The sequence below is a fragment of the Excalfactoria chinensis genome, chromosome 8 (assembly GCF_039878825.1).
Source record: "Excalfactoria chinensis isolate bCotChi1 chromosome 8, bCotChi1.hap2, whole genome shotgun sequence".
NCBI lineage: Eukaryota > Metazoa > Chordata > Aves > Galliformes > Phasianidae > Excalfactoria > Excalfactoria chinensis.
This window is the reverse complement of record NC_092832.1, coordinates 15,209,843-15,265,927: the sequence shown is the minus strand read 5'-3', so window position 1 is coordinate 15,265,927 and position 56,085 is coordinate 15,209,843. Positions and strand designations below refer to the sequence as shown.

The window sequence follows — 56,085 nt, the reverse complement described above, 5'->3', positions numbered from 1 at the left end:
GAGGGTTATAAACAGAAGAGTCTTAAGAAAAGCATTAAACCTACCAAAACCTTAGGACCTCAAAACTAAATATTTAAATTACAAGGACGGGAAGCAGTACCGCCAGCCATGGACCACAGCGCCTTGTACACACAGACTGATAAGAGGCTGGAAATCACTACTGCACACAGCAGTGTCACCCTGTGCATGCCTGTGGCTGTGCTGGTGCCCTGAAAGCTGCTGCCAGCTGTGAGGGCAGCCAGGCTGGGAAGCATGAGGGCACCTACACGAGTACTGGCAAAGCTCAGCATTCATCTCCTGGCATGCCTCCAACACAGCTACCCCACTGCTAAAGTTTTTTAATGCTCTGATTCCTTCAAGCAGTTGTCAGGGACAGCTACCAAGTAAGTCACTAGTTACCACAGGTTTAGACTTCAGACTTTGGTAATTTAAGACTTTCTGAAATTATGGCTTACTAAATCTATATATGGAGTTCAAACTAAAAACTTCACTGCAAAGCTTTCATTTAAAGTCTCCTTTAAGTGTGGTTCTGGAAGGAGCTGGCAGGTCATCCTATAATGTGGAAACAGACACAGTACTTAAATTATTTAAAAAATGTTCAAATAGCCTTTACAACACGAAACATGCTCCTAGAAAATACCTGCCCTGCTTCTAAACTAAGGTCTAGAGAAATGGCCAGCTTTCTCACTCAAACGCTGGACACACAAATCCTTTCAGCACATTCACCATCAAGTGAGCTTTCATCTTTCACTCTCAGCCCACTGCTGATTAAAAAAAGCCACCTGCCTGTATCTGACCAGGAAACAGATTCAGAGCCCTGGTTTGCAAGCACACACTTTGCTGGAAGCGGTAGGGATGGTGGGCTCTGAAACATACCTGCTAGGCATATGGAAGTGGACCTAATTGCTTTAAAAGCAATCAGAATTCATCCAGAGATATGAATCTTGATGACCAACTGCTTCCATGGGATGTATTCTCTTTGATAGCCTGTACTTCAGAGATTATGTTCTGTTGCCTGATGGCACAGGGGCTATATGCCAGAGGGTGCTTTCAGGAGGTTAGTGGTCAGGAGAGGACCCAGGTTGCTCAGCTGCCTGATGCTGCAGCCTGCTGTTCTGCAAAGAGCCAAACACATCCACCAGCTTTACTTGAGATAAAGCTGTCTTTCCTTATGGTGCTTCTTTCATTTTAGTTCATTCTCAGCACACAGACAAACTTAGCAAAACTGAGTTTTTCTACTTTATAACTCACTTTCAGTTGTGCTTCCTGCTAAACCTCTCAGAAGACCACAAGAACATGCAAGAAACCACATATGCTCAAAGAAGCAAACTACAGCAACACACATCACCAGCCTGTAATGGGAATTGCCCTTTTCTGGGCTCGCTGCAGAAGGGAGAACAGACTGATGTGCACTCACACAAAAGGTGGGAACACAAAGGTACGAGCTTTTTTCTTTTCCCCCTTGAAGCAAAAACAATTGGAAGTAGCCATGCAAAACAACATTCACAGATTTCTCTTAGTGTCACGTAGCTCGAGACCATACCTTCAGAGAGAATAATGCAGAGAACACGGCAAACATCTGTAAGCCATACTTACTGCCAGAGTCCCAGCGGGACACGATGCGCGTACACATCCAGAGGTAGGCAAAGCCAGCTGACACCTGTAGAACCAGACGTGTGCGTGGGACTCCCGCTGCCGCCGCACCGCGTCACAGCCCACGCGTGAGATCGTGCTGCGCCCCTCCGGAAGCCCCGAGCCACTCGGTCCCACTCGCAGCGAAGGACAGAGGGCACTCCGGAGTCAAAAGTTGATAAGGCTGCAGAAAGCGCCGCTCTGCCCCGCTACGCGTAGTTCACAGATCCCGAAGCTGATGCAGCCCGCAGCCGAGCAGTTCCATCGCCGCCGGGCTCCGCTCTCCAGGCCCTCGACCCGCCCGCCCCCCGGCCCGGCGGGGTGCCGGGGCCCTGCCCGGTACCGCGGCTCCGCTGGAACTCACCGGCAGCCTCCGGAGCCGCGCCCGCCGCCCGGAGCCGCCCGCCCCACGCCGCCTTAACCCGTCCCGCGCCGCCCGGCCCCGGCCCGGCCCGGGTCCCGCTCGTACGGGGCACCCTTGCGTAGAACGTTTTATGGCTGAACGTTCTGAATGACTGTAGCCCCGAGGCATACCTGGGAGCCCACCGGGGGGCTGAGACAGCTCTCACGCTTCGGGAAACACAGCAGCAAAACCTGGACGAAGCAGCCCTGACCTCCACGAGCAGCTGGGGACAGCACCAACAGCTGTACAGCCTGCTTCCCTCCAGCATCTGATGCAGATGGGTTTATAGCAGCTGTATAAGAACAAATGAACAGAACAATCCTATACTCAACAAGGTTATGCAGAAAGCATAAGGCTCTCATCATCCTGGCATGCAGGAGCTGGCTTTACCATTAAGGACAAACTAAGTGCCAGTGTAGGTGCCACAGGTCTGAGCACTGGGTCTGTCCCAGTGCTGCCCACCTGTCCGATTCACCAAATGCAGGCAACGTGGCCCAGGTCCACAGGGCCACGTGTGTGGCTGCTGGAGCACTGACAAAAGAAAGTCACAGAATGAAGTCTATTTATTTCTCAGACATCCTAGTAGCAAGTACGGCATAAACACTACAGCACTAGAAATAGGTGGAGCCCCACACGTTAACATGAAACACAATGTGCCACACTACCTCTACTGCAGCAGTCTTTTTCTACTTTGTTCATAAGGGGAAGAGCCTGGTAAAAGAACAAGCTCTTGCCCACACTGTTTGCCCCTTACTGAACGCTCACCTTGCAGATGGCTCATGAAGCTGTCTTCTGCTCCCTCCTGCCCTTTGCTTCCAGATCTGTCTGTTCACTGCCTTCCCCCTTCTGCTTCTCTCCTTTTAAGACTTGTTCCCTGGGAATGAGAAGCTCATCACATACAGTGCAGCCAGAGCTAAGAGCCTGCACTCAGGGCTCTCTGCAAAAACCTATGCTCAGGTCCTGCTTCCATTACAGCACATTACTCCTTAACAGCTGGGTGGCACCACTGATCAGCCAGCAGCAGAATTCAGGCCCACATTAATGCACAGAATTAGGAGCCAACATGTGCCAGATTTCCTGCTAAGATCAACCTTCGCAGAGCAGAGAGCCAATGAGGAGCTCCAATAACTGGCTCTTAGCTTTCTTTCAAGAGTAAAGCAAGGGAGAAAAAAAGAAAACAAACAAAAACAAGCCAACCAGGTGGTGAAGACAAATTGATTTCTAAAATACATTAGTGATCTGTTCTAATAAGGGTGGGCTGAAGCAGTAATGTAGGTAGCAAGTAGCTCATATGTTTTACAAAGGAGAGGAAAAACGAAGAAAATCAATACAGGACAAGAAAGCTTTGTGATTGCATTATAGAAATTAAACCTGAAAAGCAATAAGAATGATAAGTGTTTTCTACATTTTTGTGGTTGATAATAGGTACCCTAACTCCCTGAGGGTTAGAAGCCTTTACCTAGTTGCACTCAGGTCAGTAAGGAGCTGCCCCAGTCAGAGTTAGTTCTGATCTAGACACAGCTCACTTCCAGTTAGCAACCTCTTCCAACTGCTTGATCTAAGCCCTCCAAAAACCTACAGGTGGCAACAGGCACTGGGAATAGCTGGTGGAGATCCAGTGCTGGCCAAGAACAGGGACAGCTACAGTCTCAGAGACAGGTGACAGTCATCACAAACAAGGCCTTGCAGACATCTCAAAGTTCTTTTTGTTGTTCTCTTTGCAGAAACACACAGAATAACACAACAGAAGCAATAGCTAGCCAGCTTACAGGTGAGGCTGGATCTAATGCTTCAGCACATCATATGTCCAATGCTTCCCTCCACTGAAGTCCTACATGAGGTTTCTGCTGGCTATTCCCAACCATAGAAACAGGCACACAGCAATTACAATTGTTTGGTGTGAGGAGGAGTACACTGAAAGACACAAACTCCTTTATGACACTGTGGACATCTTTCTGAGTTTCTAGCAGATGACAAACAAGTAACTTATTTTCCTAGATGTGCAAAGTGAGAAGGAGTAACTCACACTGCTGCTTGTCTATACAATTGCTCTCAGGCTTCATGTTTAACCACATCCTAGAATATATGTACATTGAGAGCTCTACTAGACAAAAGGCCACATGGACAGAAGAAAGCTCCAGTTGAGCCTGAAGCTGCCTTTACTTCCCATGGAGCAGGAGCAACGGCAACTGTATTTCTAGGTCAGCTGCTGGGCTTGCTTTGCTTTTGGGTTCATACCCAACCCCAGTAGCACACCAAGACCTCAGGTTCCAGCTCTTGCTAGCAAGCATTTCCCTCTGCCTTGATACTCTAAGACTCTTCTTACTGCCAGACAGCAAGGGTGAACACAGGCAGTACTCTGAGGATGAACCATCTGTAAGATGAAGCTATCAGGAAGGTAAGGGCTGTGGACAAGTTTTGCCAGCATTATTTCCTTTTTACCCTAAACCAAGCTGCCTCCAGTAAAACTCAAACAAGTAGAACAGTATTTCAATTTGCCTGTGAAAAATAAATAATCTTTTCATCATTCTTTAAATTATGTCTACCTATGGAAGTTTCTAACCACACAAAAAAATAACTAAAATAAAAATTGCCTATAATTAAAGAAGTTTAATTTAGACATATTATACATTGAATACTGTGGGCAAAAAAGCATAATAAAGAAGCCTCACAACAGCAACAACAACAACAAAAAAAATCCAACCAATTTCAGTAAAAACTGTTAAGAAAAAATTGTGACCTACAAATGACATTAAAACATTTACAAAATGGAGAACAGCAAAACAGCAATTATTTTGCACTTCTGTGCAGCTCTATAGTTTTAGAAGAGTTTATTTCAAGGTAATGAATTGTGCTAGTTACAGTCTCAATGTTGAATGCGTCGTTTAAAGATAAGTGAATGCTTCCTCCCTTCTTGCCAATAGTTGTAGTTGCCAATAGTCCACTTTTTATATGTGGGGTTTTTGTTTGGTTGCTTGGTTTGTACTAAGGAATTACTTTTAAATGTCATTCATATATTCGTTATGAAGAACTGTTGGCTCTGCACCATTTTTCTTCCTCTTTGACTTGATTAGCAAACAGAGCTCCCATGGACACTTCCAAGGATCAGTCTTCACTAACGTGACAGAACTCAGGGCATGAACGCAGTTCTTGACAGCTCTCCCCCAAACAAAGCTTCAGGGCTCTCTTCCTGGTCAGCCAGCTGATGTCACATCTGTGGCTTTTCTTCCCCCAACACCTCAGTTAGGTAAGACCAGTCTGTTCAGAGTGAGGCAGGTCCAGATAATGGGCTTCATTGCAATTTGGAGAATCTTTTTTCTCCATATAACTATGCTTTCTTAGCAGATATTAGTGGCGAATTTCCAATGCATAACCATCAATTGATAAGTATTAAGTTGTCATCACTTTGTCGTCTGCAAAACAAGAATTCACTCAGTAAGGAATAGGAAGCATTTACCCAAACAAAAGTCAAGATGAGTTTTGCACATTCCACCCCATGCTCTCCAAGTTTCAGGATACAGATCTCAACACAAGCACAGTATGTTGAAAGTCAAATGGAAAACTGTTACAATAGCAAAACCTACTTGCATTCCAGCTACCAAACCTCTGCCCTCACCACACTCTGCAGTATATTACAGTAAAGCACATTTATTATGCTCAAGTAGATAATAACCTTGTGCAGCAAATTGGATGTGAAATTTGAAGCCACACCTTGCTAGCATTCTACCAGACTACATCAAAAGAATGAAACTGCACTTCACAAAAGCTTCAGTATGTGAGCAGGAGGATTTGTTACACTAGATAGGACTCAAAAAGCTTTCATATTCAGCACTACTCCTCCTATAGTCTTGGCTTCCCTGCCAGGTGGGCTGTGCCCACGGCCATTCCACACACAAGTAGTCAGGCACTCAGAGGTGTATCAGTTTTATTCAGACACTGAATTAAAGAATAAATTTCCAAACCTGATGAGTTTCAAAGGAGACCTTTGTATCTCACTGAGGACCCTCACTAAGATCTCCAGTGGCTTGAGTTCAGTGTTTCAACACTGACAGATTACGTTTGCCTCATGAACATAACAGGGCTTTGCAAATAAGTACAGGTCCCTTGCTGAATCACATCCTCTTGCTATCTGCTACTTCCCCCAGCCTGGTGGAAAAGCTATTTAGAAACAGAAAGATTACAAAACCCTAAGCTGCAAAGACTTAATTTGCTCCCAACTTCTTGGCAACTCCACATAACGCTCTACCATCCTGTGATCAACTTCCACCAGTTTCTGCACAGTGATTTACGTATGAGCAGAACACTTCAAATGTGTTTAAACTCAATAAGCTCCCCTTCACCATTAGCATTCAAAAGATCTAACACCAGGTAGAACACATGAGGAATAACAGAGTCCAAGTATTCCAAGTGCCCCAACATTTGCATAGAGGGACTTCACAGTGAAAAGTTAACTAGTGTATTTGTGAGGATAACACATAAAAAACATTCAACTGACCTTCTACAGCAGCAGATAAAGGGCATGGAAGTCTGCTCTTTTCTGTAAGAAACATCGCCACAGTCTTTTAGAAATTCATGCAGATCTGTTGCTAGAAACCCACTTTGTTGGTACTTCTGAAAAATAAAGCATGTTGCTTACAACACATCAGAACTTATCAGGCATTAAGTGTTCTAAAGTCTCTTCTAGAATACAAAAGCCAGAAGCCATGTGGTTCATTAATTTACTCTGCCATAAGAATTTTAAAAAAATAATTAAAAAAAAAAAATGCAATTCCATCCATAAACACTATATATGTAGTGGGAATAGAGCAAACTAAAAGTGACGTAAAACTCATATTGCTCTGAATCTCCTTTACATTTGTTTACTGTCTGTGAGACCAAGCAAACAACCTTGAGCCATACTTGCATTGATTCTCACTGGCTCCCATCTGCTCCTTTGCTCCCTAGGTTCATTTTTACTAGAAGCTGCAGTTCTGGATTCCAAAAGGCCCCTCTGTGAATGTTCAGCATCACTATGCATAGATGCACAGGAAATGCTCCACAAAGCATTGGTTCAGCATATTGAAATGTTTCCTTATTGATACACATGATGTGCTCAAGGGAAAGAACAACAGTAAAGAATAGTTCTGCAGTTCAGAGCATCCAATAAACTCAGAAGCACAGATAGTTAAGTTGTATTTGGAGATGCTTAGAAATGGAGTTTTTGTTCCTTTTTGTTCTTGCTCTTTAAACTGTGGTACATTTCAGACCTGGCCTTATTCTGTGGCTTCTTTACTTAACTTAAGACCTGTAGAGTACTTTCCACATTTGCCTTCCCCTTAGTTATTACAGATAGAGGGAGCAAGAAGGGGAGTCAGCAGCAGAAAACAAGAACAAAAGGAACTGAAAACTCTCTTTCCCCTTTAGCCAGTTTATACCCAACACAGATGCACAAACTGACCTTGCAGAAGTAGTGCTGTTGGTGGTTTTTTTGTTTGTTTGTTTTGTTTGTTTGATGTTGTTTAAAAGAAAAAAACAAAACAAACTAAAGACCACATTCCCAAGCAGCACATGAACCCTGTCTGGACACATTTAAGAGTTTAGATTTACCTGTTTGGCCCTAACCATACTCCTACTAAGTAGCTTTTCTTGAAGACACCAGTAAACCTTTCTCAAACTCAAATTGTGGTGCCATAAGAAGAAACACGGATTCCAAACAAAACATATCCGGCTCTGTGTAATCGTACTTAGAACTTTATTCTTTTCACTCAACTTTCAAATACCCTCCAGTTATGTTTCCATTAGTTATTACCTTTTTGAAGCCAATTTCAGCAGCAGGAAGTACAAAACATTGGCACACATTACAGATTACTTCAAGTCAATTATTGGTTGTCACTTGGATGACTACTCAATCATCCCAGGCTAAGCTACACAATTTCAACATGCTAACAAGTCATCATAATTAATGCTGGATATTATGGTGTTGGGTGATGAACAAGAATGACTATGAAGTTGGTTAGAAATGCAATAGAAAACTGATGTTTTACCTTTATGGTGTCATAGGCGTCAGTGATCAGAGCGATAAAAAGGCTGAGGATCATGTATATAAACAGAATAATGAAGGAATACAGATATAACCGACTGAAGGTCCACACCAACATGCTTTTCTGCTGGATTTGAGCAAATGTTGCAAACATATCATCACCATTGACCAAAGAAAACAAACACTCGGCTACTGTGTTCAGGTCTTCAAACTAGAAGATAATGAATACAAAGTCATATTAGAATCTAGCAGTTACTCATTCCAACACTGGCTTACTTTGTTTCTTTTCTGCACATTCAGACTGAAACATACACGTCAGCAATAACCATGATTATATTGCTACACAATTCTGAGCACTTTATACCACCAGAAATATAGATTTACTCTCAATAAACACCCTGTGTTGCTCAACAGGTAAAGCAGACAATAAGTTTTCTCTGTAGTGATCAGTTATTTAGACTTTGCAATAACATCATCTGCCATTCAGAAAACCCTCTGAGCTGTAGCTACAAAGTTACAGCAACTGAGGAACCGTCTGGGTAGAATTATGGTTTCCTTTCAACAGCATTATCTCAAATATCTGATTTCTTTTCCCCAAGCTCTGAAGCTAAACCGTGAACAACAACCAGATAGGTATTATTCCCCTCTGCAAATAACCAAGTCTGCTAGCAATACTCTGTGAGCCAACGTGAGTAAATGCACAACATTATAGCACTACCATCATTAATGAAGTAACACAACTACAGCGACAGTCCTATACTGAAACCAAGTTATCAAGATGTATATGCTTATAAGGAAAACATACTATTGCACAAGAACAACAGGTCTGTTTGTTGTTTTGTTTGTTTTGTTGTTGTTTTTTTAAATATTGCTCATTTTTTCTTTTCCTTGAATTCTTTATTTTTAAATGTACTGTGAGACCCAGCAGCATATCCTTATCTAGGAAGACAAGAGGCATGGCACACAATTCTTGAGCAACTGCTGAGTTGTGATGCCAGAGAGAAGCCTGCTAAGCACTGCGAGCAGGATTTTGCTCTCTTTTTGACTTCAGTAACAGAAGGGAGGAAGGGAGTTACTAAAAAGAAAACTCAGCCATACCTGTATTTTTTAGCTAAGGTTTTCAGATTTCTGAGAACAAGTATAGAGCTCTGTACATGCACAGCTCAGAAGGGGCAGGTTGCACAGCAAGCAGGCTGCCTGCCCCACCCACAAGACTGCACAGCACCACACTGCCTTCCAGTGGAGCTGTGCAGAAGCATTCATAAACAACACCCCAAACCCTGCAGAACTACAGTTGCTTCTCTCTGTAAGGACCTGTGAAAGAGTCAACTTCCCAAGGATAGGTGTATTATTAAGCATGCTTCCTTATGCCCAGGTAACCACTGTTAAGTGCTGCAGAGGTTGCAGGGAAGTAGGAAGAACAGCATTTGTGCTATGTCTCTCATAAAGAAATTAGTCTGTACCATTACAAATAATTCTGCAGCATAGAGCAAAGCATTTTTCTGGTATGCTATCAAGTTGAAATACACACAGACTGAACAACTACATTTCTCAAAGGAGAAAATTACACCAAGTTTGAGGAATTCAAACTCTGGGAGTACAAGAAGCTGAAGCAAGCACTGCAACATGCATCTTCATTACTACACCGTGAATGTAATTAGAAAGAATTAAAAAACAAAACAAACCCAAGAATAAGTCATATGTTTGTTACTCATTTATGGATAGTTAGAATTTATCACATTAGCAATCTGCCCTTCTTTTTTGTCTCATTCCCCCCCACCCCCAAGAGTCACATTAAGCATCAACTGTGGAAAAAACCCCAAATTTACAGTTGTTTTTCGTGTATTTTGAAATATACAAAGCTTTGCTACAGTACTCAGGTTTCTGACAAGAAGAGGAATGTCCAAGGCAAACATTGCTTGTTTAAACTTGATATCAGACAAAACATACCCTCACAGGAAGCAAAGTAAACACAGAAAAAGAAGTCATTCCTCCATTTTAGTCCATTTTAGATTTAATGGTTGAAGTTACATTGCTTGGGAAAAACTTAGAGAACAAAGTCAGAGCCTATGAGACCCCCAGAAATGGTAACAGTGAACTTCATCCCAAATGCAACCGAAATTACCAGAAGAGGGCGAAAGAGAACAGAGCAACGCACCTTCAGCCGAGCCAGACCCTGCCCCATCCGGGCACCATCACAAACAACGTTGCTTTGGAGATTACAGGTCAGTACAGCTTAGAGTACAGTTGCTTTGTTAGAAGAAGCAGGTGACAGGAGGTGCACATGGGAGGAGAAACACAGCAATATTTTTTCATGTTGGAGCTTTTAACAACGACAACAACAACAAAAAACCTCCACACACACATGCTCACTAGAAACAGGTCTTAAATTTCTAACTAGCAGCAATACACAGACATACACACAGTTAGACAGGGAAAGAAATAATACTGCTAACATACCTTCTCATGATATGGCCCCAATACAATCCAACCACAGAAAGTATAGCCAAGATAAATCATCCCAGCACAACAACAAAACCTTAGCACTTTGGGTAATGATGCTTGCATAGTTAAAATGAGCACCTACAAGTTAGGGTGGAAGAAAGGAGAAGGAAAAGAAAAAGTTACATGTAAAAGAGACTTGAATAAGAGCAACAGCTATAAATACAGATTTTAACTGTTGAATATTTTATTTCAGCCTTACATTGTAAGTTTGAAAATATCCCAGGTATCTGATGACTCCAACCCAGACAAATAAAGTTGACGTTCCAAGTAAAATGCTGCAGACATCATAACTTGTAAGATTCTGAGGGATCCAAAGAGAGCAGGTGGTCAAGTTACAAAGCAACAAGTGTGTCAGCATGGTGAAGTTTCACCAGGTCAGACAAATAAAGCAAGGCAGTCCAATATTGAAAGGATATTGCCACATCACAAAAATCAGACCAGAACAAGCTGCACTTTATTTAGAGAGACCACCCAAATTTAGTAGTGCACAGCTACACCAACATTCTTGAAGTTTTGCATGAAGACCAGAAGAAGCAAAGCCCTCACTTCAGTTACTGTACAGTTCTAAAGTTGGACTGAATATCTCATTTTTTTCATTTTCAATAATGGCTAATGTGCACCACTGTTAGGTCAACAAGCTTTCATTATCTATCAATTAATATGTAAGCCATCATTTAAACGATAGGTGAACCTCAGGACTACAAGCCTCATCTGTGCTGTAAGTGTTAACAGCTTTTTAACAGGTTGCCAGCTGTTTCAAACTAGAACATCACTTTCACTACCAGCAGTGTTTACATCCAATTCTATTTGCACTTGCTCTTAGCAGAAGGCTAGAACTGGTGACAGTAAGCACAGGATACTCACCAAGTTCAAGATTTCCCACCCTCATCCCCCACCTCACTAGAAAGCTGGACATTGGTACATGCTTCCTCTAAAAGCCACTCTGAGCATTTGCCCTTTGAGCATTAGTACACATGAAGCAGCAACAGCACACTGCCCCTCATTTTTCCCAGAATACAGTTTTGTAAACATGTGAATTGTTGACACACAGTTTTTCCAATAAAGCTAGAAGCTGCTAGCCGGACAAAACACATCAATATCAGCAAGCTCAGATCTGGAGGTCAAGGACTAGCAGCTGACAACGACTCTACCTGCACTTTGGGCAGGCCATGACCACAGGCTATAATAGCTATGTTTCCAGTCTCAGGAAACAGACCTGTTTTATCTGAGGGGATGATTCCCGACTTCCCTGTGCAATATGCACAGCTACTTCTATGATTTTATTTGGGTGCCCCATCCCTGGAGACATTCAGCACCAGGTTGGATGGGGACAAAAAGTGACTTATGCAGCTCACTTTCATTTGTCCCCAGGTTAAAACACATTACACTTGATTCCAATGAGTCTAGTACTCTACCTAAATCTCCTCTTACCTTGGCTTTTATCTCCATTTTTAGGATTGACCCAGTGATTGTCATCACATCACTGATAATTACCAGGACATACCATCCGTTTATGAACTCCATGCGATCAGTGTAACTGACACAACGGTTGTATTTCTCCAAAAAGAAGTCAACAAATCTCTGTTGAGAAGCATTTAGGTGTTCAGTTACAGGTCTCCTTCAAGAAAAATACTTACAGATGCCCCAGTACTGTAACAGTGCTCAATAAAACACACCCACTTTTTGCCCACAGTATTTGCTGGAATAATAGCCTAAAAATTATCAGCAATAGCAGCAGAAAGGAAGAAGGGGGAAAAAATATTACGACTGGTTTAGACCAGCGAAGACCAGCTTTCCACAGAACAGACAACTTTGTAGCTCATCCTTACTAGCTTAGCCATGGCTTGTTATACATTTTTCAGCCTCCTTCACAAGCAGTTTCTATCGATCCCCAAGAGGAGTAAAATAAGAATTATTAACTGTAGTTCAAATACAGCTATAAGACAATCCTCACTTCCAATAGAGCCAACAATGTCACCTCCTGCACAATACTATTTGCTCTCACTTGCTCTTTTTACTCAAGAATACACGCCCTCAAGAGAGGCAATGAAAAAGTTCATATTACAGTACTACACGATCTGAAGTAAAACCCCTTTCTGCCATTAACTGTTCATCACAAACACTTCCACATCCTTTCTAAAGGCAGAAATACAGTAAGAGCAAGGTTTTGCAACAGATGTGCTAGTTGATAGTTCAAAGCATTGCTACACAAAACCAGCAAACACGATAGAGAAAAAAGGAACATTAGGATTATGAGCACTATACTTACTTGTCGTAGCCTCAAGGCAAGAACAACGGACCGTGAGCAGAGGATAAGAGATGCTAAGCAATTTAAGATGACAAATCCATCAAAAACTAGAATATACAAACTGTTTTTCTGGAGAACTGTAAAAAGTCAAAGAAATAAAATAGGTTTTGTTTTGTCATATCTCTTTGAGCACTTATTGTTACAAAACGTCACCTATTTTGCATTTAAACACTCTCATCCCATGAAATGCTGAGGTTTAAAGATACTCCTTCCCAAGACAAAAAATATATGGAGCACAATTTACCAGAGAATTACGTGGGTCACAAGAATGAAAACCATGTTTGAATTTTTCAAAATTAAGAAAGTATAATAAAAAGACCTATATTAATACAGACATACTTCTTTCCCCCTTCCCCCCATAAAGGTCATCTGTGCACCTTTGTGCCAAGTATCCACATAGGGTAAACAGCTCTAGACAGCTAGCTGAAAGAGACCTGCCAAGAAACTACACAGATGTACACCAGAACATTTGGTGGTTATTCAGAACATACTACAAGATACCACTCCAATATCAGTTCAATATGCTGTAATCAGAGAAACACTGGCTTTGACCGAGCAAAAAGCAAGCTATCTGACACTGCCATTAACTGAGATCCTATATAGGACATAAAATTATCACTCTGCCACAGCCTTTTACAGCAAGTTTACAGGACAAGTAGCTGCACAGAGTACCATACAGCAACTATTCCTGTGAAGCGGGCTTTAATACCCAAGTCTCAGCCATCAGATAAAGCCTTAACAATAGGAATAGAGTGTGGATATCATGCTTACTAATATATATCATTAAATTTAACCACAGCAGAGGGGAAAAAAAAGTAAAAATTTCAGAAATCGCATGCTTCAATTACTCAGAGAGATACTTTTGAAAACAGTATGAGGCTTCAGCTGGGAATTTACCATTGTTAGTACATTAAAGTGAATTATTCAAATAATCTCAGAGCAACAGAACAATTAAATCCTCCTTTCAGACAGAGCCGGATGCTGACATGCACCACTATACAGAGATAACTGCAAGCTCAATACCCTTACAAGAAAAGAATTATTTTCCAAGACATAATTACAAAGAGGTAATGAGTTGTATTAGGCAAGGCTTTTTGTTGCAGGGGCAGCGTGTGGGCAGGATGAACAGCACTTGTTAGACTGACTCTTTCAGAGCAGGGAAAACAAAGGAAAAATATACTTAACATCACAAATAAGTGTGCACCATACTTACCAGAACCAAGTATGTGCCAGTCTTTGCATTCTTGAATATCAGTATCACTATTAAAATAGATTTTGATTTTTCCACTGTGAGCTCTATTGTTGAAAGTAATCTGGAAACATAACAGTACATCAGAAAGAAGACTGGCAAATTTTACTTTATAAAGCAAGTCTTGCTAAGTGTTTTGACACAACACACATCAGTACTTGTTAGTCAAGTGGGTTTTAAGAAAGCTATCACCATAAATAACGTAGACAATTTGAGAATACGTACTTAAAAAGGACAAAAGCAGTGTTTCAAGTCAAATATCAGATCTAACCTTTAGAAAGCTAACAACTACATATTGTCTTATCAAGCTACAAAATTACCAGCTTGAAATAACACTGACCCATGGAAACATCTTGAAGAGCCTCAGGTAAGAAGAGGAAAGTAAGGACCAGGACATTCTCAACAGCTTTTCCCTTGCAGTCTAGACGTAACAGTGATGCTTGTGGGCCCCTAAACTCTGGTTATACATACAGTGTTGGAAGTGTCATACTCTATATACTCACAGTATTTTGAAAAGCATAGCAGTCAGGCAATTCACGGGCATGGATTGTTTGCAGGGCAACACCTTTCAGCTTGAAGGAGATTTTAACCTGTATAAGCCTGAATGTTTTTAAGAAGTGTATAAATACGCACACAGATACACAAATGCACAAAGCATAGAAACAGAAAAAATAAATAAAAATTCAAATCCATCCAATTCACATAAAAGTGAAAAAAAAAAAAAAGAAAGATCAAAACATTCCTCCTCTTCCCCCCTCCTCCTCCAAACTAGTTTACCTGTAAAATTCAAGGTTGAAAAATGAAGAGTTCAACTTCACTTCAGCGTTCCTACTGGTTAGCTCCTGGGGCTTTAAGATAATACAGTCTGTGAGGAAAAATAAAAAAGAAAACCTGTGATGTTAAACATTTCACCTAGAAAGAAGCATAAAACTTCAGATTCAACCACAAATCCTAATCAAACAAATACTCAAACAGAGCCCCAGCTCAGGGGACCACAGAGCAGCTGGAGAGAAGCTTCAGTGAAGTCTCTGCACCATGAGGTGGTAGGGACACCAACCCACAGAAGTTAGAGCCTTAACTGTGTGTATATTTGAACATTTCAAATGGGATGAAAATATCAAAAACAAAACAAACAACATCCCACAAACAGAGGGGAAAAAACCCACAACCTACTAACAATGACAGCTGAACAGCCTCCTAGAAAGCAATAAGGAAGAAAGAAAAAACAGATTAATTTTCCTGATATTTTAATGAAAAAAGAAAACAAACAAACAAAAAAAAAAACAAAAAACAAACAAACAAACAAAAAAAGCTATTAGAATAGCATTAGAATTTAAATATTTCACAATAAGACACTTTTTTACTACAACAGCATCATACCTGTTTCTGTAGAAACATCTATGTCTGGCTTATCATTGGAAGGAAGCATCCCACCTCTCCTGTACTGTTGTTTACAAATTTTTAAGCCTGATCCATCGTGTTCGTAGCCAAGCGTCCCCAGGGATATGTTCTTTAATTGTCTGTACTAGTTTAAAAACAACATGGTACCGGAAGTTAACAGAGATGCTTGCCCTTTTGCAAGAGACAGTTACTTGCAGTTACTTGTAAAAATATAACTTTTGCATAAAAAGAAGGGGAAAAAAAATAGGAAAAAAGAAAAAGAAAAACCCACTCTCTACTTAAAGACTTGTGTGAAATAATGGATTTTGGAAAGTTAAAAGTGCTGGCCGCTAACAAGTAGTACTTGATATGCTTCCTGAAACAAACAAACAAGCAACTACCCTTTGCCTGCTGACCATTTACCAGAAGAGTTTTATTACTATGTCTAGTAGGGACTTCAGTGCAGTCCTGCAACTAACCACAGAGACACCAGGGAAATCTTACAAATCAAGCTCTTGAGAGTGTTCATTTTCACATCACTTGGAACTTCAAGATCCTTCGTTTAAAGCTCAACACATTTTAAGAAATCTGGTGCTGTATAAATAAAATTACTTTTCTATCTTCAACTCAAATGTCAGTGTGACAGCCAGTTAAAAGTTGAAATGTTAAGAAATCTTAAGACTCAAGGCCTAAATAACCAGTAAGCTATCTGAATAGCTCCACTATTTTTCTGCAGTAATCCCTCTGCTAAAGCAACCACCTTATAGTAGGCAGATTAGTGTACCTGAATTATGACTTCTGTGAAGAGGCTGGGATTGGAAGCACATACAACCCAATTCAGTTTTCATTATAGTCTATAAAATCCACTCTAAAAGCAAAATCAGAGCTATGCCCTGTGTGGCTACAGAAAAGTGAAGCCTTCACTGTACAGCTTGCAAACATGGAGTATGCAGAGAGCTTGGTCAGCCTCCAAAAACAATTTAACCTACCCATGTTACACAAGCACAGAGGCAACTCAAAGCATGTCTGTGAAGAAGGTACTTTCTTTTTCCTTACACAAAATAAATCTCAAGTCACCTGGAAGGCATTACTGTGCTAGTTTCTCCATATGAGCATAAAAACAAGGACTAGAAATGCAAGTAAATATAGCAGTGTCAAGTCAAATATTCTCCATGGATGGATCCACTGAAAAACAACAATAACCACTGTGGAAACCTAGCTCAGAGCAGATCAGGGTCAGGCCCACGTGCCAGCCCATCTCAGGACCAGCTGGCAGCATGCAAGAGTAGTCAGTTGGACCAGGGCCCTTTAAGGAAAGAGGCATAAACATCTAGTAATTCATTAGGTTTTAATAATTACCTCATCAAGCAAAAGAGCTCAGGGCAGCACACAGCACTGGTTAGCTCTGAAAGATGCATTTATCTTCCCAGGAGGCTCAGGATAAATAAAGATGGGAAGTCAGACAAAACTTCCCTTCTCTTAAGAATTTTGTTCAGCTGGTTTTGATACAAATTATAATTTTTCTCCCTTAAACACCAATTTTGTTAATACGCATCACCTGCTGTGGCACTTTTTCCTCCTAGCCATGGGCATTTTTCCTTACTGGTCCATCACATAATACCACTCTGTGGTCACTAATAACCACACATGGCATGTCTGATGATTGTCCTCATACAGAGCTCTGCTTTGCACAGCTGCTTCCAATCCCCAGTACATTTGGACAGCCAAGAGGAAAAGGCACTCTCCACACCCGGTCAGAATATGACCATAATTGAAACTGAGGAAGCCATATTTGATTAAGGCAGGTCCAGTGAATGGAAACAGCCATTAACCGCTGCTTCACATCCTTCTCATGGCATCTCCAAATCACCAAAGCTAGCAGCTGTCACTCTGTTCACATGTTCTCCGGCACAGGGAAACACCTGGCTCTGAGCTGCACACATACACACCACTTGCAATAAGTACTACAGAACAATACAAGCAAAATTTCCACTGTTACATTTCTAAGCAGCCAGGACAGAGCAATGAGCAGAGCACCCTGGTCCTGCAGACTCACTGTGAAACTGGGTATACACAGCCACTCCACTGGCTTCATTGCAGAAGCTCCCAACCAGGGCCAAACACAAGAGTATGGAAAGCTCTGCATTCTTCCAAGTACAAATATCTGTTGTATTTTTCTTATCCCCTCCAAGTGGGAAAATATCCCAGTAATATATGCATAAGCCTAACATTCACTGAGCTTTTCCAAATGCAGTTGTAAACAACTGTGTGTTATTATAATCTTCTATAATACCACATCCTTCTACTCGCCCTTTCCCTTTCAATGTTCACTTGAAATCAGTTTTTAAAGACTTACACATAATAATTTTTGGGAACAGTATAGGTCACTAAATAACCAGATCACACTATTTTTTAAAGCTCCTTAAGGAACTCATCTGCATTTACATAACATAGACATATTATGAAGAGACCTTTTCTGACGCCTGTATCACACACTGACTCATCCTTGAGGATATAAAGCTACTCTTTCTGTATTGTCTTCTATCTGGACTTCATCTCAGCTTTAGTGCCTACAAAAGAAGGAAAGCAAAAGAAAGCAAGCAAGGAAGTAAGCACAGTACAGTAGAAATAGAAGCAACATTGAGAATTCAAAGGAGGATTGAGAAAACTACTGTAACACTTGTTTTAACATACCAGGAAACAGAGTTTTATCCTTGCCCAGCATAGCACAGATACCTTGCATCTGTTGGTAGTTCTTCTGTAGCCTACAGATGTCCAAGTAGCAGCAAGTCCCCATGAGAAGACATTTAACAAGGAGGCACAGCCTCCCCAGGTGCTGCTGGGCTCATGGCAGGGGAAGGGTGAGGTGGTTTAAAGCTGCTTACTCTTCACACCATTTGAACTGGGCCTGGGCCTATGACCATCCCAAATGCAGGAGACTGGTCTCGTTTTACACACAGAAGACCTCTTTCATCTTATGACTCTTAGATGAACCCAAATTAAATATAAAAACATTCACTGAATTTTCACCCTAGATTTATTCACCTTCCTCCCACAATTGTAAAGTAGCTGTTCTTCAAAGTACTATCCTTAACCAGGGCCAGTCCCCCTACATTCCTGAAAGTGCCATATTCCCCAGTTTGAGGCCTCTGGCACTTGCTACAAAGCTGTGATTCAGCGTGGCTGTAAGCAGAAAATTTTTTGAATACCATGCATAGGTATACCCAGGCCCCTAGCTCTTCAAAGTAAGACCTAAACAAAGGTTGCAGTTCATGGAACACAACTGATTTCCAAGCTTCCTGGATTTCAGCACTAAATGAATACAATTTTGTCTCGGGCTCATCTCCAGGAGACAAAAACACAGACGTCTACACACAAGCTTTGTGACACCCACCTAAGGGGACTCACCAAAACATCAAACTTGAAATTCAAACGGAAACTGAAAAAATGAAGCTCAGTAATAATCTACTAGTGTAATAATCAGCTTAAATACTCTTCATTATAAACAAATACACTTACCTGATCAATAACATAAAATATGCTGTCATAAGCATCCTGCTGGGTATATATGCTGCAGCTGTAGTCATCCTCATCGACACCAGAATAGCCTTTCAGGAATAGGTGTTTAAAAGCAACAGTGTTCTCCTCTTTGAAAGAAACCACCAACTGGTTACTCAAACCAAAGAAGACGAGCTAACAAGAGAAATGCAAGTAGAAGTCTTGAATATTGTTGAAACAGCAACATTTCAGAAGCAACTTTAAAATGTAATAAATATGACGCAGAAGGGAATGTGTTACTGCAATCCTGCTACAATGGGAACAGAGAATCTACCTATTTACAATATTAATTAAGGCCACAAGTTTAATGAAGTCAAGGTTACCATATACAATGTTCAACTGTATGAATGCCCCATTTCCATCCACCATGGAAAATAAGCAGTCTAGAAGCTGAAATCAATCTGGAAACTAGAGTTCCTTCATGAACATAGAACCTGGAGAATATCCCAGGCTCCAAGAAGCAAATGCTCATCCCAGGCTTAAAGTGAAGTGAAACTGGCACATTACTGTACGGAGTTTCCAAGAAGCTGAGGATTAGTAAGTGAAACTGCGAGCAAGGGAACCGTGAACTCAGAATTCCCCCAGAACAAGCAAGCAGGCTTTACTAATATTCAGATGTCTGCACTCAAGGTAATGGAAATCAAACACCCTTCACTGGGATTCTTCATCTTTTGTCTTAGGCATTGATTGCTTAGACTGGGGATAGGCTAAAGGGATGCATGCAGCAGTACTGTTTAGACCAAAGCTTTCTAGTTGCACAGAATGGCCACGACCAGGACAAAGAAAAGGGGATGCCAGCAGTGCCTGGTATACATATCCTTTAGGTTAAGAACTGAATCTTCACCCTTTTAGCCAGTTCCTACATTAATTACATCTCCATGACTATGAAATTATTATCTGAGTGCTGCAAATGAGCCTGCAGTACTCCACTTAAGACAACTGGAAAAGGATCAGGGGTCTCCCAAGCACAGCACAGAAAACAAGCATACACAGCAGGGTTTGCTCTGGGGACTCCCCAGGGGATTTCAGCACAGCTTTGAGCAAAGCTCATTCTCCACACTGGGACAGAAGTAACAGAGCACTGTTCTGCCCACAGAGGGCCATGTGTGGCTGGGACAGCACCCTCTGTGCACTCTCCAGGACTAAGCCCGAAAGATAGAACAGGTCTAGTGAACCTGAAGGGTCTTGTGAAGCTGTGATGTCTCATATTTCAACTGAAACAAATATCATATTTCATCTGGTCATATCTAAAAGGATCGACCTCCGTAGCCCATTCCAACCTGCAGCCAGAGCTGCACTGGGACACTAGGCCCAAAGCAGTGAAACCAGAGACTTCATCCCATCTTTCCAGCAGGGATCTGCAGGGTGGAAGCACTCAGCAGAAGGCAGGGTCACATAAGCAGGGTATGGCTTTGTCCTATCAAGTGAGCCAAAACCAGCCTGAAATCCTCGAACTCAGTGAGTTCTAGGGGATTGTACATTTACCTGTACTTGCAAAGTGTCAGGCGTCAGTGTCCTACATTTCAAAGGTCCAGAAAAAACCTACCGATATATTTTTCTATTCACATTTGTCCTGTTTTGCTTCCCTCATTCTCCAGTCAGCATTTCTCAGTGGACTGCAAGATAACCAACCACACCACGATAGCAGTGTTGTTCAAATACCTGCTCTCCTTTGCCTCTACTTATGCTGTCCATGGACAGTTTGAAACACAGAACAAGAGGCATGTCTGATTTCAACAGCCTAAGCCATCACCAGGCAGACTGTAGCATTTTCACACTGAACACTTAAGCTTGATGTTACTGACTGCATTATGAAAACCATCCCCTTTGACACGGCCCAGAGAAACAATTATATATGAATGAAATAGGAAGCAGAACATACAGCAGCACTGCAGCAGCAAGCACTTGTTAAGGTCATGTTGGATTTTGTGGAAAAGATGAGTCATTTGTTTTAAAGCATTACCTTAGAAACAGCTAATTAGCTGATCAAACACTGCCCCAAAACCTTCAGGAGGCATTTGTAACTTAGTTTATATTATTTTCCCCCTTCAATCCATGCCTTCCACAGCACTTTTTTCTTTCAGGACTGGAGCAACAAGCCCAAGGCAGTGAGGAGTACTTGAGGATGGCAGAGTGCAGGACCACAGACCTGCTTCTCCTGCCTGCCATCACTATGCTTTCTAAGAGTAACAACAGGGTAAAGATTACCTGAGAGGTCACCATAACTATCTTCAAAATCTGCAAAGCCAGCTTCCATGGTATCTGGTGTCTTGCTCTGTATTTGTCACAGGGGTTCATGAAGTAAAACTTCAAATCCTCTTTTAGAGCTGTCTCTTTTAGATCTAGATCTGACTGAGCCATCATATTTCTGCCATATAAATAATACATTAATTAGAGATCAGCAGAATGCTTCAGCAAATGATTTCTTCATGTTGCAGCTTCACGTTAGGCATTCACATTACATTAAAGGTCTGTGGAGTATCCAGTGTTTTGTCTTAAAAGAGCAAAAGATAAGAAGCATTTCCCTTCAACCACATCATCAAAATAATTCAACTGTAGCAACATTTAAAAAGCTATTGCCCATGAAGCAGTCATTAAACAGAACACTTAAGAGTAGACTTGCTACTGCTGTTATCTACTTTCTAAAGCTGAAGCTTTGGGACAAGCAGAGGCTGCTGTTAGCACCTCTCCAAACAACCCACCTTTCACCTCCAGAAACAAGTGCTGAAAAAAGCAGAGCACAGCACATTGGTGTTAAGAACACATCATTTAAAGGGTTAAAGTCACAGATATTTATTTATTTAAATACTAAGGCATGTCATATACACACACACACACATTAGAGGAACAAGCACAGAGGGCTGTTGTAGAAGCCTAGAATCACCAGAAATTTCTCCCTCCCAACCAAATGCCACATTGAAAGCATTCCCCCTCTCCCAGATTTCCAACCCCCTTTTCCAGGGCCACAGTTGTCACAACTTCACCACCTCACACAAAGGTCAGAATCAAACAGTTAATAGTTGTAGGGAGAAATTAAAGCAGAACAACCGCATCAGAAGCAGCCATGCATGTTGGTTACCAGCCCCATTAGCCATCCACCAAACTACTCCCTGTGTCCTGAGCTTCATAGAAATAACCATTTCCTCTCCAGCTCAAAATCAAAAATACCACTCCAAGTTTTCAGATGCATTTTTACTTCTTTATTCTCACCTGAGTTACTGCCTGGGCTGCAGGCCACAAAGCACATGAGGTTTGCCAGGCCCAGCAGCCTCCTAGCAAGAGAATGAGCTGAACACAGCCAAGGCACCACAGTGCCATTTCCCCACAGGAGGAAGTGAAAATTAATCTTAACACTCAGATCACAAAGGTTATCTTTATTACACTTTAAATCAGTCATTCGCAAAGATGACAGGAGGTGGGCTGCCTTTGATTTTGAGGCAGGGAAAACACAGGAAGGTTATTTAAAAAGAAAACTAGAAGAATACAGTTCTATTTAGACTTTCAAGAGAAAAAAAAAAAAAAAAAAAAAAAAAAAAAAAAAAAAAGAAAGAAAAAAAAGAAAAAAGAAAAAGAAATAAACATTACTAAAGCTAACCCAGCATAACTGAGATACCTGGAAGTATAAAAGACCATCTGACAGAAAAACATATCATAATTATAGCTAAGAGTACTCTCTAGGGAGCAAGGCACATTTGCATTCTAACTCAGCCCTGACACCCCACAACTGCTGCCCTGTGCCAGATTCTCCTCAACAGGTAGAAGCAGCACTGCTGTGCATGTGTTATGAGTAAGCAAGACCCAACCCAGGCTAGAAGCAACAGGAGCAGGTGGGAAGGAAAGAGGATACAGGCTTCAGCTGAGTCTGATTTATACTTAAAGAATGAAAAGTGTGACAAAACTTCTCCCAAACAGAAAAATCCTCCCCTAAACTTCTAGACAAGGCGGCATATCTAAAGGAACAGCCCTTAACTCAAACAATGAGCCCTCTGACAAGGACTATTTTCTTAAAGATCCGTATACGTACCATAAAAATACGGTGGGATTTTTCAAAGCCGACTCTCAAGCCGCTGCAGCTACTCTAGCAGCTTAAAGAGCAACAATCTTTCACTTCTGCACAGGTTCACCCAGCATACAGCTGAGAACCACCGCCGCTGCCCCCAGCTCCCTCCGCGGAACAGCTGGGGAAGCCCCCAGCAGGACAGCAGCAAAGGAGAGCAGCACGCGGTACAGCAGCACTTACAGTACGGTACAGCACAACCCGCTATCGCCCCGTGCTCTCGTCCCCCACCCCAGAGCCGCCCTGACCCCGCTCACCCGCAGCTGGGAGCCCGCCCACCGGGCAGGCACTTGAGGGAGATCTCCATGCGGCGCGGGTCGTGCTGCCCCAGGCGAGACGAACGAGAGCTGCCACAGAACGACCAGCCTCAACTACACAACCCCAACCCACCCACAAGGGGCCCCGCCTGCCCCTTAAAGGGCACGGGCGGAGGAGGGCGCGTCATGAGCCGGGCCCAAACGACCGGAGCAGCTATTGCCCACCGGGAAAGGTTACGATGAGCTCTCATCAGTGCCCGGGCACCTGCAAAGCCTTGATATAGATGCTGTAGCGCAGCTCTCAGCTCGATGAGGTCAAAACCACCACACGATGTGTTGAGGAGAAAAAGAAGATTAAAAAGCCCCACCGCCCATAGCAGCTTTTATACATGCACATTCTTACACTGTGTGCTGTAAAAGATCTGTATGCAGTTGAATGTGTCAACAGAACACATGGTTGCTTATTGTTTGCCTTTCAAGGCCAGGATGCCACGAGCCTCCTGGAAAAGCTTCAGAAGTCCACAACCTCAAGTGGCTGTCGGAGAAGTTACAGCACAAAAACGTGTGCAGTGTAAGGCTTTGCACTCACTGCTTTCCATGACACTTTGCACAGCTGTTACCAAGATCCAGCTCCTCACCATGGTCCCCAAGAAGGAGCTTGGCTCCCAGCAGTGCACATCTGCACACTGTATGTACTGCTTCAGAAATTACATAATGTACAGTAGTGCAAATTGTTCAGGGTTTTTTAATCGTGTATATTAACCTGGCAAAATATTTACTTTTGAAATGAACACCCATACGCACAATAGTTATCACAACTTCAGGTGTTTATTGCAGTGCATTTGCAAAAAGTAAACATTCAGACAAAAGGCGTTTAGTGTCCACTGTGTTGGTGCGCAGCATACAGAATGTCATTACATGATTTCACACACACTGCGGTGAGATGTGACTCTCAGAGTCTATGTCTTTACTTTAGTCCAGGTTTACAGACTGGAACACTAAAGGAAGTTCTCTACTAAAAATATATACTTTGAAAGTGCTCCTGCCTGACTATTCCTTTAAAAATTTAAGGTCAGCACACTGCACAGCAGAATGCTGTAAGGGGCTCTGGCTGGGTGTGAACCATCCACATCTCTTCACTCACCTCACCCCTCCAACTTCATTTCCAGCCTTTCATGTTCTCGCTTCTCTGAAAGGAGACTGCTATTTTCCTCACATGGTAAATCATACAAATATTCTCATTATACAAATACTTAGTTGATGCTCAGAGCCATATCTGAATGGCTTGTACATCAATCCACTGTACTGTCTGCAGAAACAAGTTCCACCAAATCTCATAGTTTTAATTTATTTTCACAAATATTACATATTTAAAACAAACAAACAAACAAAAAACTGCTGAGGGTACCAGACTGCTTTAGTTCACTCCTTGCATGAGAGAGAATGCCTGCAATACTGAGGACTAGCTTGATGCTCCAAGTCACTGCTATTTGACACTATTTCTTCATGTTGAAAGTTACTGCCTTCCTAATCTGCTCATGTAGTCTAGCCAAGTCTGAACACAGACAGCTTGTTAATGCCCTTTGCAGTCTAGCAAATTTTAACTGAGGAAACAAATAGAACAAAGCTAAAAAACAAACAAACCTGAGCTAGAAGTGAGAGCGCCTGACCAGAAAGGCTGTAAGTGTATCACAAGCTTTTGCCACAGGTTTACACTGGTTTTGGGGAAAAGCATTTAGACTTAGGGTGTAAGATTTTCCACCAGCTCTATACTACCTACTTCCTGCAACGTGTGCTGCTTCAGAGCCTCCATGGTATGCTCCCACAGACCATCAGATATGTTCACTAGGACCTGCGCAAGAGAGGGGGAAAAACATCAGGTGCACACACCAAAATTCAATTGTACAAGAAGCCCTTAAATGCATCTGAACTATCTAATTATGTATCTGCCTGGTAAGAAACTACCACGAACCATCGTAAAACATTTTTAACATGTGAAAGATGTAGGAGGAGCCCCATGTGTATTGCAGGGCCACGAGGACTATCAAAGGAACAGAAGCCATATCATCTTTACCACTTGAGATACTCGTTTCTTCCCACAGATCATTTGTTTCAAAGTAAGACTAGATGGACACAGAACTGAGCTGAAGGAGCAATGTCCACTAATTCTAGGCAACTGCAAAGTCAGCCCCTGATCTAGCTCCTAAGGACAGAATCATGCTACTTCCAGATATAATCAGTTTGGAGCACTAATGTGCATAGTGTGAGGAGCACACGTGGATCACATTTGACACCAAAATAAAATAATTAAATAATCAGTTAGGAAATAAGACTCCAAAACCAGGTACTTCAATGCCTGCAGCTCCATTTGCATCCACAGCTTTGTGGACTGCCCAGTCGTCCTGAAGAACAAGTTGCTTGAGAGTAACCAGGTTTTCACTTTCAAATGCTTTTTTAGAGTCCTGGTCCCTGCCTCGTGTTGAGTTTCTTGTCTGACTGCACTGAGAGATGTGCACAGAAAAGGAAATATTAACATCAGCGCCCTTTACCCAGGAGCAAGAAGGCCTGCTCCACTTCATCCCACACTTTCATCCCAAGTAAGGCAATCAGTCGGAACAAGGGCTCTCAGCTCTAGGCGGTGTCGCTGCAGGCTCTGCTCTGTCCTGGCTCCAAAACATGCCCCCATCTCCTCTCCTTCACAGATATGTGACAGTTAACAACACATCATACCCAGAAAAGCCCATAGCAAGGAGACGCAAAGGTCTTGGATCTTTTTAGGAAGCTGCAAGTGTTTAAGGCTCCCGCACCAAGGGGCCCTTCTGCAAGCAAGGTGCAGAGCTGCAGCCAGCCGGGTTAAACATAAACCACATATCCTGCAACTGGTAGTCCAGAAGAAACAGAGTGTTAAATAACTGAAGCATTACACTCTCCATAGTGGACGTTAGGCAGTCACCCTCTAAGTGCTGTGACAATAATACTTTAAACTGTGTGCTATTGTAAAACCTTTGCAAGATGATTTTTTCAAAAAGATACTGGCCTGCTGGCATCTACGTTTGGAACCCCCTGAAGAGAGTATAATTGAGAAGTGGGTAAGAGGACGCAGAATGAGTTCAGCAAGTCCCAGCTGTTGGTGCAGAAAGGATTAATATTTGCACATGACGCATACAGGGTTTCCAAGTTACTGTGTGGATTTACAAAGCCTGCTCCAAAAGTAATGCCTCCTGTTTTATTATGTCGGCCCACAGTGTCAGGCGGATGTCAGTAGGATGGCAGTAATGGTTGAGCCTTCCCACCAATATGCTGTTACATTTTGTTTCTGTGTGACAGATGGCAGCAGGGGAGCAGTCTGACAGAATGGCAACCAACATGGAAGCCTGTACAAAGCAAAGGTGTGTCCCTGAATTCCTCAATGTGGAAAATATGGCACCCATTGACATTCATTGATGCCTGCTGAATGTTTATGGGAACCAAACAGCGGATGTGAGCACAGTGAGGCAGTGGGTGGCGTGTTTTAGCAGTGGCAACAGTGTCAGGCTTTTAAACCAAACATTTCATTACAGAGCATTACAAACAGTTTCTTATTACTGCAGTGTTTTATTTTTTCCTTGTCCCCCCAAAACAGGTATGCTTCATAAACATTACACCAGGGATATTTTGTGGTGTGTTGCATTTGTGTATACATTAATGTATAATTTTTACATGGATACTTACCATTACAACAACAGAAGAGAGATACAGAACCTTCCTCTTCTAATCTGTACCTCCCAGAGTTTGGTAAGTCTTTGCACTGTGATATAAATCTCTGAAGTTCTGTTTCCGGAAAGCCATCTTGTTGGTAGTGCTAAAAATCGATATTTAGTTAAACCTTGAACAAGGCTAAAGCACAGAACAACCTAAAGCAATACATTAAGAACATAAAGCAAGACTTGCCTCCCCAGAACACTTTTCATGTATTATTCAAGCATGAAATTAGAAGATTCAGAGAACTGTATGTGAAATTCCTACTTTGTAGTTGATAATAAGCATCCATTAGGAGAAGAAATCAGACAGGCTTATAAGAAAACCGAAGTAGGAAAGAATTAAAAATCTCTTGCAGTCACTCAATGCCCTCACAAATAGCTTTTACATTCATTCATAAAACTGGCTTGCACCACAAGCCAAAATATCAAGGGAGATGAAAGTCCTGATAGCACCAATCTTGTCTTTTTTATCCCAAACAAATGTTAAGAGTTCATGCTTACCTTGATAGTTTCATATGTATCTGTAATGAGGGCAATGAAGAGACTTAGCACCATGTAGATGAACAGACTGATGAAGGAGTAGAGGTAGATTCTACTGAATAACCAAACCAAGTAACTTTTCTGCTGCATTTTTGCAAAAGTGGCAAACATGTCATCTCCATTTATCAATGAAAAGAGGCATTCAGAAACCACATTCAGAGAACGGAACTGAAAAAGACAAGGGCATTTGTTGCCACTTTATTTGGGGCCCTAGACTGTACATAACCTGAGGAGATATATGGCTGTTGACTGGCTCCTCTGAACATTGTACACCCAGAGCACGACAACATGCAGTACTAACCAGAAAGTACTTATGGAATGAGCAAAGTTTGTCCCCTCCTATACACAAAAGCAATCAATCCCCTCTTTTGTAAACTCTTGCTATTTGATAAGCCAGTTTCACTTTAAAATAGGATAATATCCCCAAAGTTTTAGTCTGATAATAGTGTGTTCGGAGAGATCAAAACTGTTTCTCAAAATACCACTCAGGACTCCCAGCATATGACTGGAAGTCACAGCAGCTTCCTCTCCTGACTCACTGCTTTCACAATGAGAGGGAAGTCTGACCACGTTGTGACAGTCAGGCTATTCAAACATTAGCATCATGTTGAAGATGAGTGATTTTTGTATTAAGGGAAGCCTTGACATGGAAACTTAGAAGACAACAGTAGTAAACTCTCATTTATTTAGAATCTATTACACTATTCACTTTGTATTTTTAATCTTGAGTATATTACCTTCACATGGTATGGCCCCAGTACAATCCATCCACAGAAACAATAGCCTAGATAGATCATAGCAGCACAACAGCAGAACCTCATGACGTTGGGTAATGCTGCTCGCAGAGTTAGAATGAGAAGCTGCAGAAAGCAATGCCAACAGTAAGAATTCAACCCGACATTTCTTCTTGTTGTCTTATAGCAGCAATCAGAATAAATACCAACAGCATGAAGATCTCAGGAGATCCTTACATTATACTTCTGAAAGAAACCTAGGTAGCGAATGACTCCAAGCCACACCAGCATAGTGGATGTTCCTAGCAGTATGCTACAGACGTCATAACTTGTCAGACTCTAAAGGAAAGAAAATAAAAATAGAAAAAAATCAAGTATTATAACAAATGCCAGGTTTTAAATTGCAACTCTCGTTACTGCAAAAATCTAATGAGCAACTTTGTTTTCCTTAGAAATTAGTTTGGGGCAATATGTTGTAGAGGGCAGAAGTGCCACCAAAGAGTAAGGGAACTTTCAAAGTGCTACTCATTCCACATGCCTTTAAAAATTACTGTTGATGAACCAGATTCTCACCATGAGATAAGTGCTATTTGATGGGCCAGCAGCACAGCTGGACTGCAGCTGCAGAGACCCCCCTTCCTCAGTGCATAACTCGACAGGTCCTGCTGTGTGGCCCTGAAAACACCTTATGCTGTTCCCAGATCTGCAGACACTGCTGCTGCAATCTGCTGCAACTGCATCAGCAGATTCCCCAGACTAGCTTCGGACTTTCTCTACCACACCACAACGTACAGTGTAAACCTGATTTTAGAACTACAGAGCAAAAACAGCTCTTCCAGTATGTAGATAAAGCTTTTATTTTTATTTATTTATTTATTTAATGTTGTAAGATGTCAGCAGTGTTCAGGTAAACACAAAGAAGAATTTGGCTGTGTAGCAAAGACCCGTGAGGTGCAGGAAGCTGTCAAGGAGAAGAATAATTAGCTTTTAATTAGTTTTAACCAGAGTTTCATGTATATGCATTTCTTCTGTCTGTACATCCTGGTCCACTTTCATCCAAGTTACTCTACATCCTGTCCCATGAACTGCAGCTCTTCTCCAAAATGCTCACAACTGGTCAAGGTAACCTGAATAAAAAGTGTTCACTACTTTCTGTGAGAGAATGGACCTCTTGTGAGTGAGCATGAACCTCTCTCTCATCTCAGCTCCTCTCTACGTTTAAGTTTACAGCTCCTAAAGTAAGATAGAGCAATGTGTGATAATCAAGCAGTCACCAGATTGATTTCAGCTCTGTCCTTTCATCACTACGGTCCAAAGTCTGTTGTGTTGCAATGCTATGCTTCAAAGTCTGATATAGATTCAGTAAAAAAAAAAAATAACAACATGATTAGAATACTACAGTGTTTTAGCATAACATATTGCAACTTTCATTGCCCAACATTTCATATTTATTTATTTTCTGTTGTAAGTTTATTTTAGAAACTGAAGGCTTAAAACCAGGCTGTGGCTGAGCGTTCTGTACATGCTGGAAACCAGAAGATAGCCATCCCAGAGACCTCAGAGATTTAAACCTAGGTGAGACAGAAGCAGTCAGCATTGCTTCCACCTAGCAGTGTAAGTATCTTACCTTGGCCTGTATCTCCATTTTGAGAGTTGATCCAACAATAGTTAGGACATCACTAACCATAATGAGGATATACCAGCCATTGACAAATTCCATCTGATCATTGTAAGATACTTCTTTCTTGTAATAATATAGGAAAAAGCTAACAAATTCCTGGGGGAAAGGAAGAGAAAGAAAAGTTAATTAGACTAATGCAAAACATAAAGACTTTCCAAGGGAAGAGTTATACCCACTCTTTGGAGACGAATTCCTTTGACTACTGATCGTGTGCAAAGGACCAATGAACTCAGACAGATCAGTATGACAAAAGCATCGAAGATCATCATGTAATGCGTATTCTTCTGTACTGCAGGAACAAAAACATACATGTTTTACGTGTATAATCATATACATCTCATCTTGAGTATTAAAGTATGAATCAGTTTTTGATGTTTGCTATATTTATATGAATTAAGACAAATCCTTGCATTTTTCCCAATAAAGTTTACTTGACATTTCCAAGAGACGCATGAGTATAACTGCACTACCAATACCACTCCAGTTAGTTTAGAAAGGTTGACACCACATCAAAAATGTCATATATCAGAGTGTGAATGCATCTTGCAAGGCTGCAGAATGGGAGGTAGAGCTTGTCTATTTTGCAAGCACTGGAATGGCCCTTTGAGCCACAACATTTGTATTTAAAAAATAAAAATTAAAAAAAAAATCTCAGTAATTTTACAATACATATCTTCTCTTCCAGAACAGAATTTGACTATCAGATGGCTCTTCTGTCATTATCAGATAGCTATGACCAACACTGAACTAGACATGAGCTCCCCATCTCTTTTGTTACTAAAAATAACATTCTTGATCAATTAAGGACAATTTTTGCAGCAAAACTACTGCTATACATCTTTCTTCTTTTTATCCGTAACATATAGCAGAATCTAGATGGGGTTAGTATGAGGATTCGATTCTTAATGCTTAAAGAGTTACTACATTTGAGAAACAAAAATTGAAGAAAATTAATGCTAAGGTTGAAAGAATGGGCAGCAGCTCTCCAAAATGGGATGCCAATATTCTAGCTGACATCACAAAAATACCAACTATCCAGAAAAAGCCCACCTTCTTCTTGTTTAGAAGTCTCTAATACATGTACTGGTGCCAAACAAGATGGTTCTGCAGCATAGTTCAGAACAGCAGCATTTGACATCGCTGCCTTTGTATTTTTCCTCGGCTTTCAAAAAACAGTACAGGGTACTTCAGGAGATGATACTGAAAACTGTAACTGAGGCTATCTACACCAGTGTCAAATATGGATTATTATAGAGGCCAGCTATCAAAACCTTATCCTACTGCACAAGTAATCGGTTAGAGGTAGCATGCCATCTGGTGTACATTTATAACACGGCACCAAACAAAGCCGGCTGATTGTTCAGCAGATTACACGCTTGCTTAAACAGTGTGTTTCACCCTCTGTGATGCACTTCATTAAATTCACAGTATTAATTCCAGCTAGGACCTTAAAAAAATAACTCTCCTTTACTTAATATCAGCTGTTCACAAGGTAATTTCCTAATGCAGGTATAGCAAAAGAGAAAGCAGCCAAATAGAAAAATAGATCTCCTCCACCAGGAAAAAATAAAAATATATGAAAAACAAGTGGAATTTAAAGTCCTGCACAGCTCCCGGTGTTCAAAGAGATTCATTAATCTACAAAGACCTCTGGCGAAGTTTTGACTGGAGATTGTAGCTCCCAACAAAGGGTGCTCCTACTATCAACTATTTAAGATAGATACTCAACTATACTGCTCATCTCAGTTAGACTCAGATACACACTAAACTATGTTTAAGCAGCTATCAGGAGTATTTCCAGCTATTTCACTCTAGCAGCCCTTAGCAACAGCGCTTCCTTATCTGCCTGCTGTTAAGTCCTGAAATAAGAGTGAATCAGTTTCAACTTTCCACCACTATCGCATGTCCTTCCGTTGCCTGGTGCTAGAGCAATGCTTCATGGCCTGCCATAACCAGTGAGCAGCTTAAGCTCAATAGCCAAAACCATGATGAAAACACTTCAGTGCAACAGTATCGATGGTACAAGGTTTCACAGTTGTTTAAGAACAATTCTTCAGGAAAAAAAAACAAACAAACCAACAACCAGGATTTAGAGAGTACCTATTAGACAGTGTATGTCAATAGTGCCTCATCTTTACATAAAAAAAGGTTAACAAACATTATGCTAGTTTCACATGAAAATTTGAAGATATGTCACTTACTTGATCCAGAAACATGCCAGTCTTTACATTCCCTGATCTCTATCTCATTGTCTAGACTGATTTTGATTCTTCCACTGTGGGCTTTATTATCAAACACTATCTGTAGTAACAAAGAATTAATTAAAAGTGACTGTTAAAACATTATATATTTAGCATATTGTACTGCTAAGTTTGCACAATAATTCAGAATAATTCTCTTCAGGCAGAAGTGATGAAAGTTGTTTAAGTTTAAAGTAATTCCTGATTATTCAAATCTAGTGTTGACAAAATGAAAAACAAATCTGGCATTACTTGATTAAGAAAACACCAAAATACAGGTGGAATTTTTTTATGTACAGCCCCACATCCCTGTGGTCTGAAAAAAAACAAACAAACAAAAAACAACAAAAAAAACCCCACAACACATTCCTAGAAACATCTCTCTAAAGAGAAGATGTTCGTGTTCTTCCCATACTTCAACAGGATTAGATTACAAAACTGTAACCTGAACAAGCACATGAGGACTGTATCAGATGCGCCCGAAGCTTAACCTACAGTAACACCTGAGAGTAGTTTACAGGGTACTAATTCAAGGCAGAGTAATCCGGACTCCACTAAGGACACTGAATGACACCCAGCACTCCTCAGAAAACATCTGCACTGACTGCATATAGTAAATAAGCACGAGTGGTTTCTCATTTTTGAACTGAAAGACACGGGGCAGACATCTGTGTACCGTCAGGGTGAAATCGTAACAGTCAGGGAGCTCGTGGTGACGAACGGTCTGGAGGTTGATTGCCTTCAGGCTGAACATGAGTTGCACTGCCACTAGCCTGGAACAGGGTCTCATGTTAGTTTTTTTGCAAAGAAAATGCACAAAAACACCGATGCAGGAGGTACTTACTCCTCCTTACCTGTGGAAATCCAGAGTGAAATTCAAATTGTGCTTTCCCACTGTTCTGTTGTCTAAAGGCATCATTGGCTCAATATACAAGCAGTCTGCAATGGATAAGTACCCACAATAATATCTCAAGGGTTATCACGCTCTTTAACTGTAATCTGCCCTTCCCACTCCCAAGGCTGTGAAGTGCAGTTGACTAGAGCAGTAAAGATAGCACACTTAAGTGGCGAGTCAGTTTGGAGTCTTAGTTACAAATACGTTGGCTTTCTGATCACCAGCCAAGTTGTTCAGCATGTATTCACTGGGAAGGCTCCTGAAATTAGCCTTGTATTAGATGGTCATTGTGCTAACAGCATCACTTTTTGCACAGTAGATAAAAAGGGCTGTTTCCCTGGAAGTGAGGTTAGTTGCACAGTAGTTTTTTTTACCAGTTTTGGCTTGTAGTAAGTTCAGTACAGATCATTTGGTACAACTATACAATACTGGATGTTCACTAAGAATGTATCTTTAAGTGTAGGGTCCCTCCACCCAAAGAAATAACACAGAAGATTAGATTCATCACCAGTCACAATCTCTGGGTCTATATCAAAGGTGTCATTGCCGGGACAGATGGTTCCTCGCTTGTAGAACTGTTGACATACAGCCAGAGCTGTCTCCTCTGCTCCTTTCTTCTCATAAGCATGGTTTCCAACAGAAATGTTGGGCAACTGTAAGTACTAAAGTTCAGAACAAAGAGATTAACGAAGTTAGATGGCACCAAAACTACTGATCTCTTGGGAAACAAACTAAAAAACACCAAAACAAACAAACAAACAAAACCCACAAGAGTTTTGATTTACGCCACAACCTTTCTTTTTACTTAAAAGGTCATCTAGAGAATTTGGAATTGTTCACCACACTACAGCTGAGCCTTTGAATACTTTAAAGCACAGGTGTACAACCTTTTGGCTTGCCGGGGCTGTGTGGAGTAAAGAGGAATTTTCTAGGGCTGCATCTACAAAGGTCACTCCCAAAGTAATGCCTCTTAATTATTTCCGTGGAAAATACAACTGATACAAAGAACATAATTATTTTCACCAGCAATGAGCAGGAATGAGCAGGAGACTTCATGCCACACTCATAATATCTGTGCCAGTGGAGGTGATCTGTATGAGCCTGTCCCCTTCTTTTCTGTACATTCTATCTGAAAATTCACATTTAATATATTTATGTTGACTGAAGATGGAGTCCCCAATAGGCAATATTTGTCTAATTTTTAGCAATTTTGAAGCCATCCTTATGTCTGAGCTTTAGCCCAGAGGGGGTAAATATTGCACTGATATTCAGTTGGAGCTGAGTGATGGTTGCGCAGAGTGGTGGGGCAGAACCACTGCCATGATGGTGCAGGACAGGGGGTGGCTGCAGTGCCAGCTGTGGCTGGCCACATGCTGCCTGATGGCCACGAGTTGGACACATCTGCCTTAAGGTATCTGACAAAAGCAAGAACTGCAGGATCTGGGTCTAGGTACCTTTTTGCTGTTTATTATTTTTCTTTTTACAATCCTTATTGAAAGTGTAATTCATCATTTGCAAAACACTCTGGCTAAAATCCAAGGAGCTCACTGAGAACAAAATCTATTCATTAGCTCCAGGGATGCCTGCACAAATCCAGTGCTCTGGTAATGACAGTCTGTTTCTTTTCCTGAAAAAAACAGCAGATTTCTCCACCAGTTCATTCCAGAAATGGCTTTATCTAAAGCGTTAACACTACTCAACTTTCTTTTCTTAATGACTTATGGTATAGGAAAAACAGTGAGATCTGAGTAATTTCAGTTTTTTCTTAGCCTTCCACTCCTATTCCCTTTAACTCTGTGTTAACTACTTTAATGCCACTGAGGAAATATGCCTCCCACAGCAAGAAAAACAGAAGGGCAGGAGTACATTGATTCTTGCTGGGGACTGACCCATGAAAGTCCACGTGCATGCACTAAGGTGCAACTGCGTTTGAACAAGTGCCTCAAACAATAGATGAGACACAAGCCTTTCCCTCTACCAAGTACGGAAGCAAGCCAGTATTTTAGTATTAAGCAACACGTATATGCATTCGATCTCAGACACAATCCAAGAAGAAAGAGGAAGAAAGTGTACCCAGGTAAAGAGCATGTATACATTGCATTACCTGATTGATGGCAAAGAATATTTGGTCATAGACATCTGTCTGTGTGTATACCGCATAGGTATCATCCATTCTGTCCATGTACCCTTTCAAGAAGAGATGTTTGAATGCAATAGTGTTCTCTTCTTTGAAGGCAACCACCATTTGATTGCTCAATCCAAAAAGCACCAGCTGTAAAAGACATTTACATTTCCCGTTCAAAGATAAATTTGGCTACCATATTAATAGACAAAATCTGTCCTACAAACAGCTAGTTACTCTCATCATGCTGGTAAACACAGCACTTACATGCAGGCTACTCCTGCTATTCAGAGCTAGTCAAAAGAAAGCTTTAAGGAATTCAATGGGCTTTAGAAATGTTCCTCTAACACAATGACCAGCTTCTTGGCTAAGGACTTGCATTTTCACAAAGAAAAGGATACTATCTCAAATTCAATCTACCCATATCCTGTTACACGTGATCTTTACTTCAGCCTGACACTAATAAAACTCACCTTAGGAAACCCAAGTGTTTCTCAGAGAAATAGGCAGGACAAGACATGACCAGACCTCACTCTGAAGTCCTGACTCCAGTGCAGAAAAGGCAAATTGAGGAGAATGCAAGTAAATAAATAAATAAATAAAATCTCAGGTTGGAGCAAAAGATGCCTTGACAGTAACAGATGAAAATGATGCTTGTAACAGGATAACTTCAGAGCCGTCACATACTGCAACAGCTCATCAAGTCAGCATAAAACCCTGCTAGCTGCTCTCCGGGCTGGGAAATGCTCCCAGAAGAATGCGCTCTATTGTTTGCAGGAGCTCACAGTTCTCTTTAGTGCCTATTGTTCCACAGCTAGCGCCTGGCAGTATTGCGAATAAACTCATCAGAGGTAAGTCTGAACCAGCAGTCTACGGATCCGCTTTATGGCCGTGAGGCAAACTGGATATTTAGTTTTTGATAAGGATAACTCAGTGGTTACAAAGACATTAAAGCAGTCTGTGGGCAAGCTGGGTGTTGAAGACACACAGGAATGCTCTAGCAAATCAAAAGCACAAAAATTTAATTGCCTATTGACAGAGTTTCTCTGTTTCTCTGAGAAGTTCAGATCTTATTTAGAATCTTCCACCGTAAAACATTATTTATATTTGTAAAATGGGGCAGATAACAACCAAAGGAGAAAAGGTGAAAATATATATATATAGATATATCCTTAAAGATGTTCCCTTTCATCTCCACTCTCAGGAAATCTATTATTCAATCATTAGTTTAAGAGAACTTAAGAGTTTAAGTACATCACCCAGGATCCTGAGATCTACACTACACCTGTGAGACCAAGGCAGTTCTGCAGTCCATCCTCCTTCACCCTACACACTAGGCCAAGGAAAAGCCTTTGTCATCTGCACCCCTCATTTGTATCCATTGGATTGAGTTCCCTGCTTACACAGTACTCACCTGAATGGTAACCATTGCTATTTTGAGCAGCTGAATCCCAAGTTTCCATGGTTTTCTGCCCCGGGCCCAGAATTTTTCACACGGGTTCATGAAAAAGAACTTTAGCTTCCTCCTGAGCTGGTCTTCCACCAGCAGCTCCTGTGGCAGCAACAGGTGTTGTCTGTAGCTGCAGAGCCCTTCGTCCTCTGGAACACCACAGCTGCTTACAGCCACTTCAGGAGTCTCCATTGCTGAAACGACAAACATCTGTGGTGGTTGGAAAACATGCAAGCATCAGTACAGAAGCATTAGATCAGCCTGTGCTGACAACCTGGGCCCCAGAGCTGTTTGTGTTCTGTGAAGGTACCCACATGTTACACTGAGCTTAAAAGCTAATTGTAATGCTGCACACGCCCTGGAGGCAGAACCCATACAGGTAACTTAACATGCAATTAGAAATGGAATTTCTGTCCCTTTGGAATGATGCAGTCACTTATGGAAAATCTCTTCCCCTCTCGCTTCCCAACACCAGCACCACATACACAGGACACTGTGACTAACTTCCTCCTGTCTCGAAGAGCACCAAAGCCTCTCTGTGGTGCTCTGGGCACGTATCTCCTTCTGCAGCTGGCGTTCCACACAGCTGCCCATCAGCTGTCCAGTACCCAACAGAAATGCAGTTTTCAAGACAAACAGTGCTTTTCTCAGACGTCAGCAGTAGCATCATTCTTCACTCCAAGTGGAGCCCCAGTGTGCCAAGTGCAATTCAGATACATCACCTGAGCAACTAACTGCCACTTAGCACCACTATATCGATTGCTACAGCCATAAAAACCTGAACGTAAACCACTGGTGCTCATGAACCTGGCAATAAGACCGAAGATAATGGTAAGCATCACGAGGAGCTCAGCTGTCAAGTGACAAGTTTGGAACCAGCAGCCAGACACAGCCAGCAGGGATGGGGACAGATGAGCCCCGCACAACCCTGCCCTGGTTCCCCGAGGCCGCACCGACCGGAGATGCAGTACAGGGGGGCTGCCAGGCACCTTCCTCTCAGCACATTCCACACGAACATGCTTTGCCACCGCCGAGCTGCTGTCAGTGCATGCACCTGATAACAAAACAAGTACTTCTTGACCTCACGGTATCAGCTGCAGAAGACACTCAAGACAAACATAAGGCACGTTTCCCAGCCAGCCTGCAGGCTGAGACAACGCGGGCTCCGATCCCACGTGGATATCGCCGCACACAGCCCGTCCCCTCCTTGCAGCACCGCACCGCGCCTCGCCCTCTCCCCACGCCCCGCAGCCGGCTGAGCGCCACGGGGCCTCCTCTCCGCAGCCCCCCCGTACCCAACCGGGAGAGAAGCGCGGGGCTCCCCGCGCTCGGCCCCCGCCTCGCAGCCCGGAGCGGAGGCTTTGACGCAAATACCTGAGCTGTGCTCCCGCTGCGGGCACCGCGCTCCGGCGCCCGGCGGGGTGCAGCGGCTCGGCAGCCTCCCGGCTCCCACCGCCTCCTGCAGGCACTGCCCGCGGCGCGGCGCCGCCCTGCCCGGCTTTGGTTCGGGCCGCTGCGGCGGAAGGGAAGGCCGAGTCACTCGTCCTACAATTTGCTGTGCCACATCTTTAATTAAACACAAAAAGAGCAAAACACAACGCGAAGCAACAGACCCTTCCGGCTACGGAAATGCAGTTGCAAAGGGCAGGCGGCGGGACGGGGCGCACAGCGATGTGGGAGCGCTGCGGGCTCAAAGGATGATGCTGGGGCAAACTGAGTTATCGCTGTGCACCGGACAGAGGAGCGCAGCGCCTCACCGAGCCAGACGGCACCGAACTACCCACACATCCACCCACTCGACAGACCCAGCGCAGCCCCCGCCAGCTGCCGGCAGCCCCTCTCGCACCGCACGCTGGGACGCGGAGCTTTCCTGCCCCTCAACCAATAGCGACTTCCCCCCGTGGGGTCGGGCTCGAAAAGCAGCTCGCTTATTGACTGTCGGAAACGTCAATCCCGCCCCGTCCCGTTGCCATGACAACCTCACGCCGCGCAGGTAAGCGGGGCTCCATGCGGGCGCAGGGCGGGTTGTCGGGTGGCCGCGCGTTGGAAGGCTGAGCTGCAAACAAAAACCTCTGCGGATTTCTACTAAATAAGGAAACCCGCACCTGGCTCACGGAGGCACAGTTCCTTCGAGATCTGCCCGTGCTGAGTAAGGTCCATCCACGTGCAGAGCGGATGGGGCAGTTGCCAAAACTTCATCCCAGGCTCAGGGAATGAAGCTACGTTCCAGTACGTACAAACCACTCGTTGCAGCACAAAGCTGAGATGTGCCGTGTGCTCTTTGCGTAGGGCAAAGTAGATTAAATAAAGTGAACGCTGTACATGAACTGAGGTAGCAAATAGGTCATTAGTGAGACAGGATTTGTACTAAGTTCCTAAATGTTTACAGACAGAAATGTGGGCTTTAGCTTGATGGTGACACCACCGGAAGAAAAAAAAGCAGAGTGTGTGTTTAATAATGTCCTTGTAGTCCTTCTGTTAAATTGACCCCATTTTTGTCACAGCAAATTGGAGTAAATTAGCCTTTAATTAGTAATGCACACAAACTGAAATCTAAATCATTCCGTTAAGCAAGTAATGAATCACTCCATTCGGACAGCAGCAGTTGTGCTGCTGACGGCTGATGTTCCTTCCATCCGCAGCACCTGGCAACATCACGCCTTGGTTATACAGCCGTCAGCGTCCAGATCCATTAGCCAGGGAGGAGAACATTCTGATCTTCATTTTGCTCTTTATGATATTATAAAGTTCATAATGTTACATCCAGCTACAGTTACAGCTGAGCATTTGTAATGAAAAATTGAACACAACGTGTCACTCTTTACCTGAAATAGCAGGCAGAGCATACATCAACCAGCGTGCACTCGTAATTGTTTCAATGTATGTTACTGTAAATGTTGGCTCTCTTTTAGGAGTGGTGGCAAGTGGGAGATTGCCATCCAGCTCGTGGTTTAAAACTCTCAGCAGCTGCCAGCCTCCCACAGGGAGCACCTAGAGGTTGGTGCCATAATCCTGTTTAAGCAATAAGAAGTAAACCTGAACCTTTGCATGTATAGCCTATAAATGGATGTGGGCTCCATTATCTTTCAGATTCGGTTTTAGGAGTCCTGTCTTTGCTTTCTTTGGAGGCCTTAAATGTTTCCTGACAGCTGACAATCAAGTGCCCACAGGAAGACAAGCGGGCAGGTAGGATATGTTAGGGATACTGCACTTTCTAACTGTTCTGGATATATCACTTGTCCAGTCAGTGAGGTTCTTTGCACCATGGGTGGAACCATAACATGTTCTCACTGCTTGCTGTGTTATTCATTTACAACACTTAAAATGGGGATGCTTCTTGTATTAACATTTGCCTACAGATGCACTCACCACCTCTGCCTTCATCAGCTCTCCACATCTGTGCAGTACAGTTGATTCTTACAGCTAATGAAGGAAGAACCACATTAGTCTGAGACAAAATATTAATTGCTTTTATAGGAATAATATTCTTAAGTCAGTCAAAGGAGAAAGGTTGTTTTTGTTTGCAAGTTATCCTGCTAAAAATAGCCACGTGATTTATCTCAGCCCTCTCAGTGTTTCCTCTGCTCATGTGACTTAGGGTTTCGGTTACTCAGCAGAACTCATATTTTCCAAATAGGCTTTATCTCAGTGTATGGTTATGACATGGCCAAGTAAGACAATGTGACTGTAACATACAGGACACGTGCCATCCTTCAACTGACTTCTAAAACAACTGACCTCTCCTCCTAACCACAGGCAACGCTGTCTGCTTTATTCAGTGGCAGCAATGCTGGTCACAAATTTCATTTAAAACATACAAAGAGAAGGACAGGGAACACCTTAAAAAATAAAATTAAATTTAAAAAAAATTTTAAAAAAATTTTTAAAAAAGGGAGAGAGAGAAAACTGGCTTTTTTTAACCTACCTGAAGTAAGATGCATGGTAAGTCCTAAGAAAAGTGGCAAATGCAAGAGGAGGCTTCGTGTTTCTTTCCTATAACTAAGGGTAATTGTAGCACAAACACTAGGATTTCCACTGTCTTTATCCCAGCTGAATATCTCTAGCTGTTCGTTACTAATATCAGTACTTTTCATTACACCTTGTGGACCACTGTGGTTCAGTTTAACTGGATGCTATGCGTAGCTCTTCCACATGGTGGTGCTGGACTGTATTTACTGGTGGTGTGCCATCCCGGTCTGTACAGTGGGGAGTCTGGGTTTTGTTTTCTTTGCAATGAAAATTTATTACACCGCTGTTCTTATCCTTATGCTGGATATTGGGAAGGAGGGGAGTAAATGAAAGAGAAGTAGCTTTCTGCACAGTATAGTCTCCAGCTGTGCAATTGCTGCATGTAATTATACATTGCTTCTTTCCAAATCACAGCACAGAGCTACCACTGATAAATTAAATGCAAAAGCACAAAAATGCTTTGTGCACCTGTGTAATGATTTATACCTTAAGTAGACTGGGACAGATATGAACGGCTATAGAGTCTTCACCTACACTTCACACACTGTAGCTCAGGTTCTCCAGCTTTCTTTAAGGGTAACTCATGTTCTAACTTAACCTTTCACTGTTTCTGATAATCAGCTTCTGTATTTAGTAACCCTGGACAGGTGAATTTCCAGCTGTTACATACCATATAATTTATGTTCTAAATTCTGGAGTGTTACCTGTGGATGAAAATTAGACTGTGATAATATATAAAGTTAAGGGCCAAATTTTCACTCCTGCACAGTGTATTACACCGTTTGTTTACTATTTATTGATGATATCTATTTTCTCTAGACAACCTGTAAACATGCCAAAAAATCCCAAATCTGGCAAGACCACCCCGAAAAGTCCAAAAACTTCAGCAAAGAAACAGAGAGGTGGAAAAGCCAAGCAAGCCTCTGCAGAAAAACAAAAGCAACCTGGTGCGTAAAGTATTGCAGATATGAAGAATGTCATAATCTGGTCTACCCACACTCTATTACTGTACAACACTAGTGAGCTTTGTCCATTTCTCACCTCTGCAGATAGAATGATTTCCATGCTAATTGTCCCAAGCAGGTGTGAGCAGCTAATGGTAAGGGAAGTTTTTAATGCACAGAATCTTGCAGTGTACAAGATGACAGATTCCTTATGGCTTCTCTCCAGTGTAGAGCACCTGCTCAGAATAAAAAGGAGCTTTAAATCTCCAAAATCTCAAAAAATGCTGATAGCTCCTTAAGATACAGAGGTATTTTAAAAGGCTTCCTTCATTTCTTGTGTTGAGGTTGAGCTATGTGGAATTTATTTTGTGTTTCCTCTTAGCAGTTTAGTTTTGAATGCTTATAAAAATTTTAAACATCACTTTAATGTGGAAGGATCTGTATGTTCAGAGTTATTTTGTTAGGGAAACAAATTCTGATAGTATCTTGTTGTATTTCAGAGGAAAAGGATGAAGCTGATCTTTCTATGGTTGGTATAGGTAAGTGCTATGATGACTGGGCTGTAAAGTAGTGGCTTTTGAATATTTTAAACATTCTGAAGCTTCCACACTAATAATGCCATGCAACAAAAAGGAAAAATATACATAATTATATATATATATATATATATATAAAAATAGGGAAATTAGAAACCAGGTACATCTGTTGCAGTAGTGATTACAGATGGTACTATTCTGAGTAGCAGGCTGTGCAGCAGGAAGGCTGAAATAGCATCAGTCTTCAGGTAAGAAATAGCTGTCCTGTTCAGCAGGGATACGACTAAACCTAACAGAGGTCATCTGCATAGCAGCCAACAGCTATTTATTCTCTAGCAAGCAGGAAAATGATGCCTTGCATCTGGTTTGAATCTTACCGGCCTCACACCAATCTCAGCTATTAATACTAAAATATACTCAGTGATACTCTGAACTGATGAGAAAAGCATATAAGTACAAAATTAGAAAAGCATCCTTATTTGAGATGGTGTTGAAGCCACATTTAGATTAAACATTGACTTAACATGGCACCACTTTATGCAGAAGAGATAATGTATTCAAGGGCTGTTTTATTTAAAAGCCATACAGATGTGTCCTTCATTAGTCCACTAATGACATTTAACAAATGACCACCTTTCAATCAAGAGAAAATGGATCTCTCCTAATGGTAATGACACATACTCATTAAAAAAATATAATAGGTGGAATCTTTTCCAAGATAAGCCAAGTGTAATATAATTTGTATTCCACATCTCCTGGAGTACCAAAAACTAAGCTGAAAGATTCAAGGACATTCTGCTAGGAAACAGTAAAGTCCCAGAGTTATTTATGTTTAAAGAACACTCTTCAGTTACTTTACCATGTGATTTTTTTTTTCCCAATTTTTCATAGGCCACCCAGAAATTTTTCCCTTGGTTTTCACTACAAGGACCCAAGAAATTTTTAATTGCCAGGTGGATGAGGATGTCACAGAAGAAAATTGTTTCAAGCTTATTAAAAAAGATGACATCATTCAGGACCTAAAAACTAGAGCTGCTGTTACAGATTTCCACCCTGTCAAAAACACTGTCCTCGTACATAGCTTATTTTGTTCTCACGTCACGACTCTATATTCTCAGAGTGTATTTGCTTTTAATGCTAAGATCTGTCCTTTTTTGACTCTGTAAATACACCAGTGCTGTAATAGCCAAAGGTCACAGTCAACTCTAGAAGTTTATCATGGCTCAGTGTGCACTTTCTTTTTTTGATTGTCTTTAATTGAGGGATATACTAAAAGTAACAAATGTTACCAGTTTTGATTCTGTGAACAGAGCTGCACATCTTTCACTTTCCCCGATTCTTTGCCTACTTACTGTGAATCACTGAGACAGTTTTCCTGTTTAAATCTGTGTACGAAAATATTAGTTCTGTCCCACACGTTCTGATTACAAAATAAAATCCATCTGTGCTGTTCAATCAACACATGATCTTAGCAGAGAAATTCATAAGATTAATCAAGATACTGATTTTGCACAACATTGTTAGTCATCGTTTTGCCAGTCATCGGCTTAGGTCTGTTTTGGATGTTATTATTTCTTTTAGTTTTCTACTAACTGTTTTAATTGAAATAGGAATACCCAGGGGAAGAACTTCTGATTGTATTTGATGCAAATTTCCAGTACGGACAGAACTTTTACCTTGTTGCTTCTGAGGAAGCTAAAGAAAACTTTCTGAAGGTATGGAAAAACACCACAGAGTTATTCTATCTGTGAACATTTCAGAATCTCGTCTCAAAAATATTTCAGGATTGCTATCATGTTCTTTAATATCTGATGTGCTTTGCAAGCCAGCACGTTTCTCTGAAGAGTAACCTGATAATGAAAAATAGATATATCACTGTAAAAATACCTTTGGCAGTGAGACAATTACATTTTGTGTTCTACTTCAGAGGGCCAGAATTGCTGCATTTTTACTATAAGCGTTAATTTTCTCTTCCAACATCCATGTTTTTCATACATTTAAGAAATTATAATATATTGGTTACCTCACTTTTACATATTCTTTAAATCATACTTTATGTATTTTAGTTTTAGATAACCACAGATGTATACATTTCCCCTTGTGTACTGCATCATTAGATGATGCCATTCTTCAACATGAGAGTCCCTCCCAGCAGAAGTGACAATTAACAGAAAGGCAAATTGCAATTCCAGACAAGGCCTACTGTAGAAAATCACTATAAATTCTCTCTGTAGAGCAGTGCTTGGATTCCAAGACAACTACTGACTGTAATATAAGACTATTTTAGTATTTAGATACTTAACATTTGCTGTCAAATGGATGAATGGGTCATAGTCTCATTGAATACAGGGACACATTATAGCCAGATTCATTGCACTGAGACAGAAGAACGCATAAATGAAAACTGGAATTGAAATGTAAATATATGAACTAGAAACTCAGTAACAAAATTCGAAAAAAACACTATTTCTCACTGTTTGATGTCACAGCCTCCAGAAACTGCAGAAGAAACAGGCAGTGAAGAAGAAAAAGACGAAACTCCAGAAGTCTATGCTTATAAGCAACCTGTCTCCAAACCGTGGGTTTCTCTTGGCAGTGAAAAGGAAGCTGAAGAAGAATCTGTTAAAGATCGTGTGAAAAAGGTGAGAATTATCAGATCTACCTATGTCAAGTACCATAAAAACAAATTTATGTTAGGTACAAAATGAGGTCTGAAGCAGCGGCGATATGTTCATGTGTTCCTGTGAAAATCCTGCAGTTAAATGACTCAGTAGGAAGTAGTTTTTTGTTTTGTTTTTTTGCTATTTGAAGAATCTCACATATCCAGTTGGTACGAACCTCTGTGCAACCAGCACCACCTCCTTGCCAGACCCCCCTCCACTGTTCTGCTGACTGTTTTCCATCTGCACTCAGTCTTGAATTATTCTTGACATTTGACCATTGTCCTCCTCCCCCTCTCAGCTGTCTCAGGTTCCCCATCTCTGCCCTCATTCACCAGCCCTTCCTCCTGTCCTGCCATTATTCTGCACACTTCTGAAAGCTACTGAGGAATTAACACTATAGCCTACCAGTCTATACGCAGAGGAGAAAGTGTCAAGTCCTCAATTTTACTTCCTACTCCAACATAATACAAGATGACTAATTTTTCCTGAGTAAAAAACTCCCAGATTTATAACAGCAGGCTGTTGAACGAAATGGAAACACTAGTCCACAATCCTTTCCTTGGAAAGGAAATATCCTTGGAAAGGATACCTTGGGAAAAGGTATCTTGAATATGAATCCAAGACAAAGAAATACTCCTCTGCTGCCTGAAATCAAGTGCCTAACTTCCTCGGGGAGTGGAGAAGTCATATCCCTTCTCTTTTTCCAGTTGTCACTAAGGAAACTTCTCACTCAAAATGTTTATTTTTGTGGATCCTTCTTCAGGTACTTTTCCTGTGCACTGCAAGTGAGGCTGACATATTTCACCATAGAACTGCAGTCTGAAATATGGGCTGAGAAGTTAGGTCCTAGAAATCCAGCTCAGTGTTTGTTAGAGGAGACTCCCTGCAAACTTCATCTGGAGCAGAAATCCACCTAGAGTCACGTGGCTTCTGTTTTTAGAACTGCCATACAGCTCACTTTAGAAAACTACATTTTTGGGGGAGTTTTGGCAAGAAGTGCCAAAATCCATTAAAGGCTCAGTTTTGATATTGCCTGAATTAGATAATATAATTCTCCTATCCTGCCAGCAGTAATCCAAAATATTCCCTAAAGGTAAATTCTTTCTTTTGGAAATACAAATGTGTTATCTATTTGCTGTGTAGTTGACTTATAAAGAGTGCTTTAAGATTTCATAAACATAACCAACTCAGCACAGTTTACAGAATGGAACCTTACAAAAACTCTCTGCTCTGTTAACTTCAGAAATATTGTTTTCCAGATTAAGTACATGTTTTCTCGAGGGCACGAGCTGTTTGGTGCACCGATTACATTTACTGACAGGAATGCTTCACATGTAAAAGACAGTTATATTGAATGCACTTCCTACCAAGACAAAACTTTCACTATTAAATTGCTTGAAAGAGATGTGGGTGTACAAATGGTTCCCAAAGTAAGAGAAGCTAGTACTCAGACAGAATGGTAAGTGTATGAAATACTTATCAGCTTATTTATTAAGCTATTAACCTGATTTCACCTAAAATTAAACAAATTAACACCCTTGAACTCGCACAGTTATAAATTAAGAGAATAATATTGGAAAGTGTTTGCTTTTCTTTCACTTTTGCAAAGACATCCTGGAAAAACTGAATATAATTTGCTTTTAATTTTACACATTACACGGGCTTCTGTCTTTAAAATTTGTCTTTAAAATAAATGTATACGTACTCATATTCAAACTTATTCCACTTGGTTAGGACCTATCCAAAAAATGCAGCCACACAGTATTTTCCCAGAGAGCTGTCAAATGAAGAGAAAGAAGAGATTCTGTCATCTGAGAAGCTGAAACAATTTCTCACATCAGTATGCTTAAGGTAAAGTTACTGCCACTATACATTTCAAAGGCTGTATGAAATAGTGTAGAATGGAAGTGTGTGAAGACAGAACTAGTCTGTGTGGACTATCAGTCTGATTAAATACGGAATAATTTTAACCTATGGACTTTCTCTTGCCTATTCTTATATTATCAAATATTACCTTGATATTTATGTCTATTAAGATGAATGTGAAATCTATACCATACTAATTTGAAGAGTGGCTTAGTGTAACTTCAAACACTGCTCACTCAAGCAAAAAGCTAATGCAGAAAAGCAAAAGGTGCTGTCCTACAGCCCTTAGTTGCATGACAAGTCCCACTTAGTCATGACTTCTGTCACATATTAGACAATTTTACTGCACTTGATACACACAGAACTGGAGTTCAATTCTTCTCAAATTCTTTCCCATATTTTCAATGGTAAAGAATTTCCTTAAAGTGGTGATGCATCACTGAGGATTTCATTATTTTTTTTAATAGCATGACCCAAATTTTTTGTAAAACAAAAGCTGTGTATTTTGTGACTCTACTGCTGGATATTCTGGATTCCTGAAAATGTTAACTTCTCTTTCACAAAACAGAATGGAAATTGCATTGCAGCAAAATGAAATTATGGATGTTTTTTCTGATGACTGGAAAGCCCTAGAAGATGACTTGAGCAGTTCTGGTGGCAAGTCAGACGTTTGTCTTAAAGCCTACCAAACATTCACAGACCTACAGTATCTCAAGGACAAAAGCATTAGCTGTGTTTGTTGGCATCCAACCATCTATGGTAATGATTGAGTTTGGATGATGTGTATGATATGACAGATATGAAACATGCATCTTTATAAAGTCGACAGGATTTAAATAGTAATACTAACTTAAAAAAACAATTTATTCAGTATGTCTGTCTACATGCATAGTATACTTAGAGCCAACATCGCTGCCTTTGTAGGAAATTAATTCAACTACAAAATATTTGATTTCATGATGGTCATGATGGTCAATACCATATGCCTGTCATACGACTTTGGGTTCAATATTACACTGTTAAGGAGTAAAAGGAAATAAGTTGAGTTTCATCCTGATCTTTAGCTACTGCAATACATTGACAGAATCTTAATAGAAGTAACCTCCTCAAAGCTGATTAGCAACAACAAAAATATAAATACATGTTATCTTTTGTTTTGTTTTTTTTTTCCCCATTGGTTTCTTAGGGATAAAAATTCACTTACCATAAGTAATTGTATGCTGAAATTTTATATGTCTCCTAGAAAGTTTGCTTTCTCTCTCAATCAGGGATTATAGCAGAGTCAGCAACAAAGCAGACCTCCAAAGAAGAGAAAACTAAGATACAGCAAAACTCAGTAATTATTTTCTGGAGCCTTTTTGACCCTATCCAACCTCAGGTATATAATCAAGAGCTTTACATACTCCAAATGTTCATATAAAAAGAGAAAATGTGACTGTATTTCTTAACTGTTTTTTTTTTTTTTTTTTTTTCCTTCTTCTCAGTTAATATTAGAGTGTCTTGACGACGTTTACTGCTTTCAGTTCAGCCCAAGTGATCCAAATATTATTGCTGGTGGCTGCTTCAGTGGGCAGGTATTATTTTTGTTTAAAAATAAAAGTAGATATTTCTGTCTTATCTTACAATATAAAAAAAGGTTGAAAAGATGTACTCAGCATCTACAATCACAGTAACAAGAAATATCAGTCTCAGGAATGCAGAACTCAAATTAGTCATTCCTATGAGTAGGGAAGTTTTCTCTCCGGTTTTGCAGTTGACAGAGTTTATAGTTCCCTGATTTTTTCCTTGTGAAATGAATTGCAGAAATTCTGCTACGTTATGACAATTCCTGAATCGAGCCATTACTTCAAGATGGTTGTTTGCAGTACATCAATAAAATACACTAAAAATCAGAATACCTCAAACTGTTCGGGCTTTTTCTCTTTTTGTTGTTGCTGATGTTAAGTAATAGCCTTTCAACTTATGGCACGACATTAAAGAGGTAACACTTTAGAAATCTTACTAAGTTCTAGTACAGAGAGTGAATTTCTCATTTTTCCCCAGAGAAAACTCATGAATTGTATTTGGGGAAAAAAAGAAGAGTATTAATACAAAGAATGAAGAAATAATGCACTCCTTTCTCATTGTAGGTTGTACTGTGGAATATTTCTCAATATGAAGAAAAACTGCAAAATGCTAAAAGCGTTACTGTTGGAATGAAAAGGACAGTTGTTAATATGAGTAGTGTTTCCCTTCTAAATCTACTGGAGGACAATGATATGTCTGAGGTGAAGAAAGGGAAATAGAATTCAGGTTGGAGGGAAAAATGGGTGAAGGTAGCCTGGCTCTTTGCAGTGAGAATCTGGGTAGGATAAGAAACCTGATGAGTCTGTGTAATAAATCTGTTATCACAGTAACATTACCACTTGATTAGTGAAGCTTAATAGCGTTACTGTATTTCGTGCAGACTTCAGCTTTGATACGAATGGGCAGCAACATTTACTCAACTCTTGCAATGTGAAGTTTGTCAAATATGCACAGCACTTGTTGTTCAATGCTAAAAATGATTCCAGAAATGTGTGGGAATAGAAATGTCTGGAAATGATAGCTTGGAAGACAAAGGCAGACTTCAGCGGAAGTCAGATATAGAAGGGAGAGACACAAAAGCATAGAAAGAACAAATAACTGGATGTGTGCTTCTGGAGGCATGTTGGAATTCTTTTCTGAGCTTCATATCCAAAGACCTGATTCGAGGCTTTCTGTTTTCAGAAGGTTCTGTATCAGACCTCAATGAAATTGTATAGATTTGGCAAGGAAATGTAATGCAAAAAGTGGAAATCTATGTTTAGCTTTTATGATGGCAAAAGGTTACGCGTAGTATTTGCTAGTTAATACAAAAGGAAGTCAGTACTAGGAGAGCAAGATCTGTTAATGATACAAAGTTATTTTTCCTAATCAAAGTCAGAGAAGACTTCAGTGAAGTTAAAAGACTGAGTGATTGCAAATAGAAGTCTCTAAGTTTGCACTGTAATACTAGTAATGCACGTGGGAGAAATAATTTTAAACTACTCACACAAGGGGGCTCCACCTTAGTAGTATGCACTCAAAAAGCAGGGTAGTCACTGTAACGTGGTTCCTGAAGAGCACGGGTACCTCTGCAACTCCTGCCTGCAAAGCAAGGAAAGATGCCCGTGATGAGCCAGCTTATTATTGCCCAGTCCAATTCTGTGAAAGTATACCCAGAGTAGCACAGTGAGATTACAGGGCTGAATACCTGATAACATAATGAATTCTAGAAGGCAGTGCTGTTTGTCTTCAGTGAAAGAAGGAAATAGGAAATTCCTATTCAGGAAATAAGCACACAGTAACAGGGAATGAGCTTTGATTTGAATTACTATGTTACCTGCTATAGTGTGTTGTCCAAATCTCTGAGCGTCTGGTAGTGACCATAGTCAGAGGCAGAATATTGACTCAGATTAGCTAGGAGAACATTTCCTATATTTCCAGGCTGCATTAACATCTGTCTGCTATTATAGTAGGTTATACTCATCAGAGTTGCATAGGGTCAAATCCAGGAGCAGATTACAGCTTTCAAAACTCTCCTTAACTAACTACGGAGCGCCTAGGTAATCATACTGGTCACAGATAAGAAAATTTCACCCAGGCAGCACCAGTAACTTCTCATAAGCAAACTGAATGCTATTTGGCTGCCTTGGTAGAGTTATGTCTGATAAAATGATGAATATATAACCATTTACAAAAGAAGTGATAAGGTAATTATCATTTGCCTGTATTTGAGAGTTCTATTGCTACATAAAATTCGAAGATGAAGGAGTAAGAAAATTTGTAAAATGCAAGAAAAATTGCATCTGACTTTGCAAGTAAATCAGAATAATAATATACAGTTATTTTGCAGCTTATTATTATTTTGGGATATTCGAGACACCAAAATTCCCATCCATTATTCATCTGAGAAAGAAGAAAACAGTTTCAGTATGCTCCCTGATTCTTCTAATGATCCAGATGTCATCTGGAAACCTCTCATGAAGGTATTGCACACAAATATGGAACAGAAAAACCAAACCAAACTGTACGTATGGCCTGAACCCCATAGAAACTTCTTTTGCTTTCCAGCTCTTTAACTTTCCCCTAGAAGTGCAAATTTCCTGTAGATTTCTTCCTAATTATGAAACACTCCAGAGTTCCTCTGAAAGTTCTATGAAATGCATTTTGAGAAGCTAGCTTGTAAGCAGCACAGTGACTGCCTCTTAACAACTGCAGCACTGCAAAAGCAGATGCAGTAATAGCGTATGTTGCTGTCGGCCTTTTCACTCTGCCTATCTCACTGTCCCAAACTGTGAAACAGTCACAAGCAACAGAATTACCATCAATCCAGCAGTCAGTCTGAGTGGAATAGGATGCATTTGCTGTTTTTGTGTGTTGTTTAGTGGTTTTTTGGTGGGGTGGGAAAGGAAGAAGGGGCTGAAGCTATAGGCGATTAAAAAAAGACCTATTGACCTGCTCTGCGCAGAATAGCTGCAGCTGGTACAGATGTTGAGAAAGCATGACCACTGGAGCTGGTTTTGTTGCTGATGTTAAGAACACAGCAAAAGTCATACAGGAAAAAGTTAACAATGAGGAACTGCAAATTTACATCACCGTACTTACAAATGAGGAAGCAAATGCTTTTTGTGGAGTATTACAAACATGCTGTAGACTGAAAACACCTCTTCCATTACAGCAGGAAGTAGAGTAGCCTCGTAGGCACAAAAGATGGAAGATCTGACAAAATAAGTTATCAGATGCATTTTTTTCTGAACAGATCAGCCTGTATGACAAGGAAGAAGAAAACAGTGTGAAATGCAGTCCCACCAAAATCAGTCTACAGGAACAGCATCATCATTACAAAACCACAGGTAATACTTCTGTTACACTCTAGTAGGAAAAAAAAGCTTTTAATAAGCTTGTATTTCAGTATGTACATACTGTAAGCTAAGCAACAAAATATCCATAGCTGAACACAGCTGGAGAAAAGCATTTCTTAAGTATACTGATATTCAAAGTGCAATATACAAATAGCAACTATGACAATACAAAAGGAGATGTTCCATATCCATGGTTACTTTCTGATAGGGACATACTACCAATCCCTCTCCAAGGCTGGCATGCTGACACACCGCTGGAGACCAACCAGAGAGGTTGTGCACAGCAGCCTGCACCTTCCCAACAGCTGGGTCCTGCTGTCCTGACTGAGGGAACTGGCCCATTCCAGCATTCCTATCAGCCCCAGCAACAGGGCAAGATTGCCCAGGGAAGCCATTAGACTGCCAATAAAGATGCAGTCCTGCAGGCTTTCTTCATCTCTGTTCTTAAAACTCCCCTTCAGACAAAGGAATTGTTTGACTTGGTAACTTTTGGTGTATAACAAAGATGTATCTGTATTGTTTCCCAGATAAGGAGCAATCTCTGCACAAATCACAAGTGGTCAAAGAAAGCCCATATGCACAGATGAGCGTTTCTTTGAATAAAACGCTGAACGTGCTAGAGGGCATCTCCAACAGCTTCTTGGTTGGAACTGAAGTTAAAATAATAGGTTACTATGAAAATGTTCATCAAAAATCACTGTAAGACTGAACAATTGAATCCAAGATTTTACACAAATGTATGCACGTAGATGCTTTCTCTGGGTGTTAACCAAAAGGATCACTCTGGACACGCTGAAATTCTCCAGCTTTAGTGCATTTAGCAGTGTGCTTAAAATAAAAGCCTGTATTTAATAAACTATGAATCCTTATTTCAAGAGTAGAGAGAAAATACTTCCAAAATATCTTGAACTTATCTATTTACCATCAGAAACCAAAGAGCACTGCCTTACTGCAAGCAGAGTCTCTTTTTAGTGTTCCCACAATCATCAGATGAAAATTACAATTTCTTTAACAACTTATTTTCATACTAAGAAATCCCAATTACTCATAGCCCCCTACATTTCCTATGCACCAAAAATTCCAAAATCTTTCCCATTTATGAGTACGTGTGAAAATGAATATTTGTCTTCTAGCTGCTTTTCTTGCTTCTGCCACCCTTTCCCCAAACACTTGGGTACCCAGTTCTGCAGAAAAGGCTCCTTACGTACATCAGGATATGGAAAGCTGTTTTGGCAATAAAAAACCGAGATGGTTGTTCAAAATTCATTATTTTTGGTCATGGGCTGCAAACGTCTATTTTAATTTATCCAGAACAAATTTAATAATGGCTATTATTAAGTCAAAGCTTTAAAATAAGCCGCTCTGGTGTACACTGTCAAACTTAAATATTAACATTTACACGATCTTTCTGGCATCACAGGATGGAGAAATTATTTATTCTGACTGGGAAATGAAGGCCAAACGTGACGAGGAAAAAACAGGTAGCAAGTTCAAGTTTCTCAATACTTGTTTAAGCTGTAACCTACTGCTAATTGTAAAGTATTTGCAACTATACACTGCATTTTTAAGGATCTTGCTAATCTGTTCTTATAAGCCTATCTCACTGATGACAGCTGGATTCATCAGTACATGCTCAAGGTACCATGCAGTTTATCTGTTACAGCAGAACAGCGCTCTCCAGTGCAATAAGTTCATCACTGCATACATATTGGCACGAAGCACAGAAGTTGTGCTTCATGGTAATTAGATTTGCAGTAATTCCAACACTTTGCAATCAAGAGAGGCTGGTATCTTGGAATAATACCCTGCATTTCCCTCTGCATATCTCCCATTGTGAAGATACCCACAGAAAACAGTAGTTACAAGCGACTGTCTTCTTTCATTCTGTTAGGTAAGAAATACACCATCCACAAAGAAGCTGTGAACACTGTGCAGAGATCTCCATTTTTTAAAGACATCATCCTCAGTGTTGGAGGCCAGAATTTTGCCATTTGGAAAGAAGGTGTTACAGTAAGTAACTGTAAAACATCTGTAAAATAATTAGTAAAGATAAATTAGATAACTAGAATAACAGCCTTACAGGCTGTTTTCAGTACTGGTTGTTAATCACAAGGCTTGACAGCTTAGAAATAAAGTATAAAAAAGCTTTTCCTTTTACTTCGCATCAGAAAAGCTGTTCTAGAAACGGCTTTCTAAACTTGCAACTTGCAGAAAGAATACCCAACCTTCTTCGGACCAGCTTCGTAAAAGCCAGTTTCTCGTCAAAGTAATTCTGCTGCAGGGCAAACTGAGGACCCAAAGGAAATGTGTGCTAAGCAGATCTGAAGAACTCTTACCTAGGAAGCAATCTTTTCAATAGCTATAGATATAAAAACGTAAGAGGGCTTTGTTTTGTTTTTTTGTTAGAGTTCCTGTTCTATAGCGACCCAGATTAGCTGCACATCTCAAGGCCACAGATTTTAAACAGCAAATAGACTACCTTGAGATATCAAGGTTGTTTTTAACCCACCACGCTTCTAAATACAGAAGGTGTTAATGAACCTGCCACATGTATTATTTGATAATCATTTAAATAGTGAATGTTCACAAATTGAAATCTGAAGTAGTGAATGGATTTTGCTGTTTGATCATTGCATCTTTTCCTGGTTTTCAAATATCTAACTTTATTAAGAATGGACCAATCCTCCAGTCAAACTGCACATCGCAAAGATACACGGCAGGACACTGGCCTTTAACAAGGCCAGGAGTTTTCTACATTGCCACAGATGATGGAAATATAGATATTTGGGACTTACTGAAGGAAACTCATAAGCCATCTCATATCCAGAACATCTCTAAATCAGCCATTACTTGCATCAGCCTCCATATAGCCTCACGTAAGTTGATGGTGATGACACTTCACTGTGCTTTACTTTGTGTTTGCAAAAGGGCCCACGCCTGCAAAGCTCACTGATCTTGCTGCATACTACCTTGTATAAAAGATACGTTCTTCCACTAGTTTAGCTCTATGCTGTATAGAGAAGCTCATGCATCATACTCATAGTATATTAAATTTATTAGTAAGGCATAAAGCAACTGAAAACTTCTTTTTAAATTAAAGAAAAAGAATTTGAAAAAGTACAAATCTTCAAGAGAATTTCACTTGTTAAAGTAGGAGATCAGTAAAGCTTTTTACTGCAGTCAACAGTAAACACAGAAAAGCCCAACAAAACCTTTTGTAGCTCTTTGTGTTACCCATATTAAGAAACAGAATAAAGACATTTCATGTGTAAGCAGAAAGTATTATTGCTGGAGTTTAGATTTTTTTATACATTTTTGTTAATTACCTTTCAGCAAAGCAGCAGTTTGTAGCTGTCTCTGATGCTTCTGCAGTACTGCATGTTTTAGAAATCCGTCGAACATTAACTCAGCCTTCCAGCAATGAGGTTGGTAACAGTTTTCATTTATCTCAGTGACACACTGTCCTGAAATCTCCAAAACAGAAGTAGGAAAAAATATCCTTTCCAGTGGGTGCTGATGAATTTGAGACTGATAGGCCAAAGGTGGCTCACAGGAAAGCTGGCTCTGCCCAGTTCCCATAAAAGGTACCTAAAGGAAATCTAAGTGACAGCTGGCAGAATTCCACAGTTCTAACCTACCTACTTAAAAATGCAGCAAAGAGTTCAACATTTTTGGCCTTGTGCATTGAATGACACCTGATTTCATACACAAAAATAATGTTTTGCAGTGCACAGTAACAAAAGCTCTCAGTTTCTCTTTCTTTATACCTTCTTGACCATATTAGCTTTTTTTTCTCCTTCCCTCCCACCACCCATAAGTTTGGAACTTCTATTTACAAATCTGAGTACCTGGTTCCAGGTTAATTAAATTACATTTTTGCCAGCTATTACTGATATTACCACTCATTCATTCTCTTTTGAAGCCGGGGCTATCTGAACAAAGGGGCCCTGAAAACAATGAAAAGAGTTTTCACTTGTCCTTATTTCCACTTGATTATCAGGTGTTTTTCCCTTCCCACCTCCCAGCCCAAGATCTTCATCTCACTGAGACAAGACTTCTGCCTGGTTTCTTATTTTTATGTCCCAAAGCTTTCTAATCTTATCCTTATTCTAAATCTGCCACATATGCATGTTTACATTCAACCCACAAAAGCAGCAGTGCAACAGCAGTTAGTATAACCTCTCAAAAGTAAGGTAGAAGCAAACTGAGTGCAACAGCATGAGGAAAAGCATTGCTTCTGCCCAAATCACGTGTTTTGGACCTACACAATTTAGGGCACAGAATTACTAGTCCAGAAGCAATCACTAACACTGAAGTTAGTCATTCTAGCTGAAAAATTCACCTTAGAACACTGGGTTGTTGAAAAGGCTGGAAACTGACACTGATAAATGCATACTGTAATAGTGAACCATGGTACTTTTTGTCTTGTCTTC

The 56,085-nt window shown here is 40.9% G+C and overlaps 3 protein-coding genes across 3 annotated transcripts; 1 reads left to right on the top strand and 2 right to left on the bottom strand.

Moving 5' to 3' along the window:
• Nucleotides 1–4,685: 4,685 nt before the first annotated feature.
• MCOLN2 (mucolipin TRP cation channel 2) lies at nucleotides 4,686–23,490 on the bottom strand. The gene is made up of 14 exons (XM_072343149.1): nucleotides 23,369–23,490; nucleotides 21,263–21,422; nucleotides 19,016–19,189; nucleotides 15,497–15,641; nucleotides 14,894–14,981; nucleotides 14,620–14,716; nucleotides 14,081–14,180; nucleotides 12,829–12,944; nucleotides 11,991–12,140; nucleotides 10,759–10,860; nucleotides 10,515–10,637; nucleotides 8,059–8,265; nucleotides 6,531–6,646; nucleotides 4,686–5,448 (listed from the first exon to the last, which is right to left on the bottom strand). Exons 1-14 carry the CDS (start codon nucleotides 23,416–23,418, stop codon nucleotides 5,412–5,414), a joined length of 1,665 nt encoding a protein of 554 aa, XP_072199250.1. The 5' UTR covers nucleotides 23,419–23,490; the 3' UTR covers nucleotides 4,686–5,411.
• Nucleotides 23,491–24,337: 847 nt separating this feature from the next.
• LOC140255427 (mucolipin-3-like) lies at nucleotides 24,338–37,472 on the bottom strand. Its single transcript, XM_072343016.1, is given in 14 exon segments — nucleotides 24,338–25,220; nucleotides 27,080–27,209; nucleotides 27,610–27,816; nucleotides 28,386–28,508; nucleotides 28,620–28,721; nucleotides 30,010–30,159; nucleotides 30,240–30,352; nucleotides 32,265–32,364; nucleotides 32,980–33,076; nucleotides 33,158–33,242; nucleotides 33,707–33,860; nucleotides 35,303–35,470; nucleotides 36,735–36,977; nucleotides 36,979–37,472. Coding segments are annotated over 14 exon segments (1,722 nt in total). The 5' UTR covers nucleotides 37,009–37,472; the 3' UTR covers nucleotides 24,338–25,200.
• A 1,271-nt stretch (nucleotides 37,473–38,743) lies between these two features.
• Nucleotides 38,744–55,255, top strand: LOC140255629 (dynein axonemal intermediate chain 3-like). Its single transcript, XM_072343402.1, has 22 exons — nucleotides 38,744–38,763; nucleotides 39,683–39,767; nucleotides 39,861–39,956; nucleotides 41,559–41,686; nucleotides 42,184–42,222; nucleotides 43,111–43,292; nucleotides 43,830–43,934; nucleotides 44,709–44,861; nucleotides 46,142–46,341; nucleotides 46,617–46,733; nucleotides 47,317–47,507; nucleotides 48,017–48,126; nucleotides 48,233–48,322; nucleotides 48,878–49,015; nucleotides 50,633–50,776; nucleotides 51,550–51,643; nucleotides 52,180–52,307; nucleotides 53,073–53,133; nucleotides 53,544–53,662; nucleotides 54,324–54,528; nucleotides 54,986–55,077; nucleotides 55,160–55,255. The coding sequence occupies exons 4-22, from the start codon at nucleotides 41,572–41,574 to the stop codon at nucleotides 55,253–55,255; spliced, it is 2,379 nt and encodes a 792-aa protein (XP_072199503.1). The 5' UTR covers nucleotides 38,744–38,763; nucleotides 39,683–39,767; nucleotides 39,861–39,956; nucleotides 41,559–41,571.
• Nucleotides 55,256–56,085: the final 830 nt, after the last annotated feature.

Bases quoted from the DNA above. Each gene is read 5' to 3' on its own strand.
- LOC140255629 (XM_072343402.1), top strand. From the start codon at position 41,572: ATGCCAAAAAATCCCAAATCTGGCAAGACCACCCCGAAAAGTCCAAAA. The intron at 42,223-43,110 runs GTAAGTGCTATG...AATTTTTCATAG, and splicing joins TCTTTCTATGGTTGGTATAG to GCCACCCAGAAATTTTTCCC. The intron at 50,777-51,549 runs GTATTGCACACA...TTTTCTGAACAG, and splicing joins TCTGGAAACCTCTCATGAAG to ATCAGCCTGTATGACAAGGA.
- MCOLN2 (XM_072343149.1), bottom strand. From the start codon at position 23,418: ATGGAGATCTCCCTCAAGTGCCTGCCCGGTGGGCGGGCTCCCAGCTGC. The intron at 14,181-14,619 runs GTGAGTATATAG...TTATGTTTCCAG, and splicing joins GCTATGCTTTTCAAAATACT to ATTACTTTCAACAATAGAGC. The intron at 5,449-6,530 runs GTCAGTTGAATG...CTTGTTTTGCAG, and splicing joins TTTATCTGCTGCTGTAGAAG to ACGACAAAGTGATGACAACT.